General features: G+C 41.3%; 4 protein-coding genes across 4 annotated transcripts in view; 1 reads left to right on the top strand and 3 right to left on the bottom strand.

Annotated features, from left to right (window-relative positions):
- dgki (diacylglycerol kinase, iota) overlaps positions 1 to 8,382 on the bottom strand; it is a 107,561-nt gene extending 99,179 nt beyond the window's left edge. Inside the window, exon 1 of the mRNA XM_085375704.1 lies at positions 8,010 to 8,382. Within this exon, the coding sequence (XP_085231830.1) occupies positions 8,010 to 8,233 (224 nt within the window). The 5' untranslated portion in view covers positions 8,234 to 8,382. The remainder of the gene's footprint in view (positions 1 to 8,009) is intronic.
- Positions 8,383 to 18,881: 10,499 nt separating this feature from the next.
- Positions 18,882 to 57,322, bottom strand: creb3l2 (cAMP responsive element binding protein 3-like 2). Its single transcript, XM_085375613.1, has 12 exons — positions 56,751 to 57,322; positions 30,780 to 31,023; positions 29,972 to 30,174; positions 27,972 to 28,050; positions 27,555 to 27,760; positions 27,087 to 27,233; positions 26,826 to 26,884; positions 26,456 to 26,524; positions 23,769 to 23,868; positions 23,418 to 23,547; positions 22,169 to 22,403; positions 18,882 to 20,885 (listed from the first exon to the last, which is right to left on the bottom strand). Exons 1-12 carry the CDS (start codon positions 56,847 to 56,849, stop codon positions 20,810 to 20,812), a joined length of 1,647 nt encoding a protein of 548 aa, XP_085231739.1. The 5' UTR covers positions 56,850 to 57,322; the 3' UTR covers positions 18,882 to 20,809.
- Positions 57,323 to 59,284: 1,962 nt separating this feature from the next.
- ssbp1 (single-stranded DNA binding protein 1) lies at positions 59,285 to 66,148 on the bottom strand. Its single transcript, XM_085375863.1, has 7 exons — positions 66,096 to 66,148; positions 64,182 to 64,257; positions 63,928 to 63,985; positions 63,567 to 63,707; positions 61,773 to 61,860; positions 60,905 to 60,993; positions 59,285 to 60,598 (listed from the first exon to the last, which is right to left on the bottom strand). Exons 2-7 carry the CDS (start codon positions 64,203 to 64,205, stop codon positions 60,555 to 60,557), a joined length of 444 nt encoding a protein of 147 aa, XP_085231989.1. The 5' UTR covers positions 64,206 to 64,257; positions 66,096 to 66,148; the 3' UTR covers positions 59,285 to 60,554.
- A 1,051-nt stretch (positions 66,149 to 67,199) lies between these two features.
- The window catches only part of lamb1b (laminin, beta 1b), a 30,863-nt gene continuing 25,973 nt past the window's right edge, over positions 67,200 to 72,089 (top strand). Inside the window, exons 1-3 of the mRNA XM_085376713.1 lie at positions 67,200 to 67,296; positions 67,648 to 67,823; positions 71,682 to 71,814. Of these exons, the coding sequence (XP_085232839.1) occupies positions 67,263 to 67,296; positions 67,648 to 67,823; positions 71,682 to 71,814 (343 nt within the window). The 5' untranslated portion in view covers positions 67,200 to 67,262. The remainder of the gene's footprint in view (positions 67,297 to 67,647; positions 67,824 to 71,681; positions 71,815 to 72,089) is intronic.

Consider the following 72,089-nt stretch of genomic DNA (forward strand, 5'->3'; position numbering starts at 1 on the left):
AGAGAGTTTATTACAGAGAAATGTCTCTTTCCAAAATAAAAGCTATACTATCCGCTTCTTCTGGGCTATATTCTCAGCAGCATAAGGAGAATCATGTGCTAACAGCTGTCTAAATGACTCGGCTAAAGTTAGTAGCATGCTTGTTGTTTTTGTCTTTGCACTAGGATGATGTCGGCGTAAATGTGCAGTCATATTCGTTGTGTTCCCACTAGTGCTTTCAGGTTAATCTCGTTGAAATGACCTTAACGCCACAACACGGCAAATCTCCGTTAATGAGCTACCGCCGATCGCCCCGTGCGTGGGGCTAGACGGCCAACACCTTAACGAGCTAACTGCGCTAACACACTAGTTCACACCAATGTAATTGAGCATTGCATGGCACATCCAACATACTGTTTTACTTTAGTCCATGACTCGCTTACCTTCAGGGTCATACGTCACATGAAAACCAAAATAATTCCAAACGCCAGATCTGAATGAGAGTGGGGGAGGTCCATGTTGCTGAGAGCTTAACTTCTGTCTCGCTAGCTTGCCCTGTGCTCTTCCTCCTGACTATGCTGTCTGTGTTGAGCGCTCAGTGGATCTGCGCTCGACAGTGCAGCCTAGGCGGAGTAGTCGAACGCAGATTCACTGAGCGCTCAACACAGACAGCATCGTCAGAAGGAAAATTGATAAAATAAATTACAAATGTTGTATTGTTCGATACATATGCGTACCGAACCGAAAGCACTGTATCGAACGGTTCAATATCGATACGAATATCGTTGCACCCCTAATATATATATATATATATATATATATATAAAACACCCAGCACGCCCCTGCGGGCGGTTTATCCTTCAAGCTCGGGTCCTCTACCAGAGGCCTGGGAGCTTGAGGGTCCTGCGCAGTATCTTAGCTGTTCCCAGGACTGCGCTCTTCTGGACAGAGATCTCCGATGTTGTTCCCGGGATCTGCTGGAGCCACTCGCCTAGCTTGGGAGTCACCGCACCTAGTGCTCCGATTACCACGGGGACCACCGTTACCTTCACCCTCCACATCCTCTCGAGCTCTTCTCTGAGCCCTTGGTATTTCTCCAGCTTCTCGTGTTCCTTCTTCCTGATATTGCTGTCATTGGGAACCGCTACATCGATCACTACGGCCGTCTTCTTCTGTTTGTCTACCACCACTATGTCCGGTTGGTTAGCCACCACCATTTTGTCTGTCTGTATCTGGAAGTCCCACAGGATCTTAGCTTGGTCATTCTCCACCACCCTTGGGGGCATCTCCCATTTTGACCTCGGGACTTCTAGGTTATACTCGGCACAGATGTTCCTGTACACTATGCCGGCCACTTGGTTATGGCGTTCCATGTATGCCTTGCCTGCTAGCATCTTGCACCCTGCTGTTATGTGCTGGATAGTCTCTGGGGCATCTTTACACAGCCTGCACCTGGGGTCTTGCCTGGTGTGATAGACCCCAGCCTCTATGGATCTTGTACTCAGAGCTTGTTCTTGTGCTGCCATGATTAGTGCCTCTGTGCTGTCTTTCAGTCCAGCTTTGTCCAGCCACTGGTAGGATTTCTGGATATCAGCCACCTCCTCTATCTGCCGGTGGTACATACCGTGCAGGGGCCTGTCCTTCCATGATGGTTCCTCGTCTCCCTCCTCTTTCTTGGGTTTCTGCTGCCTGAGGTATTCACTGAGCACTCGGTCAGTTGGGGCCATCTTCCCAATGTATTCTTGGATGTTCCTTGTCTCATCCTGGACTGTGGTGCTGACACTCACCAGTCCCCGGCCCCCTTCCTTCCGCTTAGCGTACAGCCTCAGGGTGCTGGACTTGGGGTGAAACCCTCCATGCATGGTCAGGAGCTTTCTTGTCTTTATGTCAGTGGCTTCTATCTCCTCCTTTGGCCAGCTTATTACCCCAGCAGGGTACCTGATCACGGGCAGGGCGTACGTGTTGATGGCCCGGATCTTGTTCTTACCATTCAGCTGACTCCTCAGGACTTGCCTGACCCTCTGCAGGTACTTGGTGGTTGCAGCCTTTCTAGCGGCCTCTTCATGGTTCCCATTTGCCTGCGGGATCCCCAGGTACTTGTAACTGTCCTCTATGTCTGCAATGTTGCCTTCTGGTAGTTCAATCCCCTCAGTTCTGACTACCTTCCCTCTCTTTGTTACCATCCGACTACACTTCTCCAGTCCGAACGACATTCCAATGTCATTGCTGTATAGCCTGGTAGTGTGGATCAGTGAATCGATGTCTCGTTCACTCTTGGCATACAGCTTGATGTCATCCATGTACAGGAGGTGGCTGACAAAAAAAAATAGGATATATATATATATATATATATATATATATATATATATATATATATATATATATATTATGAAAACTCTTCAGATCAGCCAGTACAGTTTCAACAAATTCAAATCTATACTAAACTTTATTTTAAAGTCATTTAAAGAATATAAAAACAACACGCAGAGACCACCAAAAGACGAGCGAAATTCGTAGATACTTTGTAAGTTCAGCAGAATAAAGTAAACAGAGATTGTTTTGTGAACACAGACACTGATTTAGCATCAGAATGTATCTGTGTATGTACCATTTTACCCCCTCTCTTCAAAACCACAGACGTTCTTCTGTACTGGAGACTGTTTGCATACACGGAGGCAATTTCCCCCATTCATATTTGTAAATCTTATCCTTTAGTGCTCTTTTTTCACAGATTTATCAGTGAGTTCTCTCTCAAATGTTCTCATAAGTTACAATAAGGACAAATTAAATTAAAACTGTCATTCCAGATAACATAATAGCTATCTTGTGCAGATAATACAGGTTTGCCTTTTCTGTTTGCTCTTTGGTGAGCCTCAGACACAGAACATTTACATGCCGCTGGCCAGAAACAGAGGATAATTAGGGGTTACATATCCAGGGATTTTTCCAGGCTGAGAATTAGTCTTTGGGAGTAGACTACTCGAAAAAATATATAGTTTATATATGAATAAATAAAAGCATAATTAAAAAACTAGTAATCATTTTGCCCTTACTGTCCTTTGGCTCTGACTAACACCTCTTTAATGGTGCAGGGAAAAACCCCAGCATCTCTAATGGCATCATCTTACAATACATATCTCCCACTACGTATTTCAACTATGATGCAGCTCTAAGTTGCAATTAAATCTAATCTCAATGTGGCTATCAGTCAGTTGTGGCATAATTAATAAAGTGTTCCAGGAAGACTGCAAATATTGTAGGCATGTATATATGGGCTTTGGGGTACATTAGGACTTCAGAAAGAGTGCACAGGGATGGAGTGGGGTCATTGTGAGGTCAGGACAGAGGAGATAGAGTCTCATTTCGCTGCTATGAGCACAACTGCCGCTCTGCTAAGGCTCTGCTTTATGGGTTGTGGGAACTGTAGCGGGTTTATATAATTTTATGAGCTCTAATGCCAACTGTGTTGACAGCTAGATAATCCAAAAAATCTATAAATGCAACGCTGACCAACTGCCTGTCACAGATAACCAGGAAGTGGTTGGAGAAACATGTCACTGACTCACTTACAGATTGAGTGTCCAGCCGGCTGACTGACTAGCTAATTAAAGTAATGTCTTACAAACCAACCGGTGCACTGACTACACAGACACACACAAAGCCGCTGTCTTTTGACAGAGGAAGGGCTGTCATGCAGGCAGATGGGTGAGACATCTAAGAATAGATAAAAGGAGGGACAGCATTCTGGGAACACACACACACACTCACACACACACACACAGACAAAGTGTGACGAATGTCTGGCAGATAAGTTACACGTGCCTCATGCTGCCATAAACACACAATACCACAGCTCCTCACATACACTCACACACACGCTGGCTTTGATGTTCAACAGCATAATTTCTCAGCTCTTTCATATTGCCACATATGGTAATTCACTTCTTGGCATTGGCCACTTCAAAGCTATGTAAACCACCTTCTTACAAACCATCTCCCCTGACCGGCTAATTCCATTTCCTGCACATCATGGCTGATTCCACGAAGCAGAAAATTCACAGATTAATCATAGCCTCATCCAATAAGGTCAAAGGTCCGAACAACCCAAGACACGCCACGTTAACCGCCGTGCCAATCTGCCTTTGTCGTGTTGATAGAACAAGGCAGATTTATTTGGCGTAATTAAATATACCAGACTGTATTCTTCCAGTCCAAACATACGACCGACATACTGCGGTGGATTAGAAATACAATAAAGAAACAAACTGTTCTAACTTCAGATGTGACAAAAGAACATCATGCTAGGGAATAAGTGAAATTCCAGCAAAGAGTACCATATACACAGTATAAGTTGTTCATTAACTAAAAAAAAGAAAAAGAAAAAGAAAAAAAATGGCAGGTTTTCTAACCATCTGGCATTTCATTTCCACATTCTTCTTCTCTGAAATACTCGGTGCACAGTAGCAAACAGTGGCTGAGTAACATGAGCCAAATTCTCTGCTTTGCAAACAAAAATAATCCAACTAGGGATTCCAGTGAGGCCATTTACAGTTTATGAGCACTGAATACAGCTACTGGAAGCAGCTATAAAGGGACAGGGTGGACAAGGTCATTATTTGGTTCATCTTTTGTCATTCCACTTTCCTCCCAGAACTTTTACTCTCAATTCCGGTGTAATATTCCAATATACTCGGTATATATTAATCTCTATACAGAGAAATCTGCATTTCTATATATGTAGAATATCTAGGCCAGAGTTTGGGTAAATCTTCTGGTTTCTAGTTGCATTACTCAATCAAGTTTGAGCCAAGTGTCTGATAATCATCATAAAAGAGCAATCACACTTGCCAAAATTTCATCTCACACCAACAACTATCTGTTGATGAATGACAGGTTTTAAGGGTATCGGCATTTATAAAACACAAGATAACCTTACAAGTACTCGTCAGTTGTTCCTGTTGTATAAACTAACTGTATTAGTATATTAACCAGATGAAAACAGGGTAACTAATGCCTAATAACCTAATAAAAACACAGTTAAATTGTTCCCATTTCTTTTTACGTAAAAAAATGTTGCATTTTTAAATTAAACAATCGCCAGCTCCTTGGACTACACCACCTTATTTTGGTGTAGTATGGCAGACCACAGGTCATTACTTAATGAGAGTAGGAACTCCTTATTTTTGGCAAAAATTATGATCAGAATTACTCACAGGCTATGGAAAATTGTGTATTTACTAAACTAAACTGTCTCACATTTAAATTGTTGGGATCTTATCACCTTTGCCAAGACAACAGCCAGCTGCTGTGCATCACTTAAAGCAGGCCAGTTCAATGGGTCCTGAGAGATCTGGAGACAAAAAGCAGCAAGTAGTGGTTCTTCCACAGGTTCTTCTATGGAAACTGCTGGGTTTTACCTATCGAAGTCATCTCAGCTAGAGCTGAACCTAACAGCGAGCAAGTTGGTCAATTACACGGGCCTAGAGAAGAGTCAGAAACTGCTGGTCCCTAGGGGAAACGTTTATTCTCTGACCAGTTGTTGCTAGGTTAAACTGGTCCAAAAAAAATGGTGATAACATCAAAAACCTCCCTGAGCTTTCTTTAGTCGCAATCAGATTATCACATTCACCTTTAGTTTCCACAGAAGACACCACTGCATCTGTAAACCCTCACTAACTGCAGTAGTGAAACCAAAAAAAATCGGCGACGAAAAAGGGAAACCTTCAAAGTAAAAGTTAATCACTGCTATCTAGGAGCAACCAAAGCAAACGTAAGAAGGTTTTGGGTGCACCACTTTCACCCAGCGAGAGCAAGCAACCTCCCGCAAACACTCCCCAACCAATCTTTCCCTCGCAACCATTGGTTACCATGGGGTAATTGTTTTCATAATCACTGGAAGCCAAAAGTGTGACTTAAAATAGTTCCGATCAAGCTCTGAACTGTTTTACAGAACAATAAATCTCAAATACTGACTCTTCCTCACAGGCACAAAATGTCTGGAGAAACACCATTTTTAAAAAAAGTACTACTTATGAACATTTGACTCGCTATATTTGACTCAGTTAAGTGCAATAAAATGGATCCATGTCGAGCAAATAATCAAACACCACCACTTCCTTGACTATCACATAATAATAACACAACTTCTGCCAACTAAGACTTCTGCTGGCTGAACACGATTCTTCACATGACGTCATCCTTTCCTCCGGAGTCCATAAAGCAGACGAGGGTTTGATATGTTCAGTGTACCAAACCCATCAATGCTCCGGTTTACTGCTGCATTTTCTACTGAGGCAACACTTTTATCACAACAAACTACTCCTGCAGTCATAAAATTGGAAAAAGGCAAGCCAGCTGCGGCACTCCCCAGGAAACACAATCTCCTGGAAACCTCACTTAACCAAAGATGGTTTCCCCTCGGAACAGAGACTCCGTAAATGATGACACAATAAACACAAAGGAGTTGTGAGTCTCTGTTGTCTTTGCCTTACACTGTTTAAAAAGATCATGCACACTCCAAACAACAACAACAACAAAATGGGTAATTATCATCTGTCGAATGGATTGTAATAGGATTATTATAATGTACCAGCACTTTTTAAAATGAGATGAATTGCATTCCTCAAAAAAAAAAAAAGGAATGGTTTATTCAACTGTAATGTGTTTACATGGGGAATATTTAATCTGACTGGGTCATTAATTACTGGGGCAATAAAAGGCTTACAGTAATTATCCTGCACCCCCACCCTCCACCCAGGTTTAAAAAGAAATAATTTATCAAATGCAGCCATAATTTTTAATTTACAGTTTTTATTCTTTGTGTTGACGAAGACCAAATGTGATTTACAACTTTAAAATGAATGAATTTCAATAGGAGGGGATGTCTCACCATGGAAACCAAGAAAAAGAAGTGGCAATCGGTGTGTTTTCACCCAAAAACATGATATTTTTCTAATCAGAGTAGATTTTATTCCCTTAACTGATCAAAGTAGGTTTTATTGACCAAGCTGTTTTGTGACCTTCAATCTAACCAAGTAGTTTTTAATCCCTAAACAGAGTCATTTTTACTTGATGATTAAAATCTACGAGTCAAAGTGAGGTCGACAGTGCAAGTTGCAAAATGACTCACTCAACCTCTCCTGCAAACCCTCCCACATTCAAAATGTGAACGCCATCGACATCTGAAAGTGAAAAATATTAATTTCATGACACAAATCAGTACATACAAGCACAGAGTCACCAGATTAGAGGTCGTGACCCTTTCTTATCAATTTTCCCAAGCAAAGATTTAATAGTGCTGATGGTAAAAATTATACTTCACTTTATCACACTGCCCCAAATCAGACACAAACAAGTTAGTCGAACACAAACAAGCTGAAATGATTGATTTGACCCCCAACTACAGATCATTTCCAGCAGACACATAAACACAAAGCCTAGACAGAAAGACAGACAGATAGACTGTGTGAACGTGTGGACTTGGGATCTGGCCAGTTTTCACTATCAACTGCAGCTGCCAGTCACACTGGGGTGTCAGGATGCTGCTGGCATTCACGCACGCACGCACACACGCACGCACACACACACCACAAATCAATACAGCTTCACTCCCTCCCCCTCCTCCACACTGTTCCAGCACCACAGGGACATGCACACATTGTTGTGTATGTAAAATTGTTTTTATCCCTCACTGATGGGGCTAAAATGCCCTGGCTTTTGTGCGCATATCAGTGCTGGGGCTGTCAACAGCAGCATGGTGAGCACAGCCTGGGACAAGGCAGGGTTATCATAACTATGACATGTGAGAATTTAGCTTTTCAGCTATGAGCTGAAGTATGCACCACTCAGTGTGTGTTTATGTTTACAAGATTTAGCTAGCATGGGTGTAATTCTTGCAGCAGCTTTAGCCTTTAACGTGTAACTTAAGCACGAGGAGAGTGAAGTATAGGCGCAAAGACATAATAAATGCACAAACATATCCTTCTCGAACCAGTATCCTTCCCCAGCATCCTCCCAGCTATCCCACTCACCGATACGACGTCTGTTTTCTGAACGCCAGTCCCCTTAATTTCTCCTCCAGAGTCTCTTGCTCCATGTCAGGCAGGCTACTGAACGTGTCGCTGCAGCAGCCCACGGCAGCCTCCTCCGAGCCGGCTCCGGACTCCGAGTCACCCCCGTCAGCTCCGAGAGAGGCCGGGCGCCCGCTTAAGCCCCCCGCCGCCGGGCTGGTGCGATCCTTCGCTTGGGGGTCCATGCTGGTCGCTCCTCGCGGTGTCACGCCGCGCTGGACCCCCTCTCCTCCGGGTACTGAGAGGACGCGGATGCCGGCGGTGAAAAGGAGAGTCTAACTACTCCGGCGTGATAATAAATTTAAAAAAAAAACGTAACGCTGAGAGCGGCTGTGTGGGCTTTGACGGCTGACCGCCTTTATATACTGCAGCCGAGCACGGCAGCACGCGCAGCCGCCTGGACAGCAGAACGAACTGCACTCACGAGCCCCCCTGACCAACTGGCAGTGAGCTACGTCAAGCTACGCACGCCAGGTAGGAAGTGGGAAAACTTGTCTTCAAAAGAAAAGCCCCCAAACTTTTTTTAAACGAAACATTTTTATGTGACATTTGATATTTTAAAAAATAATATTATAATAATTCATTAAAAAATTAACCATCGTCTTTTTATGTCATAAAATAGTTATTTATACATAGAGCAGTAAGGTTTTTTGCTTGTTTGTTTTTTTTTTACTATAGTTTTGTGCCCGCCTTTTTTTTTAATTAGAGGTTTAAACTAGGTTTCCTTTCGCTTTCTTCTCCTACTTTTTTAATTTTGGACCAGTGTCCCCTTAAATAAGCCCGAAAATACCTAATAAGTACATTTTACAACAAATGACAAACACAAAAATATTCTGAATTTTTTTTAAAAAAAATGTGAGTTCTTGCACAAATTATAATTATGATTTAGAATCAATCCCTGCACTTATACTTTTTTACACATTAAGAAGCTCCATATTCCCATGCATTTTTTTACCACAAGTTAAAGGCAGATTTAAAATTTCAGATGACATAATTGTTTTTAAAGCTCAAAATCTTTAAAACTACTATATTATAACTAATATTAGTGATTTATTTACAGTTTCTTCTTTAACATCAAATCCATTGAAACGTTAAGTACATATTTGATATTAAATGGCTTCCACGAGGTTCCTCATAGCCACAACTATTCAATTAATTTAAAAAACAAAACATTTATTTCGAAATACTCACACGGAAGTTATGTGTTTTATTGTTTGCGATATGACACAGGTTTAAAAACTGCAAAAGCGCGAGCTAATGTGAGGGCGGTGACAGTAAACACGTTCAGTGTGTGCAGATCTTGGCTGACTCCGACATCTATCCATCCGTCCTTTATCCATCCACATGGCTCATGGGGTGAGCAGCGTGGCATTGTGGGATACTCCCTCTCCTCCTGCTGCTCTCTTTTCTGCAGCATCATCAGTGAGAAAGTAGGCCAGAGCGTAAGCATACATGCATCAACACATTCAGACTGCTAGTATCTCATGCTCAGTCTAGTCACACACATACACACATTTAGGGTTGCCAACCGTCCCTTAAAAAACGGAATCGTCCCGTATTTCGAAACAAAAGTACACGTCCCGTATTGAGCTAATAAGGGACGCACTTTGTCCCGTATTGAGCTAATAAGGGACGCACTTTGTCCCGTAATACAGTGAGAATCAAAAGTAGTCTATAAATGTTAATGGAATTAACGCTTTGTTTGAAAACATAATTCCCAGCCCCTCTCCTGCTTTGTGACCAATGAGCTGACACCACACTTATGACAATTCAGATTACCGCTCATCTCATTGGTCGAGGAAAGGTCGCTTACGGAGAAAATACCGGAAGACAACAGATGACCACAACAAGAAGCATGGCCAACAGGGAAACAAACGCCGACACTGCGGTGCAAGTCTCGGACGACAGTACACCTAAAGCTGGGCAGACACTGTGCGATTTTTTCAGTCGCGTTATTCAGCTCCTGCTCAAACTGCACGATTGACTCGCAGGGGTTAGACGTTGGTAGGTCACGATGCAGGTCTCACACTATACGGCCCGATGCTCTGATGCGACCTGAGTGCTCACACTGTGCGTCCATAAAATTAAGGTTATAACAGAAAATCTGTCGCTCGCTCTCTCTGTCTTTCACTCACACAGACACACCACCACCACCATCAACTTTGCTAAATTGCTAATGAAAAACATTGATCAGGCAGCTGTGATTGAGCAGCAATGTAAATCCAACTATTTTCACGGTTGTTGTGGTCGTGATAATTTTGTGATGCCACATCGAAATGGCTCGGATGAGCTTTCCAAAGTTCTACAAGTTGTGCCTCCATCGCTTGTGTCCAGATCACACGCTGCACAGCCGTGCTGCAACGTCTTTTTCGCTGACATTTGTGTTTGCGCGTGCGCAGTGTGACAAACTGCGGCGACACCCTCACGACCAAGCGATTGATGATCGGGAGCTGGTCGTGAGGTGTTAATCGCGTCTCGTTACCCCACGTATACTACACGACGCACGATGAAGGCCAAAATCGGGCCGATCGCCAAATCGGTCGCACGACTCAAAAATCGGTTCAAAATGGGCCAAAAATCGCACAGTGTAAGCCCAGCATTACACTCACACAGACACACCACCACCACCATCAACTTTGCTAAATTGCTAATGAAAAACATTGATCAGGCAGCTGTGATTGAGCAGCAGTGTAAATCCCACTATTTTCACGGTTGTTGTGGTCGTGATAATTTTGTGATGCCACATCGAAAAGGCTCGGATGAGCTTACAAGCGATGGAGGCACAACTTGTAGAACTTTTCAAATTTGAAAAGTTCTACAAGTTGTGCCTCCATCGCTTGTGTCCAGATCACACGCTGCACAGCCGTGCTGCTCCGTCTTTTACACCAACGTTTACGTGTTTGCGCGCGAGCAGTGTGAGCGGCTGTGATGAGACCCTCACGAGCGATTGATGATCGGGAGCTGGTCGTGAGGTGTTAATCGCTTCTCGTTACCCCACGTATACTACACGACGCACGATGAAGATCACTCAAAAATCGGCTCAAAATGGGCCTAAAACCGCACAGTGTGAGCCCAGCATTAGAGCAGCAATGTTTGTTCCCCTCAGAGAAAGGGAAGAATGGGAAAAGGAAAACACCTGGCTGGAAAAAGTTAATATGGGCATGTGCAGTGAATATCAGCGCTATGTGGCCAGAAGTGTGATAATATAATTTATTTTGTGTAATAAACGACTGCAAGGATAGATGATTACAAATAGATGACTAATACATAAAAGTAATACATAGATGAATAATGATGATGAGTTAAGATGCGTAATCATGGGAACAAGCGGGTTTACAAACAGGAGCAGCTGATTAGCATTAAGCCAATTGTACTAAATGCACTAAATGTGCACTGTTACAAGAATGTTTTTCTTTCTATTGTTTTCTATTATTTTAAGTTAAGCAGGACAGAGTTCTTTTAAAGAAAGATTTACTTATATTCTCAAAAGTTAAGCATGACAGGCTTCTGTTTAAGAAGGAGACCTGTTTTATTGTGTTAATGTTGTCATTTTGAGCTAAAAATAAATGGCTAAATGATCATTTGTTTCACATGTGTTCATATCACAAAGAATAAACATCTACTTAAATCAAATTCAAGTCAAATGGTTAAAAAAATAATTTCACACACAAAAAAAGAGCTAGAAAATTCACCACACTGGGAAGGGTGAAGACAACTGGGTCGCCCGGCCCTGGCCACGAGGTGTCCCTTATTTATTTTTCAGGGAGTTGGCAACCCTACACACATTCCATGATGTCAACATGCTGCCCTTCCCTCTTCATCATGCTTCTTTGCTTCCTACACGTTGCTGTCAGTCTCCCTGTGAAACATCAGGCCACATCTGTCCCTTTTCACTCCACTGCACCGGACCATCAGGGAAATTACTGCTGAGTTTAAACAACCTTTTTTTCATGTGTGCATGAAAAAAAAAATCTGTCACTGTATATAAACCTGATCTCTCCGGTTCATACTGTTATAGTGTTCGCTTAGTGCATAATAGGCTGTCAACCTAAGGAAGAGACAAGAAGATGAAAGAGCAATGAACACTACACGAAAACTAATAGCACTATTAACCACAGGTGGCACGGACCAGTAATTGATATGCAAGCCACATGACTGTACAGCTAAACTAATGACTACAGGTAATAAGCTTCATTAACATTAGTCTAATCATATAAGAGTTACTAATTTTATCTACAATACTGCAGCCATACTGTCCAAAAAGCCTTACAAAAATTAAAAAGAACAAATAACTGCTTAATGGTAACCCAAAAAATAACCAGTGATGGGCACAAATGGGCAAACTGAATTATGCTGAAACTTAAACACACTAGTATTAGTTAAGATTTATATAAATCTTGGGTGATCATGGTTCAGGGGGTTGGGAGCTTAGCTTGTGACCAGAAGGTTGCCGATTCGATCCCCAGCTCTGTCTGTCTTGGTTGTTGTGTCCTTGGGCAATACACTTCAGAGGGGCCGATGGCGCGATATGGCAGCCTCGCTTCTGTCAGTCTGCCCCAGCTGTGGCTACAACTGTAGCTGCCTCCACCAGTGTGTGAATGAATAGTGGAATTGTAATTTAAAGCGCTTTATAAATCCAATCTTTTATATATAATTTTTGACCTGCCAAATTGCATTTAATAGCTATTTTATATTTTCTTTTAAAAAAAACAGCAACATATAAGCAATTGCTTTTCCCTGAACCCTTTCTGTCTGAAATATAACGGGGTTATTTTTTATTTAGTTGTTTATTTTATTTATCTATTAGTATTTTTCATTGTTTTTGGAAAATACTGCTTGTTTTGCTATGATCAGACAGAAATAAAATTAATGAAATGAATTCACTAGAGAAAATGTCAAAAAGAGTTCCACAGACTCTGTCATATTGGATAAAAGGTCTCCTGAACTTTGATACCAAGTACCAAAAGTACCAAGTTTGAGATCAGGTTGAAATCACTTCTAACCATTCACTTTATCGGATGAAACAGCGAGACTTGAGTGCCAGCTATCACGACTCAACCAGCCATTACTTGTTCAGTTAGTCTTTTACCCTAATACCCGGTTTCTGAGGTGGCCAGAAATCTCATTTCATGGAAGAATCTCTGTGTGAGCAGATTTTTTTTAAACTTTATAATGTCTTTATAATGTCTACAATACCAGAGTGCAGACTAATAACAAAAGAAAATATCCCTCACAAATCCAGTATATACGTGTAAGACTTCTAGTTTTAAATACTCGTATCGAGACCTTTGAGCGGTGTTCTCGGTACCTCCAGCTCTTTGGCTGCAGATATGTCTTTCAAACAAAACCCTCAGTTGATAAATGAGAAACTACAAAAGTGGCTTGTTTACCGATCGAGTTCAGTCAGCAGTGAGTCTGCTTCTCTGGACTGTGTCTGTCTGATTTCCAGGGAAATCCTTAGAAATGAATGCTGCTGTGTGAAACGCATAAATCAGTGCTGCACTAAACTTTAAAGAAAACAGAAGAAGCTAAATCCTGCTAAATCCAGTCAGGACGGTCAGGTTTGTGGGATGTCTCGTTTTCAGCAACAGAAACTGTCAGTCTGCAGTTCCAGAGCCAAAAATTGCCTCCATCAAAACTATATCACAACACGAGTCAGCATATTCACATACTTTTTACCATTTTAACATGCATGACATCACTGTGATTCAGTAACTGTACATTTTGACCTGTGCACAAGCACCAATTACTGCATCTCCTCAAATGAGGTTCTCCTAAAGTGAGTCAATCCCCAATCTCCTCCATAAAAACAGTTCAGTGGGTGAGTTTGATTGGCATGTGTCATGGGCAGCTGTAGCATAATGGTGGTGTTGGTGCTTGTTACTAAGCAACAATTATTATGTAGGTCTGTCTGCCTGTTGCAAACGTACAGTTTATGAATGAAGCTTGCTAACAAAGTTCGCAGGATTTAGCCAATAACTTAGCATTCCATGCTCTCCACCTTGAGTTCAAAATATTTACACTGGAACTAATAAAGTGCTAGTTTCAAATTCAATGAGTGATGTCACAGTAGCTATTTCCATTTTGCATACAGTCTATAGCACTGACTCAATTGATTCTGTGAGCGTCATTCATCTAGTTACACAAACTTTATACATGACTCTGGTGCCTGGATGCATAATGGAAGAGCCTGGGACTGATCCACTAACATCTCCATACCTGTACCTTCTGAAACCATGCTGCTTAAAATGAATGGCCTGATCAGACAGGTGATGACAATAACAAACAAAACCTCCATCCATCCATTTTCTTCCACTTATCCAGGGCCGGGTCGCGGGGGCAGCAGCCCAAGCAGAGAAGCCCAGACCTCCCTCTCCCCAGCCACCTCCTCCAGTTTATCCGGGGGAACACCAAGGCATTCCCAGGCCAGCCGAGAGATATAATCTCTCCAGTGTGTCCTGGGTCTGCCCTGGGGCCTCCTCCCGGTGGGACATGCCCGGAAAACCTCACCCAAGAAGCGCCCAGGAGGCATCCTTATCAAATGCCCGAACCACCTCAGCTGGCTCCTTTCGATGTGGAGGAGCAGCGGCTCTACTCTGAGCCCCTCCCGAATGGCTGAACTTCTCACCCTATCTCTAAGGGAGAGGCCAGCCACCCTTCGGAGGAAACCCATTTCTGCCGCTTGTATCCGCGATCTCGTTCTTTCAGTCACTACCCAAAGCTCGTGACCATAGGTAAGGGTAGGGGCGTAGATCGACCGGTAAATTGAGAGCTTCCTTTTTACACTCAGCTCTCTCTTCACCACAACAGACCAGTACAGCGTCCGCATCACTGCAGCTGCTGCACCAATCCGTCTGTCGATCTCCCGCTCCCTTCTCCCATCACTTGTGAACAAGACCCCGAGATACTTAAACTCCTCCACTTGGGGCAGCGTCTCGTCCCTGACCCAGAATGGGCACTCCACCCTTTTCCGGCTGAGGACCATGGCCTCACATTTGGAGGTGCTGATTCTCATTCCCAACGCCCCACCGTCGGGCACAGCCCGAAAAAGGGACATGGGCCCATCTTCCTGCAGGCCCAGCACCCACAGGAGGCACCGTAGGGGTCGGGTGCATCGTGAGTCGGGTGGCAGCCAAGAGCGGAGGTCCTGGCAGACCGATTCCCGGCTACCAAGACAAGTCAAAAAAAACCTTCAAAGTAAAATGAGAATTAACCGAGGGAGTCGTGATACAGATGCATGTTCCTAATACCTTACAGGAAGTAAGAAACAGTAAATGGTCTAGCACCTTTCTGCTTCAAGTTTCATTTCCACACAGTGCTTTTATCCATGCTTGAGTGGTTTCTAACAGTCATACAGATTCGTCACCTAGCAGAAGGATGTCTCAGTACATGGGCCGAGGAGTCAGGAATCGAGGAACCTTCTAATTTGTTGATGATAACTCTACCACCTGAGCCACAGCCACTTGTGAGACAAGGAGGTAAGTATGAGACAAGTAAAGATGAGAGAGAGGGAAACACTGAAGGAACTGAACACACAAGAAATAAACTCAAATAGAAACTGAAGTTAAATAAAGGCCAAAGAAACGAGCATTAGAATAGAAAACCACCCAAACAGGCATCTAAAACTCCATAAATTTAATAATAAAAAGCAGAACTTAAAGAAACATGACCAAAGGTATCAATAAATGCTGATTTACATAGTACCTGATAATTAGGACTCAGAGTTTTGACATACTAATCTGCATATTAAAAGAACCTGCCTATTATTGTGAAGGCCTGTACACGGAAATCCGGGCGTGTCTTGAGGCACAGTAACAACAGATCCTTTGGGCCAGACGGGTCGTGGAGTTTGTTCCACTGCATCCTGTGAATGCTCAGTTGGATTGGTATCTGGGGAGTTTGAGTCGAGATGAATGCCCTGAGAGGTTTTGGGGTTTAGTGCACTGTCCTCCTGGGAGAATGCCGCTGCTATGTATAGGTGTGCTTTGTGTGCAACAATGCCAAGATGGGTGGGTACGTATAAAATTAACCTCAGCATGAATGTCAGGGCCTAAGGTATCCCAACAGATGACCGGTGTTACCGAGAGCTGCTATCATTGTCAGTGGTTGTAATGTTGATCACTTGTTTGGGGGTTTTCCCCTCTGTGCAGGGTTTGGCTTTCACGCAACACTCCAGGAGTGAAATTCACTTTTAAACTTGATGAGCGTTCTCCCATCAGGACTTGAAGGCAAAAACAATGCAGCAGCTTTCTCTGTGAGCCCCGATGAAAGGATTTTCATCCATAATTAACGAGTAGAGCGGCTGGAAACTTCTGCAATACTGAATCAAAGTGTGAAATCAGACCGCAGCTCCTTGTAGTTTGCACTAACTCTCTGCCACTAGCGTTTCATCAGATACCGTATTTCTGAGTCTGCTCTGATGTTTATATTGGTTTTATGGCAGCATGATTCACCGTTGGTGGAGTGTTTAGTGGGATTCATTGTGGCTGCGTTGCTGTGAGACTAGAATGGAATGAGGCTGTGGGACTGCGTATTGTCTTGGGACTGTCAGAGCAATTCGCACTACTCATTATGAGACACTGCCGCTAATCTATTTCAGGATCTTTGTCATGATGGAGAAGATAAAATCTCCCCTATTGGCCAGCGTGTTAACCACGAGGCTCATTTGTGTCCTAATAGAGTTTGTGTCTAACGTAAATCAAAACACACTTTGAAGCTTTGACATTAGCAAGAAATTATGGTCACCAGCTTAGTTTTAATGTCTTTAATGTAGTCAAAGGAGCTTGCAAAGATATTGATATTACATAACCTACAGTTTATGCTGTTTTTTTTTTAAATACAAACAAATGACCGCAAAAGATTAATGGAAACAAACAACAAAAGCTCATTTGTGCAGTCATAGCTGTGACAGTTTGGGTTTTATTAGCACTGCATCTTTACTGAGTGAGAAAATAATTCACAGGAATTAGCAAACATAAAAATTAAAATTTAAAAATTAAAGGCTGTTTTAAGCTTTAGCATTAAATGAATGTCTTTTCCCACAGACCTTCATGGATCTGTGTTGATCAAGTTCATTTTAAACGAATAACCTTTACTTAATAGAGTAAAGCCCTTGATTTTATACATTTAAATATCTGGATTTATACTTTTTAAAAATATTTGTGGGGTTTTTTTCCAGATTGTGCCAAACTGATTTCGACTTTTTGAGACTTTTAGAGACTTTTAGAGAGTGAAATATCCATATTGGTACATAAGCCAGAATTCTTCATGTAGTCGGCTACAGAGGTTTTAGGACAAGGCTAAATTGACCCGCAGACAAGCTGCTGCTTGTTTGTGGGTCGATCAGCCTTCAGTTTTATCTTCACTAACTGAAAAGCTGCTCTGCTGGTTTGAGGTCAGGTCACTAATTTGTCAGTTGAAGAATATCTCATTTCTTTGCCCCGTGAAACTCTTGGGTTGTTTTTGCAGTTTGCTTCAGGTCATTGTCCATTTGCACTGTGAAACTGCAGCCAATCGGTTTGCAGGGTTTGACTGAATTTGAGCAGCGAGTACAGCCCTGTACACCCCACAGTTCAAGATGTTGCTGCTATCAGCTATCGCATCATCAATAAACTCTAACAACCTATCTTCGCTGGCATCCATATACACTCCGCCATGTTTGACAGATGATGTGCTTCAGATCACGAGCTTTTCTCCACCCATCATTCTGCTACACGTTCATCTTAGCTTCATCTGTTCAAAGGATGCTTTTATTGGGTTTTTTCCAGCTCTTGTAGATGGTTTCTTTTAAAGTCTGACCTTCTTGTTCTTGAGTCTAACCAGTGGTTTGCACCTTGTTGTAAACGCTCACACCTACCTCCTTGAGCGTGTTTCTGACTTGGTTATATTGATTTGTAAAGTTAGTTTCCTTAACCATAAATATTTCTTGCATCGTGCACTTTTCTTCTGTTGTCTTTTGCTGTTGCTGAGATGCCCAGTTGTTTTGAATGAACCAGATTGCTGCTTGATTGTTTGGCTACTCCTTCAGGCTCCTTCATGTGCACTGACATCTTGTTGGACCTCATGTTTAAAATATAACAATCAAAAGCCATAAAATGCAAATGCAACACTTTGAAATAGCTTCAAATGGAACAAATCTTTCATTTGTCATGAAATAACAGGGGGACAGGCCTCACCTGGTCATTAAACTGCTTGACAGTCAACTGTTCAATTATTTTTCAGCGTTTGATATGACTGTGTATAAAAATAATTGTCATTCCTAAACAATGAATGTAAAATATTTGGTTCAGATTGAATTAAAACGGAATGTCTGCACTTTATTCAAATCTTGATTATTTAATTGAAAATTCCTGGTGGTGGACAGAAAAAACTTACTAAAACTGTATCTTTGTGCAACTCACTATGGAGCTAAATAAGTGATGATACCTTTTCTTAATTACCACATCCATTCATTACTTTGTGTTTTATAAGTCAACTTCATTAAATCAGTAAATATTGTACAGCATACAGTAAATACTGAGTAAGTTACTGGCAATAGCCCAGAATTAGCATCAGCATCAGTCAACCAATATGTTAGTCTGGTTCTAGATTCGGTAATACGGCTGTGATCAAACTGGTTGAGGTGGTACAGAATATTTATACCATGCAAACACTTATCACAGCACACTTTCTGCAAGAGAGGTAAAACACAATGACTCTTGACTTAAAGGAATGACACCGTCGACATGAGAGACTGAAAAAGAACGAACAAATGAACACACAAACTCGTGAATATTATGCTTTTACTAAGGAAAATACTTTATTTGTTTGAAAGCATAAAGACAGAAAGGCTGGTTTTACACAGAAGCAGCGAGGAAATTCAATTTTATTTGGAAAAAAGTTTTCTGGCGTAACAAAAGGGCAGCGTGCTCATCTCGAGTCTCTGATGATCTTTCTGTTCTGGCAGTGAGAAATGTGTAAAGAGCGTCATTGAAAGCTGACAAATCCATTTCTTGATATTGACAAAGCTTCAAATGCATATTTTGGCTTTACAGTCTGTAGATTTGGTCAAAAACTGTTGTTTTTAATCCTGAGCTGTAAATTACCACGGGTTCTGGGGTTAACTTTAATTTAAAAAGCTTCTGTTACTGATTGGTATCATACAGCTGACGGCAGCAAAGCTCAGACATTTAAAACCTATGTGTAACACACTTGAGGTGGACAGTTAAGACACTTTAAAGTCACTGTGATCTGGAATTAAGCTAAACAGAAAGTCAGGACAAAGCCTGCGGCTAAGACGTCTTACGTTCATAATTTATCAACAGCACAGAGCCCAAAATAGAGTCAGAATGAATAATGGATTGGTTCACAAACTACAGATCCCAGACACATTTAGACGTTCTCATTTATTAACAACTCATATTTACAAAAATATAAACTTTTTTTTCCCATTTCTCGAAAGAAATATTTTTGGCAAATGCTGTAAAATAGCTGTAAAAGACTCCTGGAGCTGACAGCTAAAGTGTGCAAGGCAAAAGTGTTGCAGGATTTAAGATAAAAACAAAAAAACATGATACAGAAACTGAATCCGTGGTTTCAACTTAAATGTCCAATCACATGCTGTTGTTTTTTTCTATTCCAATCTGATTTTACACCAAGAGTCTGATGAGATCGATACCATTCATAGCCACTTTCAGATGAGCTAAACTTTTCGAAGTATGCTAAAACCTCACTAGACAATGCTCAGCGCCAGAATGAGGCCAGCAGTGTCTAAACAGTAAATAAGAAGCAGTTAGCTTAGCTCAAGCTCAATATTAATCATGCAGGTATGACAGTGGTATCAATCATCTCAGTTAGCTCTTTGCATTTTGAGGTCAAATGGGCAAACGTGACCTATAAAGGAACAAAAATAAAATAATTTTGCAGGAAACCACGTCTCAAATATCAGCTTCTGACTGGCACACGGTGACTGTCGTACAAAAAGAACCGAAGACCAGCTAACGGGGTCCCCACGTGCCAAATATGAACGAGAATAACCCACTTCAGGTTGGGTTTGAACATTTCAGTCAGTATTTCCTTGAGGAAATAGAAAGAATGTGAGTGTAGATTGAATATATTGTTTTAACCCAGTCAAAAATGTTACACGAGTGCAGGAACCCCAAGCTAGGCCCTCGAAAAGAAAAAAAAAAAGAATATATAAAAAGAGTACAATAAAAATAAAAAGACAAAACACAGTATGAACACAAACAAGTATAAAAATGGGCTGTACGCATTACTGGAATGAAATAAAAACATTTAATAGCAATAAAGAGCAATAAATTTTGAAAAAAAAAACATCAACAAAAGCGTCTATAAATATAAACGGTTCTCATCAGTGTCCTGTAAAAAGCCTCACATGTCATATTTTAATATAATTACCCCTCGAATAAATGCCACACTCTCTTTGAAATTCTCTAAGTGTGATTTTTAAACACAGTGTCTCGAGCCGGATCAATTAAAACAACTACAACTGGTAAGTTGACTTGTGAAAAACTATTCAGTGCAACTTTAGTTCAGAAATTAAGGCAACCAGTGCCCCTCTACTCTTTTTTTATTCCTACCATTACAGTGTATCTGATTAAGCAGAGATGGCATTAAAAAGAATGACCTTAAAATATCAGCAGTGGAAGCTTCTATATGAGGTTTGCTCCAGGACACTGAACCATGCTCCAGAGAGGGGTCAAAGGTCATCGTGGGGAGTAAAGGAGGAAGGATTGGGGTTTTTTTTGGTGTGAATTTAAATCTCAGGAAGTCTCGTTGACTGTTCTCTCCAGCTCTATCACTTTACTTCTGCTCTCGTTCGTCCTCTGCTCCAGAGACCTGAGAGACACAGAACAACTGGATGAGATTCAGTTCACTACAATAAAGTCTTCTCTGTGTCAGGCTCAAAGGAAGCCAACATATAAGACGCCAAAACTCTGCTGCACCTCAGCAAACGCTTAACCATCCAAACATACAAAGATGGTCTATAACTAAGGCGGATGGGAGCCCCCGCAACAACAAACAAAAAATGTCAGTTTTAACTTATATAGCACATTTCATTCTACCTAAACTCAATGCGCTTAACAGAAAATACAAACACAAAAACCTGTGTAGGTTTTCAGTGGCTTAAAGCAGTGAAAGCAGCACAATAATACATGAAAACACACACACACGGGTATTGAGTGTAGGTCTTTGTGAGCAGAAAGGCTCCGAGTCTGTTTTTGAATGTCAGCACAGATGATTGATCTCAGGTCAGCAGGCAGCTTGTTCCAAAGAACAGGACCACAGTCACTGAAGGCCCCCTCAGCACACTTGGGTCTGATTCTACGAACACTGAAAAGATCTGCACCTGATGACCTGAGGTGTCTGACTGGGTTATAAACAGCGCGGAGACGAAGGCCACACAACACAACCGCGCCGCTGGATTCAGACTTCTCCACTAAACTAAGATTAGTAAACAAAACTACAATAACCAAAACCCAACCTAAATATATTTAATGAACCAAAACTGGGTTAGCAGCTGAGGACTAATGACCTGGCTTTATGTCAGACTGTTGAATAATGGTGGGCGGATCGATGTTTGGCTGTGCTAACCTGCCTGGATATAGAGGCTGATGTTAATTTTAACTTATATAGCACTTTCATTCTACCTAAACTCAATGTGCTTAGGGCAGGGATAGCTCAGTAGGTAGAGTGGTTGCCCCATGATCGGAAGGTCGGGCTTCGACTCCACTGATCGGCTACCCTGAGGTACCCCTGAGCAAGGTACCGTCCCTACACACTGCTCCTCGGGCGCTATGGCTGCCCACTGCTTCACTGGGTGAATGGGTTAAATGCAGAGGAGTAAGATTTGTGATTAAAACAAGACTCCCAGTGTGCTCAGAGGAGGTAGTGTTAGTTATTACAGGTCATGGTTATCTGCGTTTTCACGAGCATCATAATTAAAATTGTATCTATGGTAAATCTGTGAGAAAAGTGAGGTTTTAATCTTATCGAGAAAGTTAAAGTGGGTGAACTCTTTCTTTTGATCGAGTTCAGGTATTCTGTTTACTCCCAGTACCATCATCATCATCATCATCATCATCATCATCCGAGTACTCCTCATCGTGCTGTGTGTTTACCTGTGCAGGTGAAGGAGCAGGTTTTTTGACGTCTGTGTGTCGTTGCTTTTATTCCTGAAAGGTGGGTGTGTTTCCATCCTGGTGGGCTCAACCCCGAGTTTCTGCTGCTCTGAGCGGCGCCACGCTGCCATCACGACGGCTGGCGTGTCCTCCCATTGGTCGGGATATTCACCACCCAGGCCGAGGAGGTGCGGCTGTTCGTCTTCGAAAGTCGATAACAGACTCCTCGACTTAACTAAAAGTTGGGGATAAGTGCTTATTAGTGCCTAATTTTTGTGAGGAGAAAGTATGACTGTGTGGTGTCAGGAAAATCATTTTTAGTTCCACACTCACTCACACACCAGCCCACACACACTTTATAACTGTGTAGCACCACATGTTATTGTCTGCCTGGTGAAAAGACTGTGCAGCCTGTGGGTTTGTGTGTGTGAGTGTGTGTGCATGTGGGCAGGATGGGAGAGGAAACTGAAATTGATTGTTAAGAAAATTATATCTGGTTTCTCTTACAAAAGAAAAAGTGCGTGCATGTGGGAGGAAGCAGAGAGGATGCAGTGAAAGGTCAACGCCACTAATCAGTCTCTGTAGCTGTAGGAGGCATCTGATTAGCAGCAATGTTATAATGGACCACCAAAGTTTAATAGCTGGGAACTAATGATTCATTACAATGGAAACAGCAGGGCAGGTCACTTAAGCTGAAATGACCAGGAAAGGTGACTCGAACTGTGGGTGTGTGTCCACACTCGTCTCAGCTCCACACGCATGAATATACGGCTTCATACGGAAAATGCAAACATTTCTGTGTAATCAAAGTATCAGCGTAACCATGGTGATACTCTGCCTCTGAGAGCCGTTGGACAAATGTACAATTGTATGTTTTTGATGGAAGCAGGAAAAAGTCAGGAACACAAAATGCCATCAACTTTTCTAAAGTTCATCTGAGGTCATCTATCTGCCCTGCCAGCAAAAAGCTGTTTAGCAAACATCTTTGAAAAACATCTGGGGTATTTATTTGTGTTCATATTTTGCTGTTTTGTTCAGTTTTATTTTGTTTTCATGCAGAAAACCCGACTATGTCAAGTACAATATATTCATACTTTCCTCTCATATTTACATTAATATTTAACCGTCCCAACAATACTATATTTTTGCATTTACGTTAGGCATGTGATTAGGCTAAATCACGCTGTAACTACGCTGAGTAAGGTGTATTAAACATGTGTATAGAGTGCGGGTTGGTGAGTGTGACTACCTGTAGCTGTGTAGGACTCTTTGACATCCAGCTGTTTGGAAGCGAGGCCCGTTTCAGTGATGGTGGAGCGTGGCGTAAAGCTGCTGGGATAAAAACTCCCCGAAAACAGCGCGAAACACAACACAACCACCTACAGAGAGACAAACACAAAGAGAAGAAGAAGAAGAAGGGTGGAGAGAGGGGAGGGAGAGGCAAATAAATTATGAATCACACATAATGCTACGCTGCTAATGAACGATGGGAGCAGATGTTTCTAATTCAATATTTTAATCAATGTTTCATCAGCACAATCTCTGTTAATACACACACACACACACACACACACACACACACACACACACACACACGTACCATTAAGCATGATGATGTCTGGGTGCCAACCATCCTGCAGGACTTGGAAACTTTTCCTGCCACGGCTGCCTTGAGAGACTGCAGCTGCTGCAGGAGAGACCTGTGGAGAAACACACACACACACAGAGGTTACACACACACACCTGAGTGCATCGTGCATGCTTTTTTCACCATATAGACAATCTGCATTTAATGTATCGCGTAAAGACAGTGCAAACCATTACAGCTTAGCACAATAAAACACCTGCCTCACTTTACATTTCTTCCGACTCATTTTTGAACTCGGTGACCACAAAACACACCGACTCCTGGCTTAGAGTTGTTTGTGGGTCTGTGATCTGTGTGTCAACACTGAAGACTGCCTCGAACATTTTCTCAGTTTTGTCAAAGTGCTGGAAACGGCGTTCGCACCACGGGACACCAAAGTATGAGCCCAGTGTCTAAAGCCTCTCTTTACAAAGTGCTAAGAGGGTTAGCTATACAAAAAAAACAAAAAAAACAACTACACAATGTGTCTAAGCTAGAACTCGTGACCAGAAACCAACAATAGAGCTAAAAACACACAACATAATACCTGACACGGCTAACCCAGTTAACCTCGATCCTTTAAATCTGTTGGTTTTCTATGATTATTTTTAAATTTCCTACCTTGATGTTTTTTGTCAGCTGTTTCTGTCTCTACACTCAGTGTAAGTGTAACTGAATGTAAGTGTGAAATGAAAGCAAACAGCTTAGAACGCACTGACATGACACGATCCATGAGATATTTTTAAAATAAAGCTTAAAATTTAATTTCTCAGGGGAGAAAGGATCAGCTTATCATTTCAGACACACAATGTCTATTCATTGAACAACCTTTCTCCATATTTTTTTTTAACTTTTGTTTCTTTATTAATTTTTTAACATGCAAAGACATTGTTAGTTGTTATGTGTGTGCTGATTTGTTCTGTTTTGTTTAGAAAAACAAAAAAACATTGTTGTAATCTGAACAGGTTTGCAGACTCTTCTGTACTGCCATCTCCAGGACTGAAAAATGAAGCCACTGTGGAAGCATCAGAAAGCTGCAGTTCCTCATCTGGCCACTTGAGGCCGACTTCCAAAGTGAGTCAGATCCCATAGACTTACATGTTAAAATGTCCATTTTACAGTAGTAATAAGCATGTTTTACAATTTGGGGTTCGATTGATAGTCTCCCTCCCCCACCCCCATCCCCATTCATTACCCCCACCATAAGTGCATGGTGGTGTTTTTATTTTATAAATATTATTTATCCAGATATTGGCTGCTGTGATTGACAGATAGGGGGAGCTGTAGTTGTGTACCGGGCCTCATATTTGCTAATCGGAGTTGCTTAACTGTACCACTCTTCTTTGTTTGTGTTGTTTGAGCTTTTTTGAAAGAATTGCCTTAATGGCACTGAAAACAACAAGGTGGCAAGCTTCAAAATACAGAGTACAAACCCACTGGGTGACTTCATGGTGGCTTCCATCTTTTATATACAGTCTATAAAAGTTATGCAAACTCATTGAATTGTGCGCCCACACATTCTGCATGTTAATGTGAATGATATCGCAGTAAATTACATCAGCATCCTTATTGTAAAATCCAGAATTTGCACTTTAGTGAAGAATCTGCTGTTTATTTTTGCACAAGTCAAACATTTTTCTGAAATTTTTCTTTCTCGTTTGCTTCATTAAATAAGGAACTGAGCTTAACGACAACATAAGCTGGCTGTCCAGGTGTCCCAGAATAAAAAACACACACCACGCATGCAACTGGTTCATTAAGTTTTTGACACTGACAGCAAAGCCCACTTTAACCACTGAGTGCAAAACAAGCCCCAGAACAGCTGTGTTCCAGGCAGCTATACTTAACACAGTGCACTCAGTGGGTGCCCGCACGGTTCATCCATGCATAACGAGAGCAAACAGCGCTGTCTATCTGATGCAGGGTGAGCTTTTCACATTAAAATAGCCTCATGATTATGCATGGATGCAAAATTGCAGCTGAACACATCCACGGGGAGCTTTTGATTCAGCTCTATTTGCAAATAATAAAAGCGAGTCAGTGTTTCCCCACTCATTCTCCGTGCTTTTCTCAGCTGCACTGCGTGATATAAAAACAGATGCCTTTAGAGATTCACAAAGACAGAGGGAGAGGGAAAAAAAGCCAAATCCCCAAGGATGTGTTAAATCCAGCATGCGCCCAGGGAGGGACATTTTTAGGTGTGAACCCGTCCTCCCTCATGACTTTCCTGGTGTTTTGATTGTCACCATCCCAGAGTCTTTATGACACACTTGTCATCGCCTCTGTCGCTCACTCATCTGTGTCGCCACTGACAGAGGCTGAATCTGTAAAGAGCCCAAATAACTGGACTACCACCTCAGTTATCCTTTTGTTTTTGTGCTCGCGTTCTCTAATTCAGAAAAATTCCTCGTTGGAACTGCTGGAAGTGCTTCGTGAAGACAGTTTACTTACCTACCTTAGGCCAAAAGAGGAGGGAGAATTTGATGTTTGACCAATAGGGGCAATTTAAAAGCATCTTGCAGGAAATAATTAACTTCTATGTGGTAATTTTATATTTTTATGTAGTTTCAGAAGTTAAGGATCTAAAATGGGTCCGTTACTGTGCATTAAATCAATCCTATACGAGGTTAAGACTGTGAGTCCGTGTGTGCTGCTCTTACTTGTTTGTACACTCCAGAGTCTCCACTTTCCTGCGCAGCTCGCTGTTTTCGTTGGAGCAGGTCTCCACCCTGTGGTCAGACAGCAGTACTGCAGGGTCAGTGACTGAACGCCGTTCATTCATCAGCACCACTTTCTCCCTGTTCTGACTCTAGCGTGATTTATTTGTAGTTTAAGAACAGCTGCTTTCACTCTGCACACCTCGGTAATGCCGAGATTCACCCTGATGATGTTTGAATGTGGATACTTTAGATGACCTAGCATTTTTTCTAAAAGGGGACACTAAAGTTTATGCAGCATTAATAGCTGTTTGCTATTTGTAGTGATCCTGACATTGTTTTTCACATGAAAGAGGAAAAAAGAAGGACTTACTTCTTCTCCAGAGCATCCATGTACTCCTTCTTCTTCCTGCGACTCTCTTGAGCTGAAATCTGAGAGATGGTGAAGGAAACAGAATCAGAAAAAGTAGAAAAATCAGAAATTCGCCTGACATGACAAATATTTTCTTGTTTTTTGTTAACTATTTTGTTCTAACTTGCAGTAAACATATTCCTAGTCTTTTAGACTCTTTACGGATGATCACGGATGCTTGCTCAGATCATCCAAAATACGAACTGTGCTCTACATCGGCACCTTGTTCTTGATCTTCCTGCGGATCTTCTTAAGTGCCTTCTCCTCAGCTTTGGTGAGCGGGAGTTTGTTGGGAACAGGGTAACCTTCGGCCACCAGCGTGCGGCGCTCTTCCTCGGTCAGGATCAGCGGCCCAGAACCCTGCAGTTTCTACAGGAAACAACAGATAAACGTAAACATTGTTTACAACTTTGTAAAGAGGGAGGATGTCTAAAAAATGCTTGTGAATTTTACACTATAACTTCTTTTTTGGCACGATAGTCTGCACATATACATTAGGTTGTAGAAGGGATGTGAAAGGAGTGGAAAAGGTGGAAAGTCCAGTAATATTCATGGATTGCAGAGCAAAAACAGCAGGAAAATTATGCAAAAAAACCCAGTTATTTTAATTACATCAGATGGAAACACGTTACTCTGCTATTCTGCTCTCTTTGAGGTTTGATGGGCTTTTAAAATTTCCTTTAATCTTACATGAGGAGCGGTGAGCAGAGGCGAGTTGGAGAGGGAGGACGAAGCACCTCGTGGTGACACCTTCAGGCCAGCCTGGGATGGAGGGGGGCTGGTGGGGGATGTGGGGCAGGAGAGGCCAGGCAGGGCGTGAACGGGGCTTTGGCTGCCCTCTGAGTCACTGCTGTGGGAACTCGGGGGAGTGGGAGGCATCTGTAGAGACTCCAGACCTAAAACACAGCGGCTGGATTGTTAGCTATTCATTCAGTCTCAGAGAAAACAGAGAAAAATTATAAAAATTTAAATTTAGAAACCATTTTTGATGCTCAGGGGTTTTCAAACTCAGCTGTGAGGTATTTAAACAAATCACCAGCAGGGGTCCTCGTAGCACACCATTACAGAAGTGCAGCAAGTGGAAAGAGAGGAGAGGAAAGAACTGACCTTTTGGTGAGAGATTGAGGAACTGGTCCACTTCATGAGGCTCCAGTTTAATTTTAGGGCTGATTTTCTCCTCCTTTATCTTCAAACAGAGGAAAAGACAAACAGGAGGTGTTAAAATGTTACAAACATTAAAAAGAAGAAGAAAAGAGCACAAATATCCAGTGTTGGGTAAGTTACTTTAAAATAGTAACTTAGTTACATTACTAGTTACTTCTCTCAAAAGTAACTCAGTTACTTCAAGTTACTCGTTACTTTCAAAGTAACTAGTTACTAGGGAAAGTAACTTTGGTTTTACTCAGAATTCTCTTGTTAATGTGTTGCTTCCATAACTTTGCCAGTCTTCTAGCTTGCTTACTTGCCACAAGTGCACTGTGCCACCTACCAATAGAAAGAAAAAGATAATGTGCATATTTCCACGAGAGAAATCCCACGCCTGGACCGTCATTGACTGCTGCCATGATTCTAGCCTACGTCACAGTGTCATCTGCGCCTTTTACATCCAACACAAAAACTGCAGTCGTGGTGCTTTCGATTGTACTCAGAACTCGGAAATTCTGCCTTCCGAATAGGAAGATGTAGGTAACACCAGACTGCAGATGAGCTGCATACAGAGCTGGACTGGGACAAAAAAATCATCCCGGGCATTTTGACTAGAGACTGGCCCACCATTATAGGAAAAATCATAAAGCCTTTGAATGAAAACAAACACTGTTGTGACAGTGATGTACACTGTCTGATGGTATATATGCATCAATCTATCAATCGTTTGTTGTAAGACTCAGATAATTATTTTTTAAAAGCTAGACATTTTAAATGAGAATAAGAAAGAAAAGTATTTCTTTGTGCCCCCCTTTCCCTGTTAATGCCCAACACTTTGCTAGACCCGCACCTGCACAGTTACCAGCTGTCAGCTACTTAGAAAAGGATCCTGGTGTTATTTGTCTCTCAGAAACAGTTCATAACTTCCCTTCAACTCATTCATGTTAACTAAAAGTTAAACCTGTTTCTCCATCACCTGTTCAGCTCTGATGATCCAGTAAGGACATCTCCTGGTTTCATCTTCATGTTTCCCTCTCACCACATAACCAAACCATATCATGACCAGCAGCTTTTTTGCAGCTGTGGCTCCAGCAAACATCAGCTGATACTAGAAATTAATATTAAATAAATTCTAACAACAGCTGATCAAGCTTAAACGTGCTGCTGTTGTTTAGCGCGACATCCGCTGGTTTCCTCTTTCGGCGCAAAGTGGGCGATAAACACACAAGAGAGAAAAGACGATCAGCTGATCACTGATCAGTTTTCATGATTGAAGTAGAAACGGGAGAGGGAGGGGAGAGAATGAGAGAAGAAGAGGCAGCTGTGCAACGTAAAGACACAGAGTAACTCCAGCTTTGTGCCTTTTTCATTGTAGCTGAATTACGGGACAAACTGTTCCTTTTCACCTCAATAAGAAACGCGTAATATTTTCTCTGAATACCAGACGGGACGGTTGGCAACTCTAATAACTTATGAACAAAATAAAGTTAAACATCATTAACTTCATAGCACCACCCAGCTGTGTAGAAACTCCGTCATGTTAGCTAGCACGCAGTACGGAAAAAGTCAGAATAACGAAAATAAACTCCACCTAAACTTGGTTCATATCTGACCCAGAGAGACTGCAGGTCATAACTTCTTACCTGAAGTTCAGTTCACACTTGGACCGGCGGCCGCCTCGGGTCTCTTTTCCTTCTGCGTCCCTTTTCCTTCATCCACCTGCGGGCCTCCACCACTTGCTAATGTTACTGAATCTGTGGAAGCTCCGCGATAGCCACCACACGAAGTAACGAGTAACGACCCTATCTAAATCCCAGTAACGAGTAACGCGTTCCTGATTTTGGCATAATAACTAGTTACCGTGCTCGTTACCACAATAATAACGTAGTTACTGTAACGCGTTACTTAATAACGCGTTAGTCCCAACACTGCAAATATCTGATTTAACCATCGTTTCTCACCTTGATGACTTTGCTCTGGTTCACTGTGACCTGAACCGAGGTGGCAGCAGGGGCCAGGGCCGAACCCTCGGACGTTTGGGACCCCTCACTGGTGGCCAGAGAGAGGGAGAGCGTGGGGAGCAGGGAGGGAGTCTCACACAGGAGGCTCTCAATGGCTTCCTCCTGCTCCATAGGCCACTCGGCTGAATCGCCATCGGACTCAGCTGCAGAGGAGGCAAAGCGTGCTCCTGTTAGTGCTCTTTACCAATGAGATTAGATTAGATTAAGGTTTATCTACCACTGCACACAATAATACCAACACTTACCAACAACAGTAGCAGAGCAGCTCCATAAATATTACGGTAACGGGTAACAAATACTGGTTTATAGAGCATTAATGCTTCATTAGCAATCTTAACTTTTGAGTTTTAACTTTTGTTTAAAGTCCTTTCACAATAAAAGCTATAAAAGCCTTGATAAAGCAGATTTAGTGGTAAGATGCTGTTTGACTGTTTTCTGTCTTTTATTCTTTCTTCTTCTGATTCTGGTCTGATTCTCAGTGTGATGACGTGAGAATCAAAGCAGGGATTTTACATCACGAGCCACATATTTTGAATTTAAGTGGGCCAGACCAGCGAGACTCCACTTTCTCCCAGTGAAGTTCATTTTAACTACACTTTTAATCCCAGCGATAGGATTTGTATCAAAAAATAAAAAGTCTTTAAAACCAACAGCTGTGATTAATAATCACTGTGAGCTTGAGGACAAGCACCCCGGTGCTTTTGATTGGTTGTCCTTTAAAGTCACAATCTTTGTGTTGGCATCTCACCTGCTTCGCTGCCGTGCTCTCCGGTCAGGTGTGACAGGGGTGACTGGGGTCGGCTGTCACCGCACAGCGAGTAGCTGTGCTCAGCGGTGATGTGGGGCGGAAGAGGGGAAGACGGGGACAGGTCGGCGTCGTCGTCTTCCTCCATGGACTCCACCGAGTCTCTCCCCCCAGACAGGAAGGGGTCGCTGAGCAGCTGACCCAGCAAAGCATCCTGGGAGAGGTCGTCCAGCAGCTCGGAGAAGTGCTGCAGGGAGGAGAAATAAAGCACTATGAATTTTCAGAGGATGTTTAATTTGAACTCCTGTCACAGACATGCAGGAGGAATCAGACAGATAATTACATAAAGCCACATCGTCGGGAGCCTACGACCGTCAGTCTGTAATTACAGACTATTAAACTCTTTATTGGCACCTTGCCTTGAGGTTTCCCTCAGCTCTCCCTCAGAGAAGACTAAAGCAGCCAATCAAATACTCAAACCTCTCCCCCACTAATCACAGCTTCTCTTTCAGTGTGTGTTTGATTCTCAGTGTGGTGACACATTTACCAAACACATACAGAAGTTTGCAGACAAGCCCTCTTCCTCCCAGCCTTTGATCCCCCATCATCACATTCCTTATCTCTTAGGCAGGTGAGCATGTGTAGATCTCCCCCCTGTGATTGGCTGTTATGACTTTAATAAACAAAAGGCAGCCAAAGCAAAGTATGCTGGAGATTAGGCCTTCCTCTGCTCCTCTCAGCATGCAGAAAACATGCAGACTAGACCTCCAAGTTCAACAGTTTTGGTCCCCAAGACAAAGGAAAACAGAACATTGATGTCTTATCCTATCAGATAAACCCAAACATACTCAGTTTAAAGCAATAAACAGTAGATAAAACCATGAAGTCCTCACTTTGCAGTCGCTATTATACAACAAATGTTGTATAATGTTTCTAGAAAAACCACCAACCAGTTTATATCCGGTCTGTCCAGAAACACTACATGTACATGTATGAAGGGATAATTGAAGCAATTTAACAGAAATGGAAGTGTACACGGGTTCAAATATGGACGTCGATGCCAAGAAGCCACAAACTTTAAAAGGTGGATATCACCGATTCAAAAGTGAAATAGAATCACAATGTTCTGTTCTGAAGTTATTATACCATGTAGTTAAAGTGTTTTTGCAGAACATTTGCAGAACGTTATAATGTCGTTCATTTCTGAGTCGGTGCCAGGATTCAGAAAACATCATTCGTCCTGCTACAGCAGTCGCCGGCATGGAGGCAGTTATCGTTTCAGCCAAACTAAATTGTGAAATAAGATAAAACTGCATTACTTTCATTCAATATAAAATAAAGTAACTGGTAATAAAGTTACTGTAAGTCTGTTTGAATATAGTCTACCCTTGGTGCCTCTGTTTTGTTCCGCACTGAGCTCGGCTGGAAAAGCTCCCTCCTCCCCTCAGTTCTGCAGCACACTTACAGTGATATTCATCCACGCTCTACCCTTACTCACTCACTCATAAATAAAAGCTATTTAAAGCAGTTTAATCTGGAAATAATCTTGTGTTTTTTAAGGTCTCCCATCCCCTGTCACAGTTATCGAGCCGGGCTATGAAAGCAGGCAGGCCTGATTTATATATGTTAGCAAAACACTTATTCAATGCATAAAAATTGCTAAGAGGAAATTAAGATTACAAAGATTATGAAAAAATATAGGCCATTACTTTTATCATGTGTGCAGTTTTTCGTCCTTTTTAGATTGATTTATTAACTCGTCATATTCAGTTTGGGGGAAAAACTGGCAAAAAACATAAGTACCCGAGTAGGTGGGTAACTCTTTTCCTCTTGTGTTGCCTCCCGTGGGTAACGCTTGTTTCTCTTTTCTTTTCTGGAATTGGCACTAGGAGTACACAGGCATGTACAAACATGTGATTTATTTTGACAAACACGTCTTTTTCTTACTTTTAAATCCTAAATCCCCTGCAGTTTTGTCACTGATGAACTTCCGTACATGTTTATCTCCTTGTGGTGTTACTGTCTGCTACGCTTTCTATTTGAGATGTTTTATCGCTCTTATATATCATTGTATCATTCTTTTAAGAAACAGAAATGATGTACAGTTACCCTCAGGGATCGCATACATTTCAAACTCAAAGCTACATTTTTCCAGCCCTGTCCTCGCTTGAACTCGCTGCTTCAAAAACATTTGTGATGCAACTTCAAGTTCTGCTGGGACACAAAATAAGAAGCAGGTTTCCAATTGCAGTTTCAGCTACATGGGACTTGGCCAGTGTGAGAGAAGAAAACCATTTAAATTAGAGACACGTGAAGAGCAAGACGAGGAAAACAACCTATTACGACACCGATGGTTTGGACAAACTGTTATAAAACAACAAAACAGACAACAAAAAAAGATGTATACATGAATGAGAAGAGGGATAAAGAGAGAGTGAAATCAAGATGCAGGAAACGAGGAAAGAGGAGGAAGGTGGACGACCAAATGCCAAGCATGCGGCTTCGATTACAGTCTGAGAAAGAGAGAGCTTAACTTCTAGCATTTTCTCCCACATGCACAAACACAGAGGCTTGAGGACGGCCCTTATAGGGCAGCATACAGAGGTCATTTCACTGTGTGTGTGCGTGTGTGTGTGCGTGTGTGTGCGTGTGTGTGTGTGCAATGCAAACAGCGACAGCACACCGTGAATCTATTCAAGAGGGAAGACAAATATTTACACATTTATACACCCGTGGGTTCTATTTTAACCTCCAGAACAGCGCATATAAGTGGAAACAACCCATTATATCAACATATATTACTGTGTGTGTGTGTGTGTGTGTGTGTGTGTGTGTGTGTGTGTGAGAGAGAGAGAGAGAGAGAACGTGAACAACTGTGCGCACTGTAGACAAACATTTACAGCTTTACCCTCATTCCAGCATCTCCTGGCAGCAGCAGCATTACCAAGAGGCATCTTATTACTTTAAACCATTTTAAACAAGTAAACACATAAAACACTGACAGATCTGGGTGTTAATTACAGTAATAATAGTCATTTTAAATATAAATAATAATGATAACGCTACAGTTCAAAGACTATCCTCATTTCTATTTACAGCGATTTATATTTGGCGGTATGACTTTGTTCTGGGACCTCCCTGTCCTTGTATACCACGAGCAAGCAGCGAGAGTCAGAGTGTAAAAGCAGGCATCGCTGACAACATACATGACTTTGATAGAGTCAGAAAAACATGAAAAGAAAGATCTGGGGTTGAAGGTGGGTTGAAAAGTGGCTTGCAGATGCACAGCAACTGTAGTGAGGCTATATCTGCTGAACCAAGATTCCTAAAACATAGAAATTAAACTGTATTTTTGTACTTTTACACAAATTTTAGATTTGTATAGATTTTAGGATTATCATACTAAGAATTTTGACGATACGAGGTTCATTACCTTAAACATAATCACATCTAACATAGTAGCTTAAGCCATGTGACTGCGTTTATTTTAGCATAATGTCAGCATATTGCTTCCTACAAAAAAGTGTGTGTGTTTGTGTGAGACAGGGGGGTGACAAAGCATTAAAATCACATTAAGGACCGAAAAAAACAAAACCTAAAAAAACAGTGGGTGTGTTTTTTTAGCTTTCAGGGAGGAGGAGTAATTACATACGGAGCAAATCCATGTTTACAAGAGAAGGTCTGGTTTATGGGACATCTGATACCACCCCAATATCACAATGACACAGAAACAAACTAAATAAAATAAATAAATAAATAATCAGCTTTTATTGCCTTAAGTTTAGTTTAAAAAATATCAATAAAAAAACATAGAGGCTCAGAAACAAATATATCCTCCTCTTTCTGGAGAACAGGAAATGGGAGAGGTCCAACTCCGCCTGCTTGAAAACAGAACCACACCAAAGGCACACAGTGAGGCTTTATGAGCTCCCTGTCATTTCTGCTGTGGGAGTTTGTGGTCATGGTTGTGTGTGAGACTGGGCTGCAGCATAGGTCACTGGCCGGGTGTAGCTCATCACGCACAACAGAAACCTCTTTGTCCCCTGCATCCCAACAGAGAGGTGTAATTTAGGGCTGGCTGTAACCCGACGCTCTCCAGCTGGGAAACAACCACGAGAGCTGAAGCCAAAATGGGAAAATTGGGAGATTACACTAGAACTAGAGCAAGAATCAGCAGGTTACTGACTCATCTGAGGGAGCAGGGGTGATAATAAAGAGGCTGCCCTCATATTTTTTATAATAATGTTTCTAATGTAACACGCAGAAACAAGCAGAGGACTCAGCTGACGGCGCAGATCGCAATCTTTTAATTGAAGTCGCGATGAAATCTGTCAGTGGAGGCGGAAATGAAGACAGATAATGTCTCGAGCTGTGATGAGACATCAGTGCCGTCCGCAGAAATTCCCTGTCATCCAAAGAGAGAGACAACACTGCCAGCAGCCGCACAATATTTTTCATATATCAGGATCACATCAAAGGAAACGGGGTGAAGACAAAGCACCAAACTGGGACACACGAGCTAGATAAACACTTTGGAGTTTGAGCTGTTTCAAATTGACTGTGACTGTGTTAGATTAATGCCAACAGGCTAAAGACTTTCTTCACTTTACACCAGAAGTGGCACGCAGACAGCACTGTGGAGACAGACCATAACACTGATATCTTTACAGCTGTTTACTTCACATATGGCTAGTGACCAGTCAGCGAACCCTCTGGCAACCACCTGTTGCTAAGGGAAAATGTGTACTCCTCTACCGGTTGGCAACATGTTGGTAGAATTTGCTGATATTGCTTTGCTAGTAGTTTGCTTGGAGGATGGCAACTTGTCTGAAAACAGTCACCAACTGCTTGCAGAATGAAACTGAGAAAAGTTCACCTTCAAAATAAAAGTTGTGCCTTACCGCTGCAACCAGAATCTTTCAAAGGGCGCAACTTTTACTTTGAAGGCAGAGATTCTGCATCTTGAGTTGCACTTTTTCAAGATTTGGCAAATAGCTGGCGAGTGTTTACAGAAATCGGCGTCTTCAGTGCAAACTACAGGAGATTGTAGCTTGTTGGTGACTAAAACAATCACAAGGAAGTTTTTGACCCAGCTCTATCTTTGTCAGCAACCATTTCCCAACCATCAGGGAAAAGCACATTTTTCCCTGATGTACTAAATATGTACTAAATAGGCATTCACTCATATGAAATTTGGCTCAGTTATGTGCTTTTGGTTTGAGTTACTACTTTACACCTCAGTAGCAACTGCTAGCATCAGTAGCAACTGCTAGCATGAGAGCTAACATAGCACAAAGAAAGCTAAACAGCAAAGCAGTTTGGCTTTTTAGAAACGTCAGAAAGTTTAAATCAAGCATAAAACGATAATCCCAGCATCTTCATCACAATGAGGAATATATCTTATTAATTTAATACTGAGTACCAGTAATGGCTGATACATGACTCCAAGACCAACTGAAAATGAGCCACAGCAACCCTACATCTAAATGTTAGAAAATAAAATAAAACCAGTGGGATTTAAGAAATATCCAGTCCACTGCACACTAGCCAGTTGCCAGGCAGAACAGCGAGCGGTAAGCCTCGACATCTGTGTTGATCACCGGTTAGCAGCTAATTTAACAGAGGGAGGAGAGGAATGTGCTTCCCTGTCTGTAATTCTTCTGTAAAGTACGATGTGCATCTGTTTTAACCCTTAATGAGCAGATCCTAAAGCTCGAGGAAAGTTTGATGATGTCCCCTCCTCCCCTTAAAGCCCAAACCAGATGCCTACAAACTATAAATCACACTAAAACCACACAGGCCCCACCGTCCCCCTCCTCTAGTGTGTGTCCAGCTGACTGACTGAGTGTGTTTGTGTGTGTACCTTGCCCTGGACTCAGCTGTGTGTACTTTTGCTGATGACAGCCTAATAAAGTAAACGCGTCTGTGTATCAGCACCAACTGAATGACTCAATAGTTTGATGTGGATCCCGATTATCTGTCCCGGTCGCTTTATTGTCACTAATAACCAACACGTGTCCAATTATCAACCGATAACCAGTGCGAAAGGTTGAATGAAGACCTGAACTTTCATCTGCAGGAATCTTCTATCTGACTAACGCATCATTTTGTTATCATGTCCTGCTATGTCGTCATTAAGAGATAGAGAAGCGAAGCTTTCTCCTCTAACTTCACTTTCCCCACTTGCTCTCAAATTCTCTTAAAATCCGGTTCCCCCACCCTCTAGTTTGATTCTCCTAATGTGGGCCCTCTGGTGAAATTCCCAAAACACTTTGAATATTTGGATATTTGGTCCTCAGCCGCTGTGGTAACAGCACTTTAGCAATGAGTGAAACTCCCCCCTGGAATGATAACAATGTGTACAAGCAGTTTTAACACTTAGCTAAAGTGTGCACACGTGCACAGCATTTATCAGCCAAAGAGCAGAGATTGCTCTCCACTAAGTACAACCTTTAAACACTCATCGATGACCTCAGAAGCAGTCTGTCACACATGACACTGATAATGATGTGAATAATATTTGTGCACGCCTGCCATTTTTAATCTAAAAAAATCCAACTGCCCCCTACAAATCTTTTATTTTTTACATCATTTTATTAAAGAAAACTTTTTGGCTTAAAAGGCTTATTATGTTTTAAAGTTTACACTCGTAATCTGCCTTTCATGTACACGTTTGACCAAAGACAAATGTAGAATGTGTTCAAGCCTTTGATGAGTATGAACTATGTGCTTTATTGTGTTTCATTTCTCTTACGATGTCCAGTGAGTAAAGGATGGTAACCACTGGTAACCCTCGTTCATCACCCAAAAAAACTAAGCTTATAAACTTTTCTACAACCCCAGTTCCAAAAAAGGTGGGAAACTTCCTAAAACTTAAATAAAAATAGAAAGAAATCATCTTCTGCCCTAATAAACCCAAATATTATTCACTGTTAAACACAGAAAACATATTAAACTGGGACAAATTTATAATTTCAAGAGACATGTCTCAAAAAAAGCTGAGACTTGGGAACAAAAGGCCAGAAATGCAAAAAGTACTATAAAGAGCAGACGTGCACCAATCTGCAAAAACTGTGTCTACAAACTGTGGAACAATTTCAAAATAATGCTCCTCAATTATTTCATTATCTACATTACACAATATCATCAAAAGATTCAGAGGATCTGGAGAGCTGGAGGTTTCTTCCTGTTAACAGGGAGTTTTTTCTTTATGCTTGCTATGGAAACTGAAACGCACATAAGATCACCTGGAAGTATTGCATAAAGTCAAAACAACAGCATTATTATCAAGGTACCTTACATTCTCCTGCTGGAGAGATTACGGTAAATACGGTAGTTGTGGCTAGACTACTGAGTCCTATTAGTTTATCATGAATCTTTCAGAGCCAATCAGCTCAAATTTGTTTGGTTAAGGCCGTTTAATCTGCAGTGAAATAAACTATAAACAACTGAAAATGTGAATCACAGCAGTCACACCTGACAAGCCTGGAAAGATCTAATTTAAAAAAGGGAATGAGACAGGGAATGATTCTCTGCAGTTACATTTTAGTGAGTCACCAAACACAACTAGATGCCTGAAGACTGAGACAAATCCCTGCATGCTATTATCAAACCAAAAACAAACTGCACTGGATCAGGCCAACACAAATGTCTTTCAGAACAGATAAATTAGTTTAATTAGATAAACGTGATGGCTAGCAGGATCATAAATCAGTCTGGAACCACGTTAAACCTGTCTCTGCAGCACTGGGCTTGATCTGTCCGCGCTGTGGCATTGATACTGTCTGTGTTAGCACAACAAGACAAATCACAGACCTTGGAGAGGTTCGGCTATCTGGATCTTATCTGAGGGGGGAGGTGGCAGTAGCAGGTGAGCCCAGCACTGAGCCCACATGTCCAGACAGCCGTAAGAACTCACAGGATGCAGCTTCCATCACTTTTAACAAACTGTTTGACATAAAACAAGCGATAAAGTTCACAGAGATCCAGCTGTTTAAGCTTCATCCGCAGGCACACAAACACACAGCCGTCTCACCACAGCCACGAGGGAATTTGAAGAGATGTGAAGCTCAGCCAGGAACGACCTTGTTTGACAAAAACCTCTTCATTCCAAGAGAAACACGATCCGGTTCTCACACCGATAAGGACATAGAGACACTCCCTGACCCAGATTCCTGACTTCGATCCCAGCTTGATTCGCTAACCACCCCCCCTTTTGGTAATCAAAGGTGCAGCGAGTGCACCAGGGGATAAGAGAGGATAATAACAGAGGAAGGCAGAAAACCAGCAGCTGTCAAGGATGCCTGGATGATTAGAAGCACAAATAATGACTATTTTCATTCAAATTCAAACTTTTTCAGCTTTTCTAAACAGTCATGGGTACTTAAAACTGAAAGAAATGTTACAGGATGCCAAAACCTCTAAAATATTAAATTTATTATCATTTAAAACAAAGAACTAGATGTTATCATTTTTAAAACTTTATCAATTTAATCCTCCCTCAAACACAAAACCTTTTGGCTCATTATTTGGGGTTTTTTGGCCTCTAACCTCACAGTTTCCATCCTTACTGCTCTAATCAGCTTATTTCCATTCACAGGAGGCTGTTATCAATTACAAAGCTTTTAAAATCTGACGAACTGCCCAGCACTGAGCAGCACAGCTTTTTTTATAGTTCTTCTGACTGCTGAAAGAAGCACTTTTTGTATGTCTGCACTGCAGGAACTGCCACTTAAAGCTTTTGGGCCTTTTTTACTTCCAGCCTTGGGTTAGGTACACGCTGAGCCTCTGAAGCAGGACTGTCCCAAACATGATGGTAATTTATAGGATAGCACAAGTTTTTAAAAGCCTCTGTACCGGATTTTTTAAGCATGTAAACAAAAGCTTTTAACCATTCTCCCCACAAAAACAACATCTGACGACCTCAACTCTACCCTTAATGACAAGTTTTGACAGCTCAGTATGAATCAATAACGACATGGTTTGTCGACCATTAGAATAGTTTCCAGGTTTTTACGAGGGTAGGAGGGGGCAGAGATCCCCCTGGCTAACTGATCCAAACCCACTCACTCTGTCTTGGAAGCAGGCTGGAAATATGAGCTTCAGGGATTACTCCTCGTAGGCTTTCAAGAGGTAAAGAGTTAACATTGGCCTTGCAGAATGTGAAACAAAGCACTAAGAGGTGGACTGACAGTGAAATCCCTTATTGAGAGTATATGAAACAGATTAAAAAACAACCAGTAGGCAGTGAGGACAGAAAAAAAATATCAGCCAATCACATGAGAGCAACTCAGTGACTTTGAATGTTTTGGAATTGTTGTCAGGCAGGCTGGTCTGGAGGGTCTAGTGGGGTTTTCCCACATGAACATCGCTAGGGATTCCTGAAAATGGTCGAAAAAGTAGAAAATATCCCGTGAGCGGTTCTCTGTGAATAATGCCAGAGGTCAGAGGAGAATGACCAGATTGGTCCTTCCCTTTATGACAGTGCATCGATCTTCCAGTGGCTGCTTCCAGCAAGATAACACAACACGAACCACAGACCATCTCAAACTGGCTTCTTGAACACTAAGTTCTCTGAACTCAAATGGCCTCCACAGTCACCAGATCTCAGAGCACTTTTGGGATGTGGCGGAACGGGAGATTCACATCATGGATGTGCAGCGACTGTGTGATGCTCTCATGTCAACATGGACCAAAATCTCTGAGGATTGTCTCCAGCACATTGTTGAATCCCTGCCACAAATCATTAAAGCAGCTCTGAAGGTAAAAGGGGTCTGACTTGGTACTACCAAGGTGTAGTAAGGGGTAAATGCTCATGCAATTCTTCTGATCAAATAATTGTTTCAACCTAAAAATAACTAACAGCTTCTGAAAAGAGAGGATTTACTCTACTTTTTATTCTATTTTCGTGTGTGATGAGCACTTTTAACATTTTACAGGCTACATAACCAAACAATTGGTTTACGATATAGTTGACTGAGTAATTTCTGGTAAAAAGATTTATTAAATGCAGCTTTTGAGCAATCCTAAAGCAGATTTTATGCTCTACACTTGCTCAGAGGTCACAAAGACTAATCAGATGCTGTGGGTGAATCTGAAGGAAGACTCTGTGCCCTAAATTAGAGAAACTGTTCCAGCATACAAAACATTCTGCATTAGCATCAGCAGTGATATTATCACATATCAGACTTTGTTCTTTTTACACATAATAGTAGGGCGGAGAGACGGTTAACGGATGTAAACAGCAGGATGTGAGAGAGAATAACAGCAGGCATTAAGTCCAGCAACGCTGTTTACCCTCCACCCACGTATAAACAAACACAAAGACAAAAAACATCTGAACTTTGCAAAAGTTGCAGCGGATCCATTTCAAAATAAAGGTTTCCAGAGGTTAACATCCATTTCCTGTCTAACACAGCGGCCTCAGACCTCATTAATGTTTCAAGCTGAATTATTAAAAAAAAAAAAGCCTTAATGTCAGCAGTTAAATGGAGCCGCGACAGGAAATGTGTTCAAAATGGGAATCTCTGAGGTCCCGGAATGGAAAACATCCCGAGTCAAAGTTCAGAGCTGTGAGTCAGCTGCTCTCTGAAGCATGCAGTGATGGTACTGGAAATGCGTGTGTGCAGCACGGAGGCGGCACAAACAGACCCACAAGAAGACAAATGGAAAAACCGTTTCAGGGTCCCCTGACGAGTAAAACCCAACCCATCCCCTCCCCCCGCCAACCCCTCTGCCTGTCTCTAACAGCTTCCCAAAAAGTTCCAACTTCAACCCCCACAAACACAGACTGACACACACTTTCCACTCTTTCCCTGTCATACTGACCTATCATCTGTGCAACCCCCACTCTTCCCCCACCGACCCTCCAGATGTTACACAATGACCTCACCGGAGAGCAGGCAATGATATCAGCCTGTATTTATTTAGCCTGTTTTTACAGTGGAACCTATGGGAAGAACAAATGTCATAAACAGACCAACAGTGAACCGATTCTGCCTGATAATCTGCATCTTATTCTTCTGTGTCATGAAGCTCTGCTGTTGGCCAAAACCCTGTCTTTGCTGAAGCAAACACTAGGTATTAATCCACAGCTGAAAATAGTCCCCGACAAATGCTTTATATCTTCCACGCAGACTATTTTTTTCTAAAAGCTTCTTATTAATAATAAAAAATATATTGCTTTTCAAGAAAACAGTGACAAACTGCAGTAAAAATACAAGACTTTTTGTTTTTGTGAAAACAGTTAATACTGTAAGGTCTGATGCTTTCGAGGAAAAACCTATCCGGTTGTTCAGTCTGACGTCACTAGCCGTGTCTGGGTCTAAACTCCGCTGCAGGTCCATATATCAAACGATCACTATGGCATTACTGAGAGTTGAAAAACTGTCTAAAGTCTTTCATCTTTAATAAAATGATCAGCGTTCTGCTCTACCAGGTGTAACAATTGAGTTTAACATCCAGGCATCCATGAAAACGGAATTTATGACATTTAAAGGAGTTAGAAGTTAGCAGGAAGTTAGCTCGCTAGCTTCTATCTAAATACAATATAGCATGTCCTGACTGCGGGGTTTTGGAAACAAATTAAAACGTACAGCTCTGCTATCACTTCCAGCATAAATGAAGACAGAAAACTAAACAGCAGTGAGGTTTGTAGGGTTACTGAAGTTTGGCTAGCTGGTATATAATGATGTGCTACGTGACCGCTAGCGACACAGCTATGTTAGCATAATATAAACAAGCTAACTTTTTTTCCACTCGATAAAAGTTAACGTGAGTGTTCTCGGTGGTCAGGAACAAATGTAATCGCATGGCAGGATGCTGTAAAAGGACCAAACTTCAGCCAGGAGAACAACTGAGATAATCCATCCACAATACGAGGTTAGTCATTCATATACTGCTGCATGGGCTGGGCTGTAGTTACATCCTAAGGTTTTAAAAACTGAGCTTAAATAAATGATTAGCGGTAATAAAAGCCGAGGGAGGTCAACAGTGATCACTGACTGTTTTAGGAGCTTTTTGAGATCAAATAGAAGAAAATACATAACATTAAACATGTTAACAACACAAAAGCCATATTAAACACAGGCTACTTTAGACCCGGAAGTAGGATTCGTCGCGTCATCACTGAACAACCGGATTAGCAGCAAGCTGTACTTTAAAATTTTAAACCATAATACAGCGTAATAACAACTTTGGACTCATGAGATAGTCAGAGTTTAAACGTTAAAGTACTGGACCAAAAATTGTGACTTTCACTGTTGTGGCTACGCCTCAGAGCGGTGTTTAGGTTTAGCTAGCAAAAGTACATTATAACGAAGTCTTAGTGATCAATCGCATGCTGTCATTGTTCGCTTCCACGTTAGTTATAACTAACTAACAAGCTGTTAGTTATAACTAACTAACAAGCTGTGCCCCCCTGGTGAGGGGGGCACAGCTTGCCCCCCCTGACCAGGACGACAGGTCAGGGGGGGGAGATATCATCACCCCCACCCGACAATGGGTACCAAGCCCCAAGAAAATATATATATATATATATATATATATATATATATATATATTTTTTTTTTTTTTTTCACAGGTCAAAATATTGGTACGATAATAAAATCATTGTGTGGTCTGTCTCTAGTCAGACGCAGCAGGGAGGCAGCGTTTCTGTTAAACACAAGCACAGCTGGCCCTCATCTTGTGTGCATTTCCTTCTTAAAAACTGGGTCAGCACGCTCCTAACTTTTTCCATCTCTGCACTGCTAACACTGACCATTACACTCACACCTCTCCATCTGAACTCCTTCACCCTTACTCACACATACTTTGAGTTCTTCCAGCTCTCTCTCGAGCCTCTGATTTTCTCCCAACAACACAAACTTCTTCAACACTGTGTTGATGTGCGAAGATTTAGGGATTCATTTGAAGATAATCTCTCCTAAAGCTCAGTTTATCCGGTTTGTTGCTGGATTCGGGGTAAAATCTGGGCCGGCACTGGTCTTGCTGTGCACCCTATAGTGCGCCGTCCTGGGCGCGTTGCTGATCTTGATTCCCCTGTTAGCAAAATTTTCCTGGGGTGGATGCTTTCCAAGCAGACGCATGCTTCAATGAAAAGTCATGCAGGCCACTTGCACACATGTGGTGAACTCTGCATGGATGACTGGGCCTGTTAGCGTCTCATGTGATTGAAAGGTTCAGGTTATAAAAAAGGTGTGCTCTGTCAGAAGAGCAGAACATCTGGTTTAAAAAGGATGCTAAAATCTAATATTTGGGTAATGAAAACACAACAAGGATGAAATTTTCTCAATGTCATGCATAAACAGAGTCTGTGGATCCCGACAGATATACAGATCTTCAGTAGTTTGTGATACTTTCTCCTCAGTCTTTCCACACTTGCACTGAGTAATGTGCTAAAACTAAAAATGAACTAAATGTTTAGCTTATGTTCCACTTTCAAAACGAGCACAAACCGGGCTGCTTGGTGCAGTTTGCACACACCCTAAAGTGAAGCCACATCTGGCGACTTCACACTCACATGCAGTAACTTTCTGTGTCGCTAACATCTGCTGCAGCTCACCAAGAATGACTGAAGTAATCACAATGAGGATTTTGGTGCTGCACCCTCAACAGCTTCAGCTCCCCAGTAACCGGTCATTGAATACTCCATTTTTCCCAAGTGACCAGGAGGTCGTAGGGGAGCAGTCCTCATCAGTAGTTTACATTATGGCTGGGAGTCAATGAGTGGGAATGCCAAAAAATGTGGGAAATATGGGATAAAACATCAGATCCAGCAATGTAGAATATATTCAATTTGAAAGAATTAGGGATTCGAAATGATTACAACAGAAAATACAAACTTAATTCAGAGGTGGAAAAAGCTAAAATGCATTTGAATTAGTCTCAGATAGGTTTTAATATCTTTCTGCTTTTGCAGACTCATGTTGTATAACCGACAACTGTTTGTTTGGTAATACTTTATAATGTCTAAAAGAAAACCTCAAAGACTGACAGATTTGGCATGTTGCAGAGTGCTTTTCTGTGGAAATTCTGCAGAAGTTTGTGTTGAACAAAGCGTTCAACAACTTCTGCAGAAAAAGAATCTGCATCTTGAGACAGATTACAGCGATACTGCTAAACATAATAGTCCATTTAGAGGGGATTCATGGAAAATTATGAGGAAATGCATTAATATGTGAAAGAATGAAAGGTTAGGAAACAAATCAGACTGATCAAGTCACTTTACATACAGAAAGACGAGTCAGGAACAGCTGCAGAGACGTTTCTGGCATTTCCAACAGGAGCTGACTCGTCTAGCAGGAGTGACGGGGGGTGAGGAAGGTGGTGGATAATGGGTAGAAAGAGGAGTGAAATGCTAACTCGACAGCAGATGGACAGATTAGCATCTTAAACAGGTCTGGATTGGACTTTTGTTGAGTCACAAGGCAGGTTACCAGCTACTAAAAAAACAAAAACATCAAAGCTGAGCGTTTCTTGGTGCTCACACTGTTTAATACCCAGTTTACAGGCTTTACACGCTTTGATGTTTAATACATGAAATAGTGGAGCTCATGCAAAAATCCCAAAGTCTCACTACAAGCTGCTAAAGCCACTGAAGTTCTGTTTATTCAGCGAATTTAAAGTTTCTAACATGGACAAAATCCTGTAGAGCAGCTCTGAAAACTCGCCTGAAACTCTTCCGTTTAAAGAATTAAAAAAACCAAACATGCTTCTAAAGAGTAAAGAACCAGAGGTCAGTTATCTGTATTTCACCAACAGCGGCTTCGACGTAAAACCGCCTCAAGGCTCATTTAAGGGCTGGGTGTATAAAGTACTCAGAGGGACATTGAACCCACACCCTGCTAACCACACACTGCCATTTAAAACCTTTTATGGTGCCTAAAGCTGAGGGGAGAGGGGGCAGAGAGATAGAGGATGGAGCGAGAAAAAAGAGAGAGAAAGGTAGAAGGAGACAGAAATACAGACAGAGGGATAAATTTAGCTTTGCCTCAAAGAACGAAGGCTCCTGTGGATTTTCCATAATGATCCCTCCCCACGCTGATTACTACCTTCGCTTTGCTCTCAAATGGCTGCACGCCTGCAGCAAGCTCAAGTCTGAGTCCACTTTCAAAGTCAAAAGAAAAGTTGCATCAGATTTGACAAAGGGAAAAAAAAAGTGTTGCTCATCCTCTGTGTGTGTGTGTGTGCACCATCTGCAGACCACTGTCACTTTTAAAGGCCAAAACAATGACATGATTAACGAGATGCAGGAAAGTGAAAAGTCAGAGAGTTTATTCTCAGTGTAGAAGCATTCAAACCTAAAAGTTCAGTCGGATTCTTTAAAAACTTTTCAGTGAGTGCAGTCCAGCTTCGGCATGAAATAAATGTGCATTTAAATGTTTTAAAGCAGGAAACTTTGAATCACTCTGCAGCCATGCTTGTCTGTCAGTTCGGGGTGACAAACATACGGTCTAGGGACAAGAATCGGCCCACCAGGGTTCAATCCTACTCCCTGGATGGATTTGGAAAATGCAAAGAAGGAACAAATAAACTTTGGATTTTTTAACCATCCTGCTCACAAAGGCCTTTAGACTAGTCTGCAACTTCCTGGCAACCACCAATCGTGGGGAGAGTTGTGTATTCGACCGGCTGCTGGAGGTGTCGGGTAGCGACTAGGTGAGACTTCTTGCAGGCTGCCGTGGTCACTAGGGGTGCAACGATACTCGTATCGATATTGAACCGTTCGATACAGTGCTTTCGGTTCGGTACGCATATGTATCGAACAATACAAATTTTTAAATTTATTTTATCAACTTTTCTTCTGACGATGCTGTTTGTGTTGAGAGCTCAGTGGATCTGCGTTCGACTACTCCGCCTAGGCTGCACTGTCGAGCGCAGATCCACTGAGCGCAGCACAAGCTAGCAAGACAGAAGCTAAGCTCATTGCAACATGACAAATTGAACCTCCCCCACCCTCATTCAGATCTGGCCTTTGGAACTATTTTGGTCTTCGTGTGAGGTATGACCCTGAAGGTAAGCGCGTCATGGACTAAAGTAAAACAGTATGTCGGATGTGCCACGCAATGGTCAATTACATCGGTGGGAACTACTGCGTTAGCGCAGTTAGCTCGTTAACGTGTTGACGCCGTCCAGCCCCACGCACAGGGCGATTCGCGGTAGCTCGTTAACGGAGATTTGCCGTGTTGTGGCGTTAACGTCATTTCAGATTAATGCTGACAGCACTAGTGGGAACACAACGAATATGACTGCACATTTACATCATCCTAGTGCAAAGACAAGTGGAAGCAGACAAAAACAACAAGCACGCATGCTACAAACTTTACCCGAGTCATTTAGACAGCCGTTAGCACATGATTCTCCTTATGGGGACCTGATATGTTTAATATGCTGCTGAGAATATAGCCCAGAAGAAGCGTATAGTATAGCTTTTATTTTGGAAAGAGACATTTCTCTGTAATAAACTCTCTTTTCCAAAGATGAGTGATTTCTCGATCAGATAGATTTATTTTTTTTATTACTTTGTTGTTTCAGCAACATTAAATTTAAAAACTGTACTTTTGAGTTAAAATATATATTTATAATTTTAATAAATGACAAATTAAAAAAGCATGAACATTTTTTTGTATCGAAAAAATATCGAACCGTGAATTTTGTGTATCGTTGCACTCCTAGTGGTCACCTTTAGCTGGTACGGAAGATGCCGACTTGTCTGCAAACACTTGCTGACTACTACTACTGAATGCAAAAAAAGTGCAACGCAGACCAGAAATGTTGAATGTCCTCCACACAACAGAAAATAAGTGTTTATTTTGTCTTTGTATCCCAATAAATACACGAACTCATGATTATGAGAGACTCTCCTGTTTTTACAGCAGGTCCACAGTAACAAGGCCAGTTTACTTAGTAAGTTAAGACTGAGTTTAGATTTGGATTTAAACCTGAAGAGCTGCACTGACTGGCTTAACTGACTTACCACAAAAGCATTTCTTTATAATTGCATTGCTGAAATTGCGCATACTTTATTACAGAGATCTCAGGCTGCTTTTCATCAGTTGTATAAATATGATAGGTTTGTAGGCTGAGTCATGAACTAACGTGGGTTTGACACTCCAGGGGCCTGTTCTTCGTACCGCGCTAAGTGAGTTAGCTGGATGAGATTGTTGACGATTTCGCGTGATCCTGGATCGTTCGGTTCCCCGAAGCCCATCCGGGACTTGCTGTCATAGCAACAGAGCCGTAAGCGTAAACCTGCTGGGGAGCAGGTTTACTTTATGTAAACAGGATTAGATCGCGGCCACGCAGGTATGCCCGCGTCATTCATACGAAAGCAACAGCGATATTCCACCACTGTTTCACCATAAATAAATAACATCAATGTAACTAAAGATAATGCAGCACTTGATCCTTTTATTGATTTCACACAGATACATACAGGTCATTCCCTAAAAAAGGGAAATGTACTATTAACATTCTATTACATGTATGTGATTATTACAGATGTAATTCATATTTCAGAGTAGTAATTGTAAATTACTTCGTGTAATCAAGATGAGAGACCACGGCTATAAAAGCGAAGGTGGATTTGGGAAGTCTGTCGCAGTCATATCCTGTCCGTTTACGCGAGCAACCCATTGCGGAAGGTGCAAGATTGATAAGGAGAGTCCTCAGAATTCAGCGTATATTGCGGGACAGACAGGATCCTTTAGCTCAGCGCGACAGTGTGCTCATAGAGAGATATCGATTTTCCCGTGAGGGTATTATTCACTTAACCAACTTGTTGACGAGGGGGTGCAGGACCACCACCTGTCTTTTTTTTTTGCTCTGCCCTTTTCTTGGTTGCTGTTATGAACAAACAAACAGAGTATTCCAGGGTCTCTTTCCAAGAGACGAAAAGCAATATAAGTGATAAATGTTACCATTCTGTAGAATATTCTTATATTTCACTTTTACTTGTTCCCATGTTCTAGTGGGTCCTGTTGTGGCTCTAATGTGAAAGGGGATATAATATAACATATTATGATATAATATAATGTAATATAATATTGGATAATATGGTGTGATATGATAAATCTACCCTACCGCCTACTGGTGTTGGCCAGAGGGGCCGATGGCGCAATATGGCAGCCTGGCTTCTGTCAGTCTGCCCCAGGGCAGCTGTGGCTACAACCGTAGCTGCCTCCACCAGTGTGTGAATGTGAGAGTGAATGAATAGTGGCATTGTAAAGCGCTTTGGGTGCCTTGAAAAGCGCTATATAAATCCACTCCATTATTATTGTTATTATTGAATTACTTACGAGTTTGATTTGTCAGCAACTTTCTGCCAGCCCTCTCTCCTTGCTTTTGCAGCCTTTGCAGTGTTCCCTTGCGTTTTAATTAAACTCTGAAACTCCTGAAATCCCTCACTCAAGAGTTCTTGCTCTGCTGCCGAAAAATACCGAGCGCGCTCCTTCGACATTTTCGCCGACCAATCAAAGGGTTGCCGATCAATGTTTCTACTATCGATGCGTAGCCCCTGTTGGGCCACCCAGTGATCTCACATTACTTCATCCAGCTATACTAATCGTCAACAACAGGTGTGTTCGGGGAACCGGAATAGCGAGCTCAGAGTTAGCGCGATGATTTGGTCTTGGATGTTTCATTTGATCTTGGATGTAGTAAGCGACGTACGAAGCACAGGGCCCAGGTCTGTATACTTTTGGTGCGATTGGTCCGCTTGACTTGTGGTGCTCAAACAACCAATAAAAAAGGTCCTTTTCATGAATTTTGACCTGGTTGCTTAGAAAATACTTCCTTAATGAAACTGCTTACATCCAGGTCTGTGGCTTCTCTTTTTCTCTCCCTCTACTGTCCCCCAAAGCAGGTCTTTATAGTATCCCTCTTCAGCAGGTCAGCTGAAGAGGGATACCATAAATATTTGCATCCTATCAGACAGTCCTGAGCCTTAGATGTATTTCAGTAGCAGGAGAACAGATCCAAAAAGAAACTGAGGCTATGTGGCGTTAACAGGGTCATGACCATTGAGAAGGCAACCATCTCCAAAACTGGGACACTTACAGTAAAACTACACAGCTGGATAAGCAGCAGCGTGGGCCAGAAAAATCTAAAGAGTTGATTTTTCAGATGAACTCACTAAAGTAAAATGTTCTTTATTCAGACAGTTTCTTCTAATCACTGAGTGAAATCTGACTTATCATGTTATTGTGGAGATTCAGGAAGTGCGACAGACTCAAAACAAAGTCGAGGGAAGCAATAAAACCCACATTCAGCCTTCCAAATACACATTTACAGAAATCCAATTCAAACACATCCATTTCATCCCCGTTTACCTGCTAGTATTAGTCCTACTTGTCTCAACCTGTGTCTCAGTGGTACTCGAAGTCATTGGCCAGTTCAGGTATTCAGAGTCAAAGTCAGACTCAGACTAAGAGTAAACACAGAATTTGGCCCCTTCAATCTGCTATTTTATTTAATTGTCGGGATTTACCTGACTCTAAGGAAGCGTGTGGGTTTACCAAATTACCAGCATAGCAGACAAGTTTAGGCAGTAACCAGAATTCAGGACCAGACGGTAAAAACTGAACCTGAAATGATGAATTGTTTTAATCATTTTAAGTAGCAGTGAAAATGTTGCTCCAGTTTCAGCTTCTCTGATGTGACGATGTGCTGTTTTCCTTTTCCTTAAATGACAGTAAACTGAATATGTTCAGGTTTTTAAAACTAGGGTCATCTCTGGTTCCTTTGATAAGAAATTAATTGATTATTAAAAACCTGTGCAGATGAACTATTAACAAAAGGATATTACAAACTTTCTGCGCTGTCAAGCATCTACAGTTTAAATTTATTGCACTCGTTTGCATATTTATCTAAACTTACGACTTCCATTCATAACCCGGAACCGGATTGTCAAACACGCTTCAGTTTGTAAATAAATCAGACTGCGTCACAGGATCTTTGCGTCATCATTTTGTTCCTGTGCGAAAGTCACAGTCGCCTCTGCGAACAACCTGAAGATCCGGCACCGCGCCTGCGCTAATAACAGCTTCTTTGAGCTTTGTTCTCACACTCAGGTATGCTCCTTCAGCACAGACTTGAGTTACAGGTGAACAAATCTAAAGACGCGTGCCTGGTTGTGACATGCAACGTGAACAATTCGAGCTTAAATCTGAATCCTTGTATTGTAAAATTATGCTTCAGTGATTCTAAGAATAAAATACTGCTGTGAATGTGTGTGTGCGCACTTTTGTTTGTGCATTTGTGTGTGTCCCTATGCCCTGAATGAGCATCTCTCTCCGCGCTCTGACACTCATGTTACAGCACACACTCGGACCATTCAGAGAGAGACGGAGCGAGGCCACCGGCGAGCAGGATGCCCTGCCCCGACGGAGAACAGGCTCTGCAGTGTGAGCACACGGGTCAAGCTGTTCCCCCTCTGCTGGAATAAAACACCTCTGTCCCAAAAGTGTGCCGAGCCGCCACCAGCCCATCACATGTGTTCATAAAAGTGCTGGGTTACAGCTGGAGTTACGCTCATGGATAGCGCCCAGAGATTATCTGTAGGTATGTTGAGTGTTATGTAAGGAAAGCTGTAGCGCGTATGTGGAGCAAACGCACACTTTCCCCCTGCATGTCAGTCTCTTGTGCTCACTGCAAGGGCAGCGAGTTCAGCATGTGCTCGGCTTCCTGCCAGACTCTGAAATGGAATTTAAATCAGAGGTTTCTTCCTGACTCCTTTTCCTGAAGCCTCTGACAAACATATGATCTTACCGTCACTTTCTGTCTCTTCTCCACTTGCTGCAGGTCTTAGCTACAGGTGTATGTGTGAAGAGTGATTTGTTTTCCCTTCTTTGTTTAAGAGGGTCTAACGTGTTTTTCCTTATTTCCTGTCATATTTGTACTGTTGATTTGGCTTCAAACCACTCTAAACGCCTTCTTTTGTCCACTCTTGACTCTAGCATGATATCAGTGAGAGTGCATATCCCTAATATGACCTCGGCAGTCGATCAGAAACACACACAAAGTGAGTCTTTGGATCCATTTTTCTGTTTCTGTTTGCTGTCTTGGGTTTTTTTTGCGTTTGTTTGCAGTGGTTTTCTATCTCTTGGTGGTTGTTCCATCTGACTACTGTGGTCAGTGTGCATTTCTTTCTGCTTTCCTCCCATGAGTTTCTGATTCTGTGAACATGCTGATGCTCTACAAATACTTTGCATTATTTTGTAGCTGCTTTCACATCAAACTCTAGACAATGTCCCTAAACTCACAAGACTGTTACCTGCTCTTTTTACACATCAGCTTAATCAGATGTTTCAGGATCTTTGTATTAGAGAGCTGGCAGGTCAAAGGGCATTTAACGTCTGACCCGATTGATTCTGACATGCGTCTAGACAACTTCAAGGCAGGACCGCGTGCGTGCGTGAAAATGGCCACCGTGGTTGTTTTGGGAGTGACCTTTGAATAAAAACGAAAACCATCACGTGGCCCAGCCCAGCAGTCCCAGTGTGTGATTCATTCACGTCTCCACATACAAAAACATCTGGTATTTCACAAGAAAAAGGAGCAGAGATAAGATAAAAGTGAGACAGAAAACAAGTCTAACACAAGTAATGATCCCACAACACTCAAGAGTCATTAAATGACCATTAAGGAGGTTAGAGCAGGACAGATTAGCGTCACTAACGTCTCTTTCAGGTGTAAATCTACTGAATATTCTGTGAAATACTCTGTGAAATGACTCCAAACTATATGTTTTAGCTAGATCTAACTCAAGCACGCAAACACTTCCAACTTCTTTTATCATAAGGTTTTGTTATTCATGTGTTGCTTTGAGTCTCTTTCAACAACAAATAAATACGTAAATGAAAACCCACAATTTCCCTTAATACCACGGAGACAGACAAAGACACAAGTTCAGACAGAATTTAGCAACTAACCAGAAACATTTGGTAGTGACCAAGAATTGAGCTAAAAAAGGACAATTATTGGACTATTTGAAAGGTGAAGCAAAACTAGATCTCTTTTCCACACCTGGCAGTAAAAGGCGTCAAGTGGATTGTCATGACGAAAAAATGGTACCACAGGTACAAAAGTCACCCGTCTCTTCAAAAACTCAATTTTTAAAGAGTAAAAATATGAATACACAAGATTTTAAAATGTTTCAATAACTAAATAATTTACACTGGTTTTTTCAGAAAACTGCACAAGACTTGAACAACTTCTTGAAACAGACAGACAGACAAGCCTAAAATATGTATTGTTACTCTACTACAGTGTCACTAAAGGAATTTCACGGGTGAGTGGAAATAAAAGGCTAAAAAGAAACAGGAAAAACAAAAGTAGCGCCTCCACCTTTAAACCAAGCAGGTGTTATCGTTCAAAAACCTGAGAAACCTGAACACGATAAAAGCTTTCAAACAGCGACGGGATGACATGGGAGGAAACGACACGTGCTACCGACGGAGAAGCTTTACACCGTCGAGAGGAATTCTAGCGAATGGCAAAAAACCTCCCTCCCCAGGGGTGGAGGAGGGAGAAAGTGCGAGAGAGACCCGACCCACGACCTGAACGGAGGAACAAAGACTCCAGTCTGCTTCTCAAGCTGCCGGAGATTCAAACACTGCAGGCTTGTTGGTTTCTGCAATCATGCATCCCCCACTGCCACACACACACATGCTATTCATGCCTTACTAAATATAGTGTCCAGTGACCTAACAGGAGCACCTTGCCTCTTAACACAACCTGGGCTGTGTGTGTATGTTGGTGAAGTTTCACCGCAAAGAAACTAAAGTGAAAAGTGTGTTTAGTGTTAAAGATTAACCGATTTGTGAGGCTGATTCTGCTAAAAGTCACAAAATATAAAAAATTTGTTCTTTTAATTTTTATTCTAGATTTTAGAAACAGGTTTAAGGAGATTTGGAGGGAGCACATTTCGCTGATTTGTCGTCTGAATGAACATCAAAAAAGTTTCAGACTTTTGCTCAGCTGTCTTCAGTCTGAGAAGTTCAACCAACTTTAGCCACAAAGTGGGAGATTACAAAGTTTCCGCCAATCAGCAGGCGATGGTGCAAAAAAAGGGGGCTGCACGAGTATATCACCATGCAGTGGCTGGTTTATGTACTTGTTGTTGTAGCAAAACAAAGTAGAATTAGCCACACCTTATAATCTGTGAATTCAGGTGTGTTCAGTCCCATCGGAACAGGTACGACATCAAAATTATGCAACACGTCAGTTTGGGAGGTTCCTCGATATTCCACGATCAACTCCAGGTGTTTTTATTACAAAGGTTTCAGGAATACCAGCAACTCCAGCACGAAGCGTCAGACCACGTAAAGTCACAGAGTGCGGTCGTCACCAACGCTCTGCTGACTCAGTAACTGCAGGGCTCCAAACCTCCTCTGACGTTAACATCAGCACAGAAGCTGAAGGCTGGGAGCTTCACGGCCCCCATGGCTGAGCAGCTCCTGGAGGTGTAATGTGGAGGTGTCCCAGTACTTCTATATATAGTATATATAGTTTAGGTAAGCGCAATGTGACCTATGGCCAGCAGGGGGCAATGCCGTAGGTTGGAAAAAAGAAAAAGATTTCTTTAACAGCTAGCTAGGTGATGTCATGTTAGCAAAATACTTATTTTACACCACCTGTCGAAGGCACTCTGAAATGAGCTGTGTAGAAGAAGTATGAACCTTATTAACAAACTTTTAAAGCACTTTATAATCAGATCTAACTGATTATGTACATGAAGTTTGAATAAATTTCCATGCGGCTGCAGAAATAACTGCCCAGACATGTTGCCAAGATGGCTGTCAAGTGGCAGGTCTTGCCTCTGGAACAAATTGCCTGCATTTTCCAGTGATCTGCAGTATATAAATCAGTAGATATAACGTATGCAAAATAGAAATACATCAGAAATGCTTACATGCAAATGGAATGGAACCAATATTTCCATTAAGTTGGTAATGATATGCATCTTTCTCTAAAGATTTAGCTCATACTCAAAGCCGCTAACGGCGGGAAAAAGCTGCAAGCGCATCGTGAAGTCGTGGTGGTGAATGATTCAGCAAAACAATGGCTGTTTTTACACATCCAGTGGTGGGTTGTTACCAACGCTGACTTTCACTCAACTTTTGCTCCATTTTTGGCCTCCCCCTGACCAACTGCTTCTTTTGGTAAATGTTTTTGATCGGAAGGCTCACAGAAATGCAAACGGCTGCATAATTTACTGCATTTTCCTGTATTTTCATTTTTCAAAGATCACAGCTACAGCTCTTGGGTCTGCAGGTACATGAGAGGAACTGTAGCCTCGGGTCGTGTTTAAAGGCCCTTCATTCACAGCATGAATGCTCTCTGAAGCTTTAACACAAGTCTTTACCTGTCTGCGGGAGGCTGTCTGTGTTTGTGTGAGCCTGCTTTACTCACTCAAATCTCATCACACAGCCACAACATAGAGCAGGAACACCACTTCTTTCACTTTTGGGGGGGAGGGGGCGGGCAAGGCAGCATGATGCAAATGATTAAATTACAGATTTGTAACGTGGCTTAAAGCTGGGGGGGAAAGGGCTCAGAGAAGTTAATATTAAGTCAATGCAATGTCCTTAGAAAGGATGGAAACAAAAGTCAGGCTCATTAGGCGCCTGTGGTGTCTGATTCCCGTCCTGTAAGTGAGCTGGATTTCTCCCTGCAAATGCCGACGCTCCCCCTTCCTTCTCCACACACACAAATATGCAGATTTGACACACAAACACCTCTCAGTCTCGCTTTCTCCATCTCACTCGCTCGCCTCTTGGCCCACAGTGTTCCCCGAGAAGTCACACAGCTGGGAGACACCCTTCAAGTTACATAACTGCAGGCCTCATCTTACTGAGGCCAGACGCAGCACTCATGTTTCTCTCTTTTTTCTACTTTAGTCTGCTGCTCTTTTCTCTGCACTGCAACGCCATTGTTTGTGACTAACACCTTCTGTGGGCACATAAAAGCAGAAGCTTGTGTTTAAGCAAATAACGTGGTAGAACTGAAGCCGATATAATGTTGACTGCGCGTGAATAAATTCTTTAAATATCCCCACTTTGCATGGATGTCTTTTATAAATAAGATACCTGACCAATATAATAACAGCAGCTATAACGAGTTCATGGTCCGACTCCAGGTTTTATCATCTACGGGACATGAAGCAGCAGCTCACTTTAACACACTTTATAAATATTTAAAGGATACTGTGAGGTAGAGAGCCAGCTCCAAAGAATCCAGCATTAGTAAAGCACTAAAACTAAAGTTATTACTCATTTAAATCTACTTGTTGCAGGGATGGTGGCTCGATGCTCGGAGTCTCCAGATGCTGAAGGATTCTTGAGAATAGCACTGGTAGCTCCAAAGCCACTGGTGTACGAGTGTGGTTGTCTGAATGAGAAAAGTACTAAAAATATCTGCGTGTGCATCTATACTAAAAAAAGAAATACTACATAAATGAGGACCTGGAAATATATCTATATTTTTAAAAGCAATTGCTTTGATTTGATTGGAAAAATAATGATTTTCAGGAAAGCAGCTTATAAATAAAACCGCCAGATACCTGTAATAAGGTCTAAATTATTCATCTCTGAAGTATGAAAGAGTAGAAGTACACAGTGTAAATATACTTGTGTAGAGTGCTTTAAATGTGTGTCTTAGTGAGTCATCTGAGTAAAACCTTGCAGACTGATTTGTTTGAAAAATGTAAAAATGAGTCAGAGGAGCATCCTGGACCCCAAGGCTCAACATCTGAATGGAGAGCAGGGTAACACACACACACACACACACACACACACACACACACACACACACACACACACACACACACACACACACACACACCCTCCCCCCTCCTCTCTACTAATACCTCATCTAAGTGAGATAAGGGTGATCATCCCCCGCTGAGCAGCTGCAGAGCCTATAACCAGACCCCTGATCGATCATTTACACCCCAGCTAATCGATCACTTACTGTGGTGCTGAGCACACAATCGATTTCTCCGGCCTCGGACAGCTCGCTGAGGTTCCTGTCCCAGTGAAGAAACGGCTCACTGCTGTCCAGGATCTCCATGATTTCCTCCACACAGACTCTCTGTGGCCTTGTTGTTTTTTCCCCTCCTCCTCCAGCAGCAGAAACACAGCGGGGCTCTGTTGCAGTGCAGACAGTCAGGCTGGAAACCTCAAACTCCACCGGAAAGTTCTCCACAACTTTTTGGAGTGAAGGCAAAGAAATAAAAACACAGTCGAAACACGTCCAGTCGGTTCAGATACAGAGAGATAAATGTGGGAGAGGGCTGAAGCAGACGCATTCAAGCTGAGAGCTGTTGTTGTTGTTGTTGTTTATCATCTCTCCTCTCTGGATCAGGGTCCACAGAGTGTTTCCACCAGGCTCCCCTTCCTTTTCTTACCTCCTCCTCTCAGACACAGGAATGTGTGGGAGGAGTCACAGACAGCGAGACGGAGGAAAAAAAACAAAAAACAAAACACAAAGCAAACTCAAGTCTTAATCTCAGCCTTTAGTACGACTGATAAAGAGCATCAAACATCACAACATATTAAAAACAGAACATGTAAAAGCTCCGTCATTAACTTTTGCCACTAGTTTGAAAATAGTCAGGTTAACTAAGCGGAGCTTCCGGTCTCTAATTTCAAAATAAAAACCCTAATAGTGATTGCAGAGCTTTTTTTCTGGTTGTTGGCAAAGACAAAATGTCAGTAATTTAACAACAACGACAGCAACAATATTGTTTTAATAATAATGATAATAATGATAATACATGCAAAGATATTAATTGCATACAAAAATATTTGCTTTTGTTAGTTGTGATGTAAAAAAAAAATACTACTACTAGTACCATGTTGTAACAATAATAATAATAAATTAATAATAATAATAGTCAAGTTTAGACATTTGTATAATTATTATCTAAAGCTTATTTAGAGTTTCTTTAAAAAACAACAACAAACAAACCTATTATTATAGCATCAAAGCCTTTACATTGTATAATCAACTTATCCAGCCGCCACCACAACAACAAAAAAGGTTAAGTCTTCAGCTTAGATTTAAAGATTGCATGATTATCTTAGCAATTTTCTTACATTTAAATATAAAACTAACAACGTCAAATGGCTTTCGGGGTTTTGGAAAAACTTTAGTTAAATTCTGTTTCCCAAAAGTTGTTTCTGTTCATCAGGCCGCGGTGTTTTCAGTGGGAGAAACGTTCTCTCCTGAGAACGTTTTGGGGATTTACTTACCTGGATAATTGAGCATGCATCAAGAAATTCTTTGCACACATACATTTCATTGGAACATTTTCAAAGATTATATTTATGTATCTGAAACTACTGCTGCACAATTGTTGCTGTTACAATTGTGAAGGGTGTCTCCTCTAATCCAGTATATTTTTTTAAACATTGTACAAACTATTAACTCTGAATGTTTTTTATGTAGTGTGGTCATTCCAGCATGCAAATATTACACAATGTTTAGATGATTGTAAATTTAAACTTAAATTAATTTATCCCTAGGCTATCTCTTAAAAATGTAACAAAAATAAAATAAAAAATGTTTTAATTACAATATTAGAAATAATTAGAGTAGTGTGATTGTTTTGAAGATTGGTGCTGCTTGAGATCTAATGGTTAAGTATGACGCATATTTTTTTCTAACTTCTTGCATGAAAATGAATATTATAGTGTTTTTCTTATTAAAAGAAAAAATATCAATTGTATATTTCTAGTCCGTGAGTTATGAAGGAAAATGAAACTAAGCAAAGTTACAAACTAAAGTCAATCCTGTCTTTCAAAAAACCTTTTATTTTTTTAAATAACCCGAAGCTACTTCCGGTATCACTGTGGTTGATTGGACTTGAATCCACAGGGTTCTCCCGTAACTCAACCGCCCGCCCACATTCGTCCGCCTGACCAATCACATCTCTTCTGTATTTAAAGCTCCTCAGAGCCTTTCAATGACAACCTGCGCAGCCAATCAGGAACTTCAAAAACTCGTGCGACCAATTACTTTAGGCCAAGAATACCTTCTCGTTTTAATCCCACCCCGGCTGCTACTGAAACAGCCAATCACATTATTCTGGTTAAAACAAAAACACGGGTTTAAAGAGTTCATTTTAAAACAATATTTGAAAAAAATATATACCTTAACTATAAAAATTACATTTTCAGCTTATTTCAAACGTTTTCTCTCATTTTGTTTTGTATATTTACCCAATATAAAGTAAATTTTAAGTGCATTTAATAAATATTTTAAACAAATGTTGTTTATTGTATCTTTAGGAACATATATGTATTAAAACAAACAAACAAACGTCTAGTATGTCCTTTCTGAACAGTTCAGTCACCGTGCAGGAAGGAAATGAAGATAAACAGATAAGTGCAACTGACAAAAGAGTGACAGAGCAGAAAACAAGAGTAAATGTAACTGATAATATTTGTCAAATTCCCCACATAGTAATGTGGTTATAGCTATAGATGACTCATGCAGTTAATAATGAAAACAGCAGAAATTAAAACCAGTCTTAAGGAGTCGAAATTTGCGAGACATGTGAACCTTGACCTCCAGTGAAACTGCTTTTCACTGGAGCAGAGCTGGAAGAAAAATGCTGAAAATACTTTAATTTTTTCTTTAAAGGAAGAAAAAAAAAGGTAACATGGGGTCAAATGGGACAAAACTGCTACCACATCAGAGATGTATCTTATTTTGCAGAAGCGTCCACTCCTGAGGCTGATCATGTAGCAAGACAAAAATGTGCAAACTGCACGCAGATTGCAACACTTGAGATGACTTTGCTTCCAACACAGCAGCTTTCTGCTTGAGGAAGAGACAGGAAGCAGTTTAATTAAACTCCGAGAAAAAAAGACCTCCCTTTGAAGCCGTTTAGTTTCAGAGACAGGCACAGAGATTCGATTACCTGCCATAAATCTGATTTTAAGACCATCTGCAACACATCAACATTTCACGCGCATGGAGAAACAAACCTGTTTTGTGGTGATGCATTTTACACATAATCCAGTGACTTTCTGAAAGCTTTACTGCATTTAAGAAGCAGGAGATCACGTTAGGCCATACAAGACGACCTAACCTGTGAGTTAACCTCGGCAGCAGCTACTTGAAATGAAGATTATTGCTGCATCTTTCCTAGAAAACTCAACGATTTCAAGCATAAAGCGTGACGGAGATGCGATGAGGGAAAATAACTTGCAGGCAGAATTTAATTTAAATTTCGAAACAGGTTTGTGGGCGTCCCTGTGAAACTGGCTCACAGGGTAAATTTGTCTTACTCACCATGAAACAACTTCAGCTTATAAAGACAGTATGTCTTTACTGGCACAAGGAAACAAAATCTATAACATTACAAGTCACAGTAAGTGAGAGCAGAGTGAGAGCTGCTCTTAACAGAGCTACAACTTTTCAAAGAGTCCCCAAACTCAGAGTTATGATTCAGGAGAAGCGTTTAGAACACTTGGATGGATTAAACAACATTAAAGTTATCTGTAACGTCTAAGTCATAATCAGTAGGTGTACATTTACTACAGCTGAGCTCTTTCTGCTCCTCCTGAAGCCTCAAAGACTTCATGTGCACCAGCAGGTGGTGCCGCAGCCAAAGATGATCATAGCTTATCCTGTCCGTCCTCCCGGCTTCTTGTGAAAACAGTTCCTTTACTTCACATCCTTGAGTCTTATTTTGGTATAAAGAAGAAAATACAAAAAGAAGTCGCCTTGGTGTTTGGTGGAGACGAAGATGGAGAAGAAGGTCCTTCAGGTTCTGTCTCGCACGTTATCGCTCAGGAAAATGATGTTGTCTGCAGAGAATCAAAAAGAATCAGAGAGGAGAACATCGGGGTGACATGTTGACAGAGTAGATGTGAGTCACTGGATTTAGGCTTCAGCTGGAAATCTACGCTTTAACAAACAAACAAAAAAACCCTGAATCCTGTGCAAAAGTCCCAGCATTTTATGTCTTTCTATTGGCTGCTACTGCATATGAAACACAGAGAGACCACCACACAGTAAAAAACAAGTAATAAATGCCGGGAGTGCCGACGCAAAGAGTATCCGGCAAAGTCTAAATCAGGCCCGAGTGTGTTTGTGTGGGTGTTTGACCTGACCTGCGATGATGGTGGTGGCCTGACGTCTGACTTGGTTCTTGTCCACGTATTCGCCGTAGTCCAGCTTCCCCTCTACTAGAATCCTCGACCTGAAAATGACAATGGTTCATTCGCACAATGTTCTTTTATTCTGAAACTCCTAATGTGATGAAGAGATTCTGGAGCTTTAAAAGACCATAAAAGCATATTTTTATATCTGAAAACAGAAGTCGTAGGAGTCACTGAGTAACTACTTCTTACTCAAAATACCAAAGACCCCCCCCCCCCACCGAGGAGTGTTTTTACTCTGCAATACTAATAAAATTCTGCATGTCTTTATAAGGTAAAGAAGCACTACAAGTGATTTTACATCAGGTTGTGTTTACTTGTCACGCAGGCTGTGAGAACAACCTGTTCCTGCCTGGCAGCTCCAACGTCAGCATCTTTGACTTGATATAGCCCCTCTCCTTCCTCTGCACATGTCCAAACCATCTAAGCCTCGCCTCCATCTCTAACTCTGTCACAAAGGTGGATGCTGATTCTTACAGTAACTACTGCAAGCTCTAAATCTACAATGCCAGACAAGTCACTGGGAGTGGGTATTCTTCATATGGCCATCTCACATAATTCCCACTCACATACCGGTCAAACCTTCTGTTTATGAGGGGCAGCCAATCAGAAGAAAGCCAACTCATGTCTGACAGTGGATAAACACAGATAGGATTACTCTGATTACTCTGTGATTGGCTTGGGTTTGGGAACATTTAGAGAGCTGGTAAAAATAGTCATGCAGCTTTATTCCCCCTTTCCCATCTGCAGCAGAGCAGTAAATCTACACATGTATTCACAGCTAAGTCTTCTGCCTGTACAGGAAACATGCAGGTCCTACCCTTTTTTGACGTACTGGTACGCCACGTCTCTCAGACCAGGTTTGAATATAGACACACGATGCCACGTCGTCTTCTGGCTGATGTCACCTGGAATTAGAAAACAGCAGCAGGCGAATCAGATTAATTGGTATTCAGACTCTCCAAAGAAACAAGAGCGCTTGAAATACCTTTAAAAACCGAGCTAAGCCCAAGAGAACATGAGAAAAACAGTCAATCCTCTTATTTGGAGTGTTATTCATTCTAATATTTAAACACTTTAAAGGCTGCCTGCACAGCTTTTCTATCACAGTGAGCTATGAAACGTGTCTCATCAGTTGTATTTATGATTTCTAATGACGATCATGAATGAACCATAAAGGCTGGAGTGTCTGATGATGACTGAGCCCAGTGCAGAGGCACATGAAGAGCAGCTGTCTAGACTCAAAATCTTGAAATCCAGCAGTAGTAATGAATAACAATCTGTTAACGTTCGCCGACGCCCTCTAGTGGCAAATGCAAGCAGTTGCATCCAACTTTGACTGATAAAACAGTGATGTCACAACAACATGAATATCCCACCTTCAATAGAAGCTCCAGTTAATCGTTTATTTTGTTAAAGTCTATTAGTTTCCTAAATAATTTCTTCCTTCTTGTTACCGAAACATCATCCAGATAGTTTATTATATCTCCTTTATTTGCACCCTCTCATCAGCTCACTCAGCTTTATCAGTGCATTTTTAACATATATTTATTTTAGCATTTAAACCTTTTCAAAGAACACTTGACCTTTTATTTCACTCTAGCTTCAAAATTTAAGCTAGAATGCAGAGAATGCGTCTGCTACTCAGTGACTAACACAGAAACACCGACACTGAAATGCTCGTGTTTAATTCAGGGACGCAGGCAAAGAAAAATGAGACCTTGAAGTGCAAACAGCCCTCACCCTGCAGAAAATGCATGATATGAAAAACATCTAGCAGCAAAAACAGCAGATAATATCAGTTCACGTTGATCTGCAGATACGGATCAAAATCATGCAGTGCAGTACGTAAATATGACTGAGCAACAGCAAAATGAAACAAAGCTGACCAAATCATCACAAACCCTGTTGAATGTTGGTGCTTTCAATGTGTAAAACCAGACTGAACCAAATCAGAATAAAAAGAGGGGTGTTGGTTACTTTAGTAAATCTGAGCTGAAAGATCAAGCTGAGAAATGTCACATTTCAGAGGAGGACGTTTCAGTTTATTCACAATTAAAATACGATAATATATAAAATTGTTATGTTTGTAAAACGGGACTCCCCTTAAGCTAACCACAGCTTATAAGTACAGACTCAAACAACAAGCAATATGCACCAAATGCATATGTACTAACCTAAATCACTACACTATCCCAAGATTACCCTAAAGATCCTAACATACAAACAGCACTAATCCAACACATCAACATCAAAGATGTCAAAGTCATATTACAATGTGGGACACACACAGCCCACTTTGATCTTAAGTGAAAATGCCCTTCTCTCTCAAATTTAACTATTTAATCCATGAGATATATCAATATAAGATAAATAGGTCAGTGTCAACAGTATGTTCTAGTTTTTCTACATGATAAATAAATGCTGCTGTAGTAACCGCCCTGGTTCACATTTCCTTAAGATGTGCAGTGGGTCTGATTGGAGTCTTTCTTGGGCCAATTCTGGCCTTAATTCTTTACACATGAGAATAATAGTATGAACATCAGTTGGAGGTGTATTGTAAGTTTTTAGTAGATCTTTTGTTGGGTCTAAAGACTACATTATACACTCCTACCTGGTGAGCTCATTTCTCCCTCTCCAGAGCGCCACATCTCATTGGTCGCTAATGAGAAGATGGTAACCGGGTTTCGGCCCTCCACCTGTCTCATCACCGGGTCTTGGCCGACCCGACCTAACAGCTGCACCCGGTTTATCGCTGAAACAGATACAGACAGCATATTTATTACAGTTAGCCCAGCGTTTATGAAAATCCCCTTTGAATTAATGTGTAATAACTAGACGCAGTCCCGGTCCTCCATGATGAGAAAACACTGCAGCGACCTGATGTTCTGATCTCAACCCATCTGAACATCTGTAAAAAGATTCGAAACCCCTCAAAGCAGAGAGAAGAGAAGCTGGAGAAGAAATTCACTTACATCTCTCCAGGATGAGGCTGGCGTCTGTACTCCTGTACCTCACCGCCTGCCGGATGATCTGAGAAGGAACAGCCAAATAGTTAAAATACTTCAAAATGTTGGCAACAAGATTTTTTTTTTAAATATATATTTACAATTTCTACTTTTTTCCCCATTCCATCTGTTATTAATTACAATACCTACAAATCATAAATCTAATACTGATTTTATCTGGTACGGTTTATATAGTCCAGCGCCGACCATTTCCTCCTCACCTGTGCTGATGCACTTCTAAGCATCTTTCTTCTGACTGAAGACAAACACAGCAGCTGAGACTGATACAGTGCAGATCTGAAAAACACAATAGAAATAATGTGTGGGCTGCAAATATCTTCCTTAAGCTTGAAAGAAAAAAAAGATTATAGTTAACATAAATATGTTATCATTGCACTAAAATATCTCCCAAAGTAGCATTTCCTTCCATCCATCCATCCATCTTCTGCTGCTTATTCATGTCTGGGTCGTGAGGGCAGCGATCTAAGCAGAAGCTCAGACATTCCTCTTCATTTCTTCTAGTGCGACACTGAGGCGTTCCCAAAGCAGCCAACTGGACCACCTGGACTTGTCCGAAACACCTCAGCTGGTTCATCTTGATGTGGAGGAGCAACAGCTCTACTCTGAGCCCACAAACCTTCAGACGAAGCTCATTTCATCCATTTGTACATCTAACTTCCGCTTTCAGTCCTCAGCTGGTGAAGGCAGGAATGCTGACTGACTCGTTCACGAGTGAGAGAAACTATTTTAATCAGCAACAACAAACAGGATGTTTAAATGTGGCTGACTACATGCTATCTGTTTAGTTTTATTTTCATGCATTCTCTTTAACTGTAAAGTGTATTTTGGAACTTCATATGGAGCTGAAGAAGAGTTTCCAATTAAGAAGTGTGTTTAAATCACAACTCCAAGCTTACTCATTGCAGCTGCACATTTAAAACATATTATACACCGAAGTCACGGGAATATGTGAATATGAGAAAAACTACTGTGTTTCTCCAATTTTCTCTGGCTCAATGGACGTGTTTATTGAGACTCTGGAAGTCTACAAGACTGTGAGTCATAACTAAAAAGACTAAAACTAATACTGATACTAAAAAACTAAACATTTTTAAACATTAAAAGCTAAAATGAAGTGAGAAAATCAGCTCTAGTAACCAGCAAAATAAACAGAATTAAAAACAAAAAGCCAAAAGGAAATAAAAATGAGAAATAATTAGAAAACAAAAAACTATAATACCTCTGAAGTGAGCCAGACCAGTGAAACTGTGAAAAATCTGTAAGGTTAGCAACAACTAAAAAAGTCCTGGTAGTTCCAGACTGTCCTGTAATTGTAGAACATAAATGTTTTTGTTACCTCATATTGTCTGTTTATTTATTTTTTTTATTAACACTGTGTACTCGGTATATTACACAAATACAGTTTGTAGCTTTCACTTAATTACTTTAATGTAGTACCACTGGCCATGACATAAGTCTTTAAAAGTAGAAAAACAGCTAAACTTACATACAGTTAATAGTCTAAAATGTTTAGCCGGATTGTGTTTTCCGGGCCGATTTTAGACACCATGCCTTATGTTTTACACCTTTGCTTTGTAGTAACTGCTCAACGTGACCTGGTGCATTTCAAGATAGCTATAGGGTTGCTTTTACAAGGCTCGAAGTCAAAAATGTCAAAAAACAAAAAAATAAAATAAAAAAGATCTACTCAGAAGCAAACTGCTATTACTTTATTTTGAAGAAACAAATACACAAGTAATTTTTATAACAACCCACATCTCTTCAATGCTAGTTTGTTAATAATGCTAGTTTGTTTCGGTGATTTAGAAAGAGTTTTACTAGTAAGTTCATATTTTATATGCAATAAAGAGAGTTCAGAGTTAAGCTAGTAGAGAAATTAGCCCAGTTTATGTAGCACCGACCACTAGAGTCAGAGCTCCGGGTTCTCAGAGGAGCATCGAGGCTTGAGAGCTCTCCCGCCATAGGATGCAGACTCGAAACAAACCCCCAGTAATCAACGATTTTCTCCCCAAGCGCGGATTTACAGCGGGGAGCACCTGGAGACGAACCCGTGTCACAAAACTGTACAAAAATGAGCTCCTCAGTGGCCACTAAAGAGCCGCTTATAAACTTACCAGGTGCAACACTTCACAAGAATCTTCTGTAACCTCACGCTACTTCCGGTCCGTCTCCAACAAGAGTCCGACGTTCCACGTGTCGTTAAAGCGCTATTCCGCTTTAAGGGCCTTTATTTTTCGGCTGCTCCCTGTAGGGGTTACCACTGCCTCCATCTCACTCGCTCTCCTTTCTGAATCTTCCTCTTTTCCTCTTCATCTTCATCCTTTGTCCCTATTCATGTTGGTCGCTCCCTATAAAAAATGTTATCCAGAAAAGAATTACTAACAATTCAAACACAAATTACCTTTTACAAACATATAGTGACAAATATTCATCTTATTGAGCTCTGGGTTATGGAAGCTTGTTTCCACCTCTGAAAAAATATTAACTTAGAGTTAAACTATGTGTTTATGCCATAGTTCTAAATACAATGATCTATTTTGTGATATTTTAGTCTTTAAGTAGATATACATACTGCTTTTTATTCCTCTTGGTTCTCGAAACCTGTAAGCTGGGGGTAGAGTGAGTCAAAAACAAAACACGGTGAATCTAGCTCCCCTGCAGTGTAGCAGTATATAAACCAGAATTATCCCAGCTGATTTCCATATTTGCATTAATAATAATTCAACATAAATAGGAGATGATCCTGATAAAGGCCAGTCTGCAAATATACCATTCTGGTATGTTTTTAAACTTAAGTAGTTGTTTTTGGTCTTGTGATGCTCACATGATGCTTTATTTTTACCCCAAACATTGAATATTCCCACTGACACTGAATTTATTTAAAAATTAGTTTTGAAATGGTCAGGGATCGAGTTGATAAAGTACAAGGAAATTTAGAAATAAGCTTTAAAGATTCAAACAATAGTTCTGGCACATAAAGAGGACAATTAAACAGAATTAAATCGAGCTTTTATAATGAAGTAATAAACTATGAGCAGGAAACTGCGAATATTAACGTGTAGAAAACGAATTCTTTAGGCCTTCCAGCAGAGGGTGCGCTCGTTTTCCAGATCTCTCGGTGGCGCGCTGCTGACAGCGGGGTGGAGTTGTTGTTTGGTGGGATGCGAACTTTCTACAAGACAACACCCTCGCCTCTGACTTCACACTTCACACACGCACATCAGCACACACTCTCTGCGGTAGGACCATCACGATAAGCTGTCAGTGCACGGGTCCGGGCCATGTTGCTCATAATCCACCTTTTAACCACTTTGGGTGAGTTGAAGTTTTAATTTGAACAACTTTATTTGGCTAAAATTAATCTGCTGGGACATGTTCGCTCCCATCACATGTAATGAGAGGCATCTGTAAACGATTATCCACCGTTTTCCTGTTCCAAAACAAATGCTGGAGGAGAGTTTAAGAGCTAAATAAAACTTTCAGTAGAGCACTTTCCCACAGCTGCGCACTTAATTCTCATCTGAAGAGTAAATTCATGTGATTCTAATTGAAATAAACTGACCGCAAGCCTGCTCTGTTTCTGGCTTTTATCATTAAAACCAAAAGAAGAACGAGGCCAGTGCTTTGTGCTGACATCTCACTGACACCAGTCTCTCCTCCCTGCAGCCCTGTGGGCTCCTGTCAGGGCACAGCAGGTTCCGCAGTTCCCAGATATTTGCACCGAGGGCAGCTGCTACCCAGCCACAGGTGACCTGCTGATCGGCAGGGCGCACAAACTCACCGCCTCCTCCACCTGCGGACTGAATGAGGCCGAGAGCTTTTGCATCGTGGGACACCTGGAGGTAAGAAAGGATCTTTTTTAGAGCACAGGTAGCAGAGAAGGCTCAATTGAAGGCTTCCTGCACGTGTTTTGTGTTTAATATCTGCTTTACAAAGTGCCAAAAGAAGATAGCCTTTTATATAGACTTTTTTAAGCCTCACTTGACCACTCTGTTTTTATAATTAAATGAGCCTTCGTTTTTTCTAATGGCTCATTTTCTTTTTCCTATATTCATGACTAATATTCCTTTGCTTTTTTGTTTTATTCTGTTTTTCTCCATTATCTACAGTTACAAAAATAAGAAAAGAAAAGAAAAAACAACCCACAGAACAAAATATTGGGGCAATGATAAATATTTTCTGATATCAGTAAGGAAATAGGGTTATCTCTAATCTTTACATAAAGTCAATTTATTCCGATTTTGGTCAAAGATACTTGCCTTAAACTTTAGATGATAACTCCAGTGTGTTTTAATGTCATTAATTATGATATTAAATACTTTTATTCAGAAGAATATAGGGTTAGCGTCAGGGCTTATGCAGCAGTAAAGCTAAGCTAACGAGTAAGAGCTGTGACAGCTACAGCAGCAGAAAATCTAACAACAGGAAACTGAGGCTACAGTTCACACAGGCTGACCAAAACTGGACAACAGAAGATGATGAGCTCTGATGAGTCTCAATTTCTGCTGCATTGTTTGGATGGCAGGCTTGTTGATGGCAACAACATGAGCGCATGGATCCATCCTGCCTTATATCAGCAGCTCAGGCGGGTGGTGTTTGTGCTGGAAAGCTGTGGGGGATATTTTCTTGGCACACTTTTGCTCCTTTAGTGGACAGGTGGATTACTGCATTTTAACTACTGTACATCTGTTTATTGGATCATAATTACAGATTCATATGCACGCAAAAATATACATAGTAAGGTTTAAAAAGGTATTACGCTTCATCTCACCACTTGTGAATACTTGTTTTACTTATACCTTGGCCTCAGTGTAGCTCCTCTGACTGAAATAGCTGGAAAGCTTGCCTCCACCAGTGTGTGAATGTGAGAGTGAATGAATAGTGGAATTGTAAAGCGCTTTGAGGGTCTCGAAAAGCGCTATATAAATGCAATCCATTATCATTAAAGCTGTTTTAGCTTCTCATAAACATAAGGTTTTAACAGCTAGTGGGTCGGTCTTCTAGGCTCACAGCTAGATCTGTGTGCCTAGAAGACCATATTAGGCACAGGCACACAGAATGGCATCATACAGAGCCAAAAGCAGAAAAAACTGCCAGAAACAGAGCGTCTGAAGATTGAGGTTTTGTCTTGGTTACACACAGATCTCACTATTTGAAACTCTGGCCATGCTTAATTCACCAATGTAACAGTATATATATATATATATATATATATATATATATATATATATATATATATATATATATATATATATATATATATATATATATATATATATATATATATATATAGATATAGATATATATAGATATAGATATATATAGATATATATATAACCGGAAAAATATTAAAGGTTCACTTTAACTTTGTAGAATTGTATTTGAAAAACTGACCATACTAACACAGGGAGTTTTACATTTTAAATGATTTCACCCTAAATAAAGTTGTTAAACACTTTACTTAAATATTTTTCTTTCCTTATTGCCTCCCTGGCTGGCGATCATTTCTGCATCATTGTCCAACATGAAACACAACTTTTAAATCACAGCACGCCACTTCCAAACACATTTGTGTGTCAGCTTAACTCACTTTAACAAGCTAATGCAGTTCTCCTGCTCCCCTCAAAAGCACTTTCATATCTTCACGACTTTGATAAATTTGATTAGATGATTACGTTTTTGAGAAGTCCCTCATAGCTGCAGACAAAGTCCCTGCAAATGGTAGAAAGTGGGTCAGGTGTAAATTGAAGATTTCTATGACTTATCGCTTTTGAATTCTGTCAACATACATTGTTGATATCAGTGGTTTTGAGACAGCGCAGCTACTGAATGAATGAAACCTTAGTAAATGTAGTGATGAAGAGGCCCTTCAGTGAATATAACCCATCTTACTCTAGCTACAATTTACAGATGAATCATTGCAGGCTATCATTAAGTGACTGTTTTGGAAAAGGGGCAGTTATGAGGTTATATTCACTGAATATGTGTGTGTGATGTTCAAAACCTGACTGTGCAATTGTGGGATACAGCGTCTTTATAAACTACTCTTCCAAAACAACATGGCCAAATTAAAATTAAACAAAAATCTTTTAGCTGCTTTTGTCAGAAGCAGTTTTTGACCATCAAAACTGGTTAGAAGTTTATTTTAAGCCTTGGTTTTAGGGTTAAATTTAGAATTAAGCTTAGCTTAGGGTCTGCTTAGTTTTGATGGTTAACTTGAGGGGTAACTTGGGATTGTGTAAATGTCCTCCCAAACAAGCATGTTTGCCCCTCACCCTAAGCACAGAGTGGCGCAAGCAACAGTTACTGTAGGTAATATTTCAGCATTAAATAAGAGAACGGGTGATCCAAATGACCTCAAACTTAGCATCACATCAAATTGTTACCCAAGCAACACACTTGCCAAGTTTGAAGCAGATCACGTGTACAGTTTTAGAGATAAGCGAAGAGCAAATAGACGTGGAGATTTCTCCAACTGTTCTCAAACATGTGATGGTGTTCAGCACACAGAAACTTTATTTTACTCTGTTTCTCTGATTATGATTGTGTGTGTGTGTGTGTGTGTGTGTGTGTGTGTGTGTGTGTGTGTGTGTGTGTGTGTGTGTGTGTGTGTGTGTGTGTGTGTGTGTGTGTGAGGATGCGCATGTATATAATGTCGAGTGGGAGTTCAGACATTCCCCTCCACAATAAAAGCGTTGTGCGCCTCACAAAGCCTTCCCTGTGTGGATGTGGGCCGGGGGCGACGAAGGGGATACTCTGTCTTTATCAAACAGCCTTTAGCGAGTCCTGTGTGTGAATGGTGTTTTTTATGAAAGCACAGGCTCGCTGTGAGGCCATCTGAGACTTCTGAGGATGAGCACAATCCTAAAATATGAGCTGCAGATGAAGTGGAGGGAAAGAAGTCTGACTCAAGCAGCTGGCTTTCTTTTCCTTTTTTCCTACTAAGTGGAGCCTCTTGTTCGGAATCTACTCCCATTTCAGCGCAGACATAGTTGGCTCAGAGCTTGGTGAAATTGAGAAACTCATTTTGTTTATTCACACGCGGAAATATTGTGACATTTAAGAGTGTGTGTGTGTGTGTGTGAACTGTAGTTTAGCTTGCGTACATGCCAAACCATCTGGCGTGCAGATCCCAGAGGCAGTGGAGGGGATTATTAAACAGACACGGCACAGAGAAGCGCAGCAGCAGTATCATAAACACTGTACATCATTACTGACTTCATCTCTTCCAGCTCATCAGTTAAACCACTGCATGGCTAAAAGTATGTGGACACTTCAATCTTACCTCCATAGGGCATTGTTGAATAGTTCATTCTAAAACTGTGGATGCTTTTTGTAAAGTCTGCTCCCCTCTGTGGGAATATACAACACTCCCATTTAGGTACACTGTAAAACTAGCACTCACATTAAAACACTCACATCATAGCAGCTGGATTGCATTAAAAAACATATTTACTGTCGCATAAAATATAAAAACAGAAAAAACAGTTTTTTGTAAAATTACAAGATCTTGTGTATTTTAAGCTTGTTATCTACAATTAAAATTTGCCTAAACGTTTCACCCCATTTGAACCACGTTCTATGCAAGAAACAGTCCCTAAGAAAACTGTCCGATGTCCTTTAATGTTAATGAATCAGCTGCTATTTCTGGCACATCAAGAGTATGGCGAACTGACGCTTTCGCACTTCCTGTCCATCAGGAGACAAAATGTTTTGTGTGCGACTCCAGGGAGATGTACGACGAGGAGAGCAACGACATCAGCCACACCATCGAGAACGTGGTCACCACCTTCGCCCCAAACCGCCTCAAGACCTGGTGGCAGTCGGAGAACGGTGAGAGACACAAACGCACTAGAGAAACAAGATGAGGGGTGTTTCCTGTTTACTTTGGAGGGAGAATAGCGTGTGAGCCCTCACAGAGGCCGATCTCATGAGTACTGAGCTCAGTAATGAGCAGACAGGAGATCACAGAGCCTCTCATAGCAGCAGTCCTTATGGGTGGGGCTTACAGGTGTGCTGAGGAGAACAGGTGTGCGGGTAAGAAACAGATGTGTGTCAACACTTGACTTTAAAGTGGAAAAAATGAGAAGCGTGACGTGAGACAGGAG

The sequence above is a fragment of the Diplotaxodon limnothrissa genome, linkage group LG17 (genome assembly GCF_057381915.1).
Source record: "Diplotaxodon limnothrissa isolate DT_005_m linkage group LG17, D_limnothrissa_male_GT1.1, whole genome shotgun sequence".
Taxonomy (NCBI): domain Eukaryota; kingdom Metazoa; phylum Chordata; class Actinopteri; order Cichliformes; family Cichlidae; genus Diplotaxodon; species Diplotaxodon limnothrissa.

Coding starts and splice junctions, on each gene's coding strand:
- ssbp1 (XM_085375863.1), bottom strand. CDS start 64,205: ATGCTTAGAAGTGCATCAGCACAG. Junction 63,708..63,927: donor CAGCCTCATCCTGGAGAGAT/GTAAGTGAATTT, acceptor TATCTGTTTCAG/CGATAAACCGGGTGCAGCTG. Junction 60,994..61,772: donor TACCAGTACGTCAAAAAAGG/GTAGGACCTGCA, acceptor TGTCATTTTCAG/GTCGAGGATTCTAGTAGAGG.
- creb3l2 (XM_085375613.1), bottom strand. CDS start 56,849: ATGGAGATCCTGGACAGCAGTGAGCCGTTTCTTCACTGGGACAGGAAC. Junction 28,051..29,971: donor ACCAGAGCAAAGTCATCAAG/GTGAGAAACGAT, acceptor CTCTGTTTGAAG/ATAAAGGAGGAGAAAATCAG. Junction 26,885..27,086: donor GCAGGAAGATCAAGAACAAG/GTGCCGATGTAG, acceptor ACCATCTCTCAG/ATTTCAGCTCAAGAGAGTCG.